This window comes from Megascapheus bottae, chromosome 1, assembly GCF_031878675.1.
Source record: "Megascapheus bottae isolate mThoBot1 chromosome 1, mThoBot2.hap1, whole genome shotgun sequence".
In the NCBI taxonomy this organism is placed as follows: domain Eukaryota; kingdom Metazoa; phylum Chordata; class Mammalia; order Rodentia; family Geomyidae; genus Megascapheus; species Megascapheus bottae.
The window spans coordinates 102,740,002-102,809,478 of NC_143509.1; the positions used below are offsets into that span (position 1 = coordinate 102,740,002).

The 69,477-nt window shown below is 54.5% G+C and overlaps 2 protein-coding genes across 3 annotated transcripts; one reads left to right on the top strand and one right to left on the bottom strand.

Moving 5' to 3' along the window:
- Positions 1–1,802: 1,802 nt before the first annotated feature.
- Mx1 (MX dynamin like GTPase 1) lies at positions 1,803–19,772 on the top strand. The gene is made up of 13 exons (XM_090349543.1): positions 1,803–2,177; positions 4,653–4,845; positions 6,164–6,301; positions 7,930–8,084; positions 8,354–8,492; positions 9,125–9,323; positions 11,143–11,221; positions 11,702–11,824; positions 12,279–12,420; positions 13,907–14,065; positions 15,708–15,784; positions 16,644–16,892; positions 19,449–19,772. The coding sequence occupies exons 1-13, from the start codon at positions 2,055–2,057 to the stop codon at positions 19,677–19,679; spliced, it is 2,007 nt and encodes a 668-aa protein (XP_090205669.1). The 5' UTR covers positions 1,803–2,054; the 3' UTR covers positions 19,680–19,772.
- Positions 19,773–22,364: 2,592 nt separating this feature from the next.
- Tmprss2 (transmembrane serine protease 2) lies at positions 22,365–52,732 on the bottom strand. 2 transcript variants are annotated; one of them, XM_090349565.1, is made up of 14 exons: positions 52,628–52,732; positions 42,475–42,552; positions 40,105–40,327; positions 36,311–36,397; positions 35,520–35,633; positions 32,171–32,297; positions 30,337–30,447; positions 27,624–27,667; positions 26,011–26,179; positions 24,908–25,083; positions 24,042–24,137; positions 23,406–23,548; positions 22,926–23,078; positions 22,365–22,509 (listed from the first exon to the last, which is right to left on the bottom strand). In XM_090349565.1, exons 2-14 carry the CDS (start codon positions 42,487–42,489, stop codon positions 22,498–22,500), a joined length of 1,470 nt encoding a protein of 489 aa, XP_090205691.1. In that variant the 5' UTR covers positions 42,490–42,552; positions 52,628–52,732; the 3' UTR covers positions 22,365–22,497. The 2 variants fall into 2 exon arrangements, with proteins under 2 accessions (XP_090205691.1, XP_090205683.1); XM_090349557.1 differs by lacking the exons at positions 42,475–42,552; positions 52,628–52,732 and adding an exon at positions 42,270–42,305.
- Between the last annotated feature and the right edge of the window lie 16,745 nt (positions 52,733–69,477).

A 69,477-nucleotide genomic window follows, 5' to 3' on the forward strand; every position in this document is an offset into this window, starting at 1 on the left:
ATCCCAGGATGGGGGGGAAAGGGGGAGAGGGAGTCACTGGCCTCAGTTCATCCCAGGACACTGGATGACGTGTTGGGGGGGTTGGGGTGGGGGAGTCACTGCCCCAAGTCCAGCCAGAGATGCGTGTTGTGCCACAGGTAGGGGAGTCAGGGCCATCCTTAAGGGTGGAGGATGGGAGCCCCTTCCTCCCCTCCTATAGGATTCTTGAACCTGGTCAAATTAGGACTCAGGTTTTGGGGAGCAGGATCACATGACCCCATGTCCCTCTCTTGAGTTTCCAACATCTCGGAGAGTAATCACTTCTTTGCTTTGCAGTCCGGCTACTGGCCTGAACCCCTCTGATTGCAGCACCCCTCCCCTCCTCAGAAACCTCCCTCTGGACCCTCAGTCACATGGGTGGGGGAACTGGCCGGGGGTGTGGAATGAGGCCCATCTGCTCTGAGCTGCAGAACGTTCTTCTGCCCATAATACTGACATGTCAGAGGGTTGAGAGGGAGCACTGTGCAGGAGAAGAGGGCCGTTCAGAAATCCAGTACTGTTTTGTGCCTTTAGACCGGACCCCTTTTGGGAGGTCCCAGGCCCTTGCTGGGGTTGGACAAGAAGTGGAATGGGGGACACCCCTCCCACATGCTCTTGCTCTGGTCATGGCTGAGCAAGCATCCTCACTGTTAAAGAACCACAGGGTCCCCCAAGGCTACCCCACTCTACCACGTGGGTCAGTGTGCAGCTCTGGTGCTGAGTGGGTGTTCCTTGCTAGCCCATGCCAACTCCCAGTTTCTGTCTCAGCAGTGGAGAGGCAATGCCTCCTACCTACCCATCCACCCAGAAAGTCTGTGCGCAGCACAGACCCGCCCTCAGCGCACTGCAGAGTGCCGGGGCCATGGCACTAGCCTCTTCCTGACCAAGACCTTGGGATGGGGCAGAGCTGCTGGACTGCATGCTGGATTGTGGACGTGGGGTCTTCAGTGGGGAGGAAAGGGCACTAGGAATGAGAGGGTTTGCTCCTTCTCAGGCTCCTCAGCGAGTGTGGGAGGGAGGGATCTGTGGCTAATGGCTAGGGTGGCCACCCCCATGGGGTCCCAAGCATCAGTGGCGGGTATGTCCATGCAGGTGGCTCATCTGCTGCACTGCAATGCACTGAAGTGGCAGGCTGCTCTGCAGCCCACACTCGCTGGCCTCAGAGGCCACCCCAGAAAGAGGCCAGGGCTTAGCCCCCAGGGATTTTTATTTGATGAAACAATGAACACGGGTAGACCCCCATACTCGTTTTTTGTTTTTGTTTTTTGGGTGGGGGGAGGTTGTTTGTTTGTGCCAGTCCTGGGACTTGACCTCAGCAATACATTTGGGCTTTCCCAAGGCTAGAGCTCTACCACTTGAGCCACAGCACCATTTCCAGCTTTTTCTATGTATATGATACTGAAGAATCGAACTCAGGCCCTCGTACATGCCAGGTAAGCACTCTACCACCAGGGCCACACTCTGAGCCCCATACTCTAGTTTTAACTGACCAAGTAGAACCATGATCCTGGCTGCAAGCCTTTAAACTCAGTGACTGTGGTCAAGGTGCTATGGCCGTGCCCATAACCTTAGTTACACAGGAGGCTGGGATCTGAGGTTGCAGTTTGAAAGATGGTCCAGGAAGGGAAATCCATGGGACTCTTCTCTCCCGTGAAGCAGCAGAAAGCTGGAAGTGGAGCTGTTGCTCCAGTGAGAGTAACAGCCAGGCCTGAGTTCAAGCCCCAGGAATAGAACACAGAGATGTTCACACATGCCCACACAGGCATACTCCTCCCTCCTTGCAAAGGAGGGAACCCCCCTCTCTGTTTCTTAGTAGAGAAATGATGCAGAGACACTGGTCTGCAAGTCAGTACACCTGAAGAAGGGGAGAGGATGGCAGAAGGGGGTGCAGAGAAGAGGGCTTTTGAATAGTCATGAGTGGAGCAGCAGAGTGGTCATGAATATTCATGAGCAAAAATTTGTTTACTCAGGAACACTGCATCCAGAATTGAGGTTTCTAGACTCTCCATGACTTTAGACTCTTTCTGCCTCATCCCATGACCAAGAAGAACAGACAGAAGATGAATCCTTCACACAAAAACAACTGTGATTCAGCTAAAACATCCACTCTTCTGTTACCTAATGATGACGTGAGCACATCCGAGGAAAGTAAGAACGTGGTACGTAGCTGTGTCACTGAGTCTCTACAGAGAACTGAGCTATGTCGTCCTGAGGTTGGCTACTTTCTCCAAATGCAGATGAAGGCTATCTTGTCCTCTGGGGGCTTGACACAGACCTGCTCTGTTTCTCACTTGGCTCAGTCCAGGAACAACCAGATGACTTTGTGCCACAGCTGGAGGTGCCATCTCAGTCTGGTAAACTGGTGGAGCTGGATGCCATCCTGTAAGAACTGGCAGGGCCCTGAAGCCCCAGAGTACTGTGCTGCCCCCTGTATGTGTGTGGCTCAATCTCTGACCCTGTGAGGCCTCCCTGTTGGAGCAGCCCCATGCTGTGTGGGCTTGGTAGAAAGCAATCATGGCCACGGGATCAGTCCACCTTCCCTGGGTCCCAGGGGTCTCAGGAGCTTCTTCCTTCACTTATCCATGGATTTTCCAGCTCTACGAAGCAACATTTTTAAGTAGTGTTCCCCACTTTTTCATGCAATATTAACTGCAATATTGTAGGTCACAGGACTGAGAAGGGGGGGCTTCTCTCACCCTCTAGTCTCTGGTTTCATTTCCCAGTCGGTCCCTCCTCATCCCTCTTTTGCCAGCCTGCTCCCTTCAGGTGTGGGACAGGAATAACACACACCCATGGTGGCAGTCACCTGTCCACTACTGTAACAAACTCCTGAGCAATTCCGCTTGCAAAGGGAGAAGGATTGTTTGGAGAGCAGTCTGAAAGACTTCAAGCCAGGTCCAGTTGGACCTGTTGCTGTGGGCCTTTCCACTGCAGCTTGACCAGGAGGCCAAAACGAAGGAGAACCATGGTGGCTGAAACATACAAGGGGGACAATGGTCCTTATAGCCACTTGAAGAGTCCTCACTGGAATGCTTCCAGTAGGCCTTGCCTCACAAGATAAGCTTGGGGAGATGGCCCTCGGGACATTTGAAGTCACCCACCCACACCCACCTGCTGTGGAACCTGCCCGTCTTGCCCAGCCCCTGTGCTGGACATGGCTCTTCCAACAGCTCCTCTCTAGATGAAGAGGACCGAGGTTCTGAAGGGAGTCCCAGGCCCCCAGTGAGAGCACAGGCTGGAAGGGGCTGCAGTTTGGGGCCCGTAGCCAATGCTGGGGCTGTAGTAGACCTTGAACTTGAGATCAGGACATGTGTTCAAGAAGAATGTGGTTGAGTCAAGAGGCTAGCAGAAGAGAAGGGAGATAACCTCAGCTTTCAACATCATACAGACATGTATGTATTGACGGGAAAGAGCCAAGAATCAGTGAGAGAGATGTGATGAGGTGTCAAGGACGAGGGACTATCCGTTCTTCCTGCAGCAGGGTTCCTTGTAGAACTGAGCTCAGCTTCAAGAGCCAGGGTGTGTTCAGAGTCTGAGCTGGACATCCACTGGCCTGGCTTGGCAGGAATCGGTGGTGTTTACACCCCACTCTTCCCGCGCCTGTATCCCGCCTTCTCTGTGCCCTGCCCTCAGATGGCATAATGCTGATGCTCCTGACGACGTTGGTTGTCACAAATCAGGGTAAATGGTGAAGAGAGAGCACCAGAAGGGTGACTGCACCCACTAAGATGACAGAGACCGTCCCAATAAGCAATCGTGTGCCCACACATGATTGTTCCTGACTGTCTCCTCTTTTCATTCTTTGATGAGAATTTGAAATAGCATTTCCATTTCTTCATTTTGAAGAAGTCTGGTTTGTCCTTTGTGGATTATCATCTGAGTCACAGCAAAGAAGCCAGTGGATAACGCGTAATTACAGGCTTTGTGAGTGAGCCGCTCCTGGGGCTCCTTAAGTCTGGGCATTGTCCAGTGGCTTCTTTTGGTCAAGGCTTTCACTCTACCACTTGAGCCACAGCTCCATTTCCTGCTTTTTCTGTGAGTAATTGGAGAAAACAGTCTAAGTGACTTTTCTGCCTAGATAGCATTGAACCACCATCCTTACATCTCAGCATCCTGAAGCAGCCACCAGCGCTTGGCCTAGATTATTTTCTAATTGTAGGCTTTTACACTTACGTGTGTTATACTGTGTTGAGGATACAATTCCAAGATTGGCTTTTGTTTATAATCCTTCGGTAATCTGAAAAGGCTAGGTAATGGGAGTATAGAGGCCTTGGGTTCAAATGTCAATAGGCAAAATTAAGTAAATGTAGCAGCTGTCCGCTGCCCTGCATGCATAGCATTTATCTTCTGTGAAGCTTGCCTTCGTCCCTGTGGCTGACTTCAGCCTCATTTTATCACTGGTTGTGAGCCCTCTGTACCCTGCTATAGCTTCTTTTCTGTGTCCTGTGCTGTGAGTTTGCTTCCCGTCCTTTGCCCGTGGTGTTTCCATCAAGACGGAGGCCCTAGCATGGCTTGTTTGCCTGGCTTTTCCAGCCCCTAGGGCCTCCCAGTGGCATGTGTACTGTGGTCCTGTTGGGTATGGTGGAAGGGCACGGCCTGCAGCCACAGCTGATTCTGCATGCTTGGCCCTCCAGGAAGTGGACAACAACCTCTGCAGGCAGTATGAAGAGAAGGTGCGGCCGTGCATAGATCTCATTGACTCCCTGCGGGCCCTGGGCGTGGAGAAGGACCTGGCCCTGCCCGCCATCGCCGTCATTGGAGACCAGAGCTCGGGCAAGAGCTCTGTGCTGGAGGCCCTGTCAGGAGTAGCTCTGCCCAGAGGCAGTGGTGAGACTCTCCCCCTGGTTATTCTGCTAGGGCTGCCCAGGGCAGGGGTGTCCCACAGCACAAGCCAGTTCTCCCATAGGCCTGGGGGCTGCAAGTGCAAGATCAAGGCCTGGCTCTGTGAGGTGGCTCCCTTCGGCTGTCAGAGGCTGGCCCTGCTCTCCTGAGGCCTCTCCTCTGTGCAGGCTTCCCAGGACTGAGACATCTGTGCCTCCTCTCATAAAGACTGGTCTACAAGGCTACAAGGATGCCCTGTGACCCCTTAGGGTCTCCTGCAGCTTCCGTTGCCCCTGGTTTTTTTTCTCAGTATTCTTGTTGAAGCCTGCATGCTTGCCTTGCACTCTTGCTTGAGTCCACTCAAGTCCTATCTAGACTTCTGGCCTTTATTTATTTATTTATTTATTGCCAGTCCAGGGGGTTGAACTCAGAGCCTGGGCTCTGGCCTTGAGCTTTCTCAAGAATGGTGCACAACCACTTGAGCCACAGCACCACTTTTAGCTTTTTCTGTGCATGTGGTACCAAGGAAGGGACCCAGGGCTTTGTGCATGCGAGGCAGGCACTATACCGCTAGGCCACACTCCCGGCCCAGCACTTTTAGCTTTTTGCTGGTTCATTGGAGAAGAGTCTCTTTCCATGGTTGGCTTGGAATTGCAACTCGAAAAATATTGACATGCTAGAGTTACAAGAGAGAGTCCCTGGTCTCTGGCTCAGTTGCTACTTCAAACACCAGCTTTCCATCACCGTGAGCGCCCAGGCTACAGAATATGGGGTTGGGGACACCAGGCCATCTAGAGTACATCTTATCACAGAGTCTCGTGAGGGCTAAATGCAGCTGCAGAGTGTGAGAGGCCTGACTCAGTGGATGGAGTTTCTCACCCAGAACTGTGTGTGTGCATGTGGGTATCTCTCCAGAGCCCCTTTTCCAGAGGTGCCAGCCACGGGGGGAGATAGAGATTGGGGCTATGCTTGGTGAGGCAAACAGTCCAGGAGGACAGTGCAGGCTGGGGAGAGTCTGACTCCTTCCTGAGATGCTTTGGTAACAGGACATTCAATGGATGGGCAGGATATGGAAGGAGTCCACTGTGGGGTTTGTGGCCCGTGTGTGTGGACAGACAGCAGGGGGGTTCCGTGCAGCCTACACCTGAGCTCATTGTGGAACCCAGGGAAGAAGAAGCTCTGACGTGGCAAATGAGCCACCCTGGTGTCTGTCATCCCTCGTGTACGTGGCCTCAGGGAATCCAGGGGAGGCCCGTTTTCAGCATGGGGGTTCGGCCATGGCACCAAGGCCCCCAGGGCCACTGACACACAGGTGCTTTCCTAGGCATCGTGACGCGGTGCCCTCTGGTGCTGCAGCTGAAGAAGCTGAGGCGGGGGGAGGAGTGGAAGGCCAAGATCAGCTATCTGAACATCGAAGTGGAGATCACAGATCCTTCCCATGTGGAAAAGGAAGTCAACAAAGGTGAGAGGCCTGGTGTGCCCCCTCGCGCCAGCTGCCGGGTCCCCACGGGTCCCGCGTGGCTGTTCACGTGCCACTTTGTCTGTAGCTCTTCCCTGCCTGCAGGCTTCTTGTCCCTTCACCCTTCAGAGACCAGTGTCTTCCTGGCAAGCCACTTGTCTGAGAATCTCGTTGGCTTTAATTTAGAAACATGGCAGCTCCCCTCCTTCAGGGCCTGTCACCTCCCCACCTGAAGCAGCACAAAGCCCCACTGGGACCCCGGGACCCTGTCTGAATAGAGAGTGTGGCCGTGTGCACAGTGCATGTTAGCTTGATAGCCAGGTGGATAAGAAAATGAAACCACAGGGATCTCTCTGCAACATATGCGGGTGGAGACGGCCACGTGGAGGAGAGGGCTTCCTGCTGCTCAGGCCTGGCCTCTCCCAATACCACATCCTTAGGTTTCAATCCTTTGGGGAAAACATCAATGACCCACCCCGATTCCATGGCCTTGACCTTTGTAAGATGAGAACACAGAGTTAATCGTGTCTGCAATTTGCCGGACCTTACATCATGTCAACTGGAACTATTAGATTGATTTCCTGTGACAGAAAAGCTTGGTGTGTGTCCACCAGCCATGGCTAAGGAACCAACAGACCTGTGGCAGTACCTGCTCTGGGTGGTCTGGCTGGGTGATGGTCTACAAAGGCCTTGGGTCATCTTTCTGGGCCCTCAGCTGGCTTGAGCTGGCCTTGTCTCCCTTGCGGGCCAGCAGGCGGTTGGGATCTCTCCACGAGGACAGCAGGGGCTGGGGTGGGTAGCCTTTGGGGCCGAGCCCATTGGGAAGCAACTTCAGTCTTCCCCTTGTCCACGCTCAGAATTGAGATGCCAACTCATGTTGAAGGAGAAGTGGCAGATGAGGGCAGGCGTGAAGGGAGCCCACTCTGTGTTTAGACTCCATAGCCTTTCCTGTCTCGTAAGGCCTTCAGGTGCTCAGCACTGGACTGGGCCTTCCAGAGCAGGTCGCAAGTCCTCTGTCCCCTTCGCAGTGGTCTCTGCAGTCTCCTTGCATTTCAGTAAGGACGCAGTCTGGCCTGCTGACCAGTGGAAACCACCCCATGTTTGTCTGTTACGCCACCTCACGTTCCAATGACCTGACCTAAATGTCACAATCACACATGGGGATGTGGTGCCGGGCAAGTAATGAAGTCATGCTGCCATATGTTGTTATGAGTGCCAGGCAGAGTCAAACATGGCAAAGACATTACCGGTGCATGCTGAGAACAGAAAGTAGCGTTCCCTTGCCATGTGAGGGAACATTTCCAAGCCCCTCCGTGCCGAGGGCAAGGGGCAGAACGGCATCTCCTAGCAGGCTGCGTCCTCTGAGAAGCAGACCCCCGGTGCCTACCCACTCCTGGCTCGGGGTTCCACTGTGTCTTTGTTCTCCCTTGATTTGCTTGTGGTGTCTGTGTGCGGAAGGTCTCCCGGGGTGTCTGCAGGCCGTTCTGGCACGTCAGGGGGCTGCAAAGGCCCCTTGGCTAGAGCCAAGTCCAGTTGAATCTGCTCTTACGCTGCTGGTGTCTAGGACTTGTAGAGTCCCCCCTGTCACACCCGGTCTCTGACCTCCATGGCTTTCCTCTTCCTCCTCCCAGCCCAGAAGGTCATCGCGGGGGAAGGGCAGGGCATCAGCGACGATCTCATTAGTCTGGAGGTCAGCTCACCACACGTCCCGGACCTGACTCTGATCGACCTTCCTGGCATCACCAGGGTGGCCGTGGGCAATCAGCCTGCTGACATCGGATGGCGGGTACAAGTCCACCCTCTGTTCTTAGGAAGGGGTGGGCCACTGCTCCAGATTAGGGCTGCATCTGAAGAGGTCTGGGGAGAGACGGGACAATGCCACCAGTGGGCCCAGGGGTCACTCTTGTTTGGTTAGATAGAGGAGGTGAGGGAAGGAGGAATCCACAACTCTTCCCCGGGGAGCCTCTCCTTCTGAAGTAGCCAGGGCAGGGTGAGGACGGTCTAAACTTTCTCCCTGTGTGGCTCCATGGCCTCATAGCTTGCCACTTCCTGCAGATCAAGTGTCTCATCCAGAAATACATCCAGAAGCAGGAGACCATCAACTTGGTGGTGGTCCCCTGCAACGTGGACATTGCCACCACGGAGGCGCTGAGCATGGCCAAGGAAGTGGACCCTGACGGAGATAGGACCCTAGGTAAGAAGAAGGAGAGGCTTACAGTGACAGCTGGGTCCCAGTGAGATGGGATACCCGGAGCCCCATCCCTCCAGGCTTGCCTCCCCGCTGAGGACAGGGTACCCTGGGGTAGTAGGAGCGGGTTTGGAGGCCACTGAGGTGGAAGGAGTGAGTCGTGTGAGACTGTGGTTGGATGCAAGTGGCCTTGTATGCTTGGCTTCCTGTTAGATAAGGCCCAGGGTGCTCACAGGAGCAACTCCTGTCACCTGAGACCAGCCGGGTGGAAGTAGCACCAGAGTCCCTATGGGAGGAAGAGGTAGATGGAGTGAGGTCCCTGGCCTGGTGGAAGGGCTCGGGACAGCCAGGCTGTGTGAGGAGCGTCCTGGCCTCCACCCTAGATCCGAGTGGCTTTGTCCTGTGTGCCTTAAGGACTCTGTCTACGCCCACTCTCCACCCTCCGCCTGCCCGCGGGGTCTGTGGCCCTGCATGAAGGGATTTCTCCAACGATGGGAGGCAGCTGTAGGGGAGCTGGTGCCATGACGTAGAACTAGGTGTTCTTTGGGGCCTCCTTGCCACAGACACAGATGCTCAGCTGTCAGGCAGCCCCTGCCTTGGACTCTGCACATCTCTGACCCACGGGCTCTGGTCCACAGGGATCCTGACCAAGCCTGACCTAGTAGACAAAGGCACGGAAGACAAGGTGGTAAACGTGGTGCACAACCTCGAGTGTCACCTAAAGAAGGGCTACATGGTTGTCAAGTGCCGGGGCCAGCGGGACATCCATCAGCAGCTGAGCCTGGCCGAGGCCCTGCAGAAGGAGCAAGCCTTCTTTGAGGACCACCCCCAGTTCAGGTGCGCCAGGCCCTCTGGGGATGTCGAGGCTCGAAGTGTGCTTGAGTGTGAGTACCTGTGTGAGGCTCTGTGTATTGAGTGTGCAAGCATGAGAGTGTGTGAGTGAGGGTATCTGGGGGAGGGGTGTGTGGTTGTAGGGGTGTGTATGTGAGGCTGTATGTGTGTGAGGGTATCTGGGGGAGGGGTGTGTGGTTGTAGGGGTGTGTATGTGAGGCTGTATGTGTGTGAGGGTATCTGGAGGAGGGGTGTGTGGTTGTAGGGGTGTGTATGTGAGGCTGTATGTGAGTGAGGGTATCTGGGAGAGGGGTGTGTGGTTGTAGGGGTGTGTATGTGAGGCTGTATGTGTGTGAGGGTATCTGGGGGAGGGGTGTGTGGTTGTAGGGGTGTGTATGTGAGGCTGTATGTGTGTGAGGGTATCTGGGGGAGGGAGTGTGGTTGTAGGGGTGTGTATGTGAGGCTGTATGTGTGTGAGGGTATCTGGGGGAAGGGTGTGCAGTTGTAGGGGTGTGTATGTGAGGCTGTATGTGTGTGAGGGTATCTGGGGGAGGGGTGTGTGGTTGTAGGGGTGTGTATTTGAGGCTGTATGTGTGAGGGTATCTGGGGGAGGAGAGTGTGGTTGTAAGGGTGTGTATGTGAGGCTGTATGTGAGTGAGGGTATCTGGGGGAGGGGAGTGTGGTTGTAGGGGTGTGTATGTGAGGCCGTATGTGAGTGAGGGTGAGGGTAAAGGTATTTGTGAGGGTGTGGGGGGATGTATGTGAGGGTATATAGGGAGAGAAGTGTATGTGAGGGTTTATGTGGTTGTGAGGCTGTGTATGAAAGTATACATGTGAGGGTGTGTGTGTGTGAGGGTGTAAGGGTATATGTGTGTATGAGGGTAAGTTTGTGTCAGTGTGAGACTCTGTGAACACTGAGCGGGTAAGGTATGGTTTTGGCCTTGGTGAACATCTCTTGAACTTGCCTACAAGAATAAGAAATGTGGGGAAAAAAAAAAAAAGAAAAGAAGAAGGAATGTGGGCTGGGAGTTTGGCCTAGTAGAGGGCTTGTGTAGCATGCACAAAGACCCGGGTTCGATTCCTCAGTACCACAGACATAGAAAAAAGCCAGAAATGGTGCTGTGGCTCAAGTGGTAGAGCACTAACCTTGAGAAAGCCAAAGGACAGTGCCCAGGCCCTGAGTTCAATGCCTAAGACTGGCAAAAAAAAAAAAAAAGAATAAGTGATTTGTCCATCTCATTTACCACTCTATTCTCCCTCCATCTCCACTTATAGATAAATACACACACGCACACGCACACACACACACACACACACAAGCACGCACGCACACACGCACATAGAAAGTGGAAGAGAGAGAGAAAGAGCATATAATCTCAGCCCAGTACTCAGGGGCTGTCTGAGGCAAGATGATTTTGAGTTGGGAACTAGACATTGCTACACAATGAATCCATTGATGGATGAATGGGCGAAAGGATGAATGGCAAATAAATGGATGGATGGATGGATGGATGGATGGATGGATGGATGGATGGAAACTTAAATGAGTGGATGGATGGATGGAGAGATGAGTGGATGGATGGATGGATGGATGACACAATAGGTGTGTCACAAAGATTAGAGGGCTATGTAATCAGATGCCTGGAGACAGTTATAATCTGGGCTGGAAGGAATCCTTCTGGGTGCTGTGGCAATAAAAGCTGCTCACCTGGGCCTAGAATTGTGTGCAGTCCAACGCAGACATCTGTTGGGCAGTCCCAAGGCATTCTACTGGCCTTGTCTGGGTTTCTTGATGCAACATGCATCTCCCTTGTGTTCTCTTCAGGGCTCTGCTGGAGGAAGGGAAGGCCACAGTGCCCTTACTGGCAGAAAAACTGACCTCTGAGCTCATCACTCACATCTCTGTAAGTGTGGTAGCCCCTGTGATCTCTGAGAGCAGAATTCGGGGCTGCGCATGTGGCTGGGCACATGTGCTGGGGGCAAGGTCTGTGCAGGAGTAGGCATTGTGGGTGGGCATGTATCTATTCCAGCATCAGGAGCCCTGCTGCTAGGTTGCAGTGGCTGTCACCCACAAGACAAGCAAGTACCATGGCTGCTCCTGGAGGTGGAGCTGGTGCTCTGAGTTCTGAAGCATCCCTGTCAATCTGACACTGGCACAGCCTCCTACCCAAACCCTCCAGTCCTCTGCTGGGGAGCAGAGAGGATCTGGTGAGAATCAGATTGTTTTGCTCAGTGCCAGCAGTCAAAGCCTTCCTTGAGAATCAGAAAGAATCTTTGAGGGTCATCCGACTGTCACCTAGTGTCACAGCTGCTCACCAGAATGAGCTCAAGGCCTCCTTTTCATTCCTGGTCCTTAGTCACAAGTTTTGCTTTTTATTTCTTAGAAATCTCTGCCACTGTTGGAGGATCAAATAAAGGAAAGTCATCAAAAAATATCAGAGGAATTACAAATGTATGGCATGGACATACCAGATGATGATAATGAAAAATCTCTCTATCTGATAGAAGTGAGTATCACTTCATATGGGAGGGGCCTCATCCCCCTCCATGAGGAAGGGTGGCGTTGCCTGTGTGGGACGAGCTGTATCATCCTCCATGTGGGACAGCCATATCAGTATCCACACTGGGATCCCTGTCCAGCGACTTTCTGTCCTCGCTCCACCCAATGCTGATCCAAGCACATTCTGCCCTCTTAGTGCTAATAAGAGAATCCACCATGTCCAGGGAGTAGTGGGCACATGCAGATGACTCCACAGGGAGGAGAGACAGGCTCAGCCCGTGGACTCTGCCTTGGGACACAGGAAGTAGACAGAGGAAGGATGGGATTTTCTGCTGCCAGATCTGCTTCTCTCCCATAATTCCTTGGTAGTCCATAAGAGAACAGCAACTCACTACCCACAGTGCGCCCTGAGCCTTTGTCTGAAGTTGCCCCACTTCTACTGATGCTTTTCTTCTGCCCAGAAACTCAATGCGTTCAACCAGGACATCACTGATTTGATTCAAGGAGAGGAAAGTGTGAAGGATTATGAGAGCCGGCTGTTTACTAAAATCAGAGCTAAGTTCTGTTTATGGAGTACTAAGATTGAAAATCATTTCAATAAAGGTGAGTGTTGGCCAGAGTTTGGCCTAGTGGTAGAGTGCTTGCCTAGCATGTACGAAGACCCAGGTTCGAGTCCTCGGTTCCACATACATAGAAAAAAGCTGGAAGTGGTGCTGAGGCTCAAGTGGTAGAGCTCCAGCATTGAGAAAGTCCAAGGACAGTGCTCAGGCCCTGAGCTCAAGCCCAGGACTGGCAATAAAAAAGAAAAAGGTGAGTGTCCGAGGTTGGCACAGATGGGAGAGGAGCCAAAGGGTGTGAAACCTTTCAGTCCTAATGTGAGGTGGGATGCAGCAGTTTGGAAAACCATTTGGCAGCCCCTCAAAAGGGGCAAACCTACGCATGGCCCAGCAATTGCCAGGTCGGTAGATACTGGAAGGAATGGCCATAGCCATTCTCAAGCTGCACTGGGAGGTGGGTGGTTCCTGGGATGCCTGGCCTGAGGGGAACGACCTGCGTAGGAGATGGGAAGAGCATGCCTCTGAGTGTCCCAGAGGGCCCCGGAGACCCAACACCCAACACCTCACAGAATGGATGAAGATAGAAAGTGGGGGTGGGGGAGGACATCGCAGGCGCTCCCTCCCTGCCTGCCTGCTCTGCCCACCATTTCTTGCCCTCCTTGATGCCCACACCTCCAAAATCTTGATTCCCAGCCAGTCAGTCCTCCCCGGTGGCCTCTCAGGTTTGTGGCCACAGTGATGAAGTGTCTGACTAGCACAGGGACTGGAATGGAAGGTTGCAGTCAGCAGGGCCAGGTCCACCAGCTGGCTGGTCTCGCCTTGCTTGCACGTGGCCCCCTCTCCCTCCGTCTTCCCATGCTCCTCACCATAGGTTCATGGTCCCGGTCTGTTTCTGTGAAGACACCAGACTAGGTCACAGCCCACTGTCACAACCTCATCTCAACGTAGTCACTGTTCATTCACCCCATCCACACACACAGCCACACCCCAGGTACGGTGTGGGTGGTACCTCAACACATGGATCTTGGGGAGACACAATTCAGCCTGTAAAGAGACTTGGAAAATGAGAGAACCCAGCCACAAAGGACGGCGTGTCACGTGACTCCCTTCAAGTGTGCAGAACAGGCAGTCAGTCTGTGCAGACAGAAATGAGAGGAGGGCTACAGGACTGGACAGGCAGGACTGAGAGGGACAACACGTCCACACCCCCATAGCTCTGGGAATGTGCTGAGAGTCACTGGACTGTCCGCTTGTCTGTGAATGCATCTCAGGAAAAGTAACTCCTATGGGAAAACAGCTCCCACCCACAAGGGGGCGGCAGACACCAGCGCCTCCCAGGGGACCTGGCCCTAGCTGGGGGAACAGGAAGTGAGCTGCTCACGACACAGCAGGTGGCTCAGCTTCCTTCCTTAGTAGATCAGATGCTCCACTTCTTTCACACAGAGGAGCAAGCTCTGAGGGACACTGTGGAGTCTGTTTAGAATGTTTGGTTTTTGTTGTTGAATAATTCAGAGCTACTTTTTCTGCTATAGGTTTTCACATGCTGAAGAAGGAAGTCTGGAAACTTGAAAACCAGTACCGAGGCAGAGAGCTGCCAGGATTTATCAATTATAAGATGTTTGAGTCGATCTTAAAAGAGCAGATCAAAGCCCTGGAGGGGCCAGCGGTGGACATGCTGTATGAAGTCACTGGTGAGTGCCTGAGGCAGGAGTGTTTGACCCAAATGTCAAGGTCAAATTACGGTGTGTCCTCTAGATTAATCTCCATGCCAACCCCTCATTCTCCAACTCTCAAGCCATCAACCTGTATTCTGGCACTGCCTATCTGAAACGAATCCCCAAGACGCAGCCCAGCCTGCCACAGCATGTCCCAGGACTCGGTGGTCCTGGCTGGCCATCCCTGAAACTGAGCTCCCACCATCTTGCAACCAGGTGTATCAATCACAGAACCACTTCCTCATGGGTCCTGGGGAGACCCTAAAGAGGGCGGGGCGTTCCATCGCTGTGGGTACCCTGGCCTCGGAGTACCCAGCCCAGACACAGTCTGCCCTTGGTCCTGTCGCAGGCTGCATTGCCGAGGCCAGCATGGTGGGCTCCACTCCGTCCCCCTGGCCCAGATGAGAATGGCTGGGGGGAATGTCCTCAGCCCACAGCCCTGTCCTGGCCCTTGTGACCTCCTATCTGAAGCTCCTCTGGGGCTACCAGAGTGGCCTCAGAAGCACAGGAAGTGTTCCTGGAGTGTGTGGATCCTGAGACAGTGGTCACCTCTGTCACCTCTTCTGCCCCCTCCTCTTCCCCTCTGCCTCAACACTTCTGCTAGGGCTCAAAATGCCCCATATTGGTATCTCTGCAGGTCAAGAACCAAATGCCTGAATGCCATGCCAGGGTTCATCCCTGTCATGCATGTGGGTGGGGTAGCGTCCTCGTGGCCAGGCACAGAAGGGTCCCTGGATGGCATCCTGGAGCGAAGCCCCCCATCCTATCCCTCTGTGAAACATTGCCTCAGAGGCTTGGAGTCTGGACTCTCTTCCTATTGGCCTCCACTTACTAACCTCCTTTTCTAGACCCCAACAAGTGATAATTCTTCATGGGAACCAGGGTGCCCTTAGTAAATTTCACTGTTGCCTTGTGGCTGGATAGCATCAACCCATCTTGGAATTACACTTTGACTGACTCTGCTTCTCTTGCTCAACCCAGAGGGGAACTTGTCACACTTAGATTCTGGTAGTCCCAGAACAAAGGTAGTTAAAAGTATCCCAGCTACTTGGGACCCTGAGATCTAAGGATCATGATTCAAAGCCAGCCAGGGATGGAAAGTCCATGAGATTCTTATATCCAATCAACCACCAAAAATCCAGAAATAGAGCTGTGGCTCAAGCGGTAGAATGTTAGCTTGGAGCAAAAAAGCTAAGGCACAGTGCTCAGGCCCTGAGTTCAAGCCTAAGAATCAACACCCACTCCACAAAAAAATATTTGTATGTAGATACCACCTTTTGTTTCACAGAACTTGTATTTGGATTTTCTGTCAAATAATGTTGGCCTTAGATTCTGTTGATAACGAAACCTGATTTGACTGATAGTTTACAAAGTATTTCTTTATGACCTGCAAGTAATTTTTGTTTTTGTTACTATGTATACTGTATTAATGATATAAATGTAAGACGACAGGAGATAATGTTTTCAAGGTGGTCTAGCCAAGGTGGAGAGGAGGAGGGAGAGGTAGAAGGGAGCCTGAGGGAGCCTTCCTTTCTTAGCAGTTTTTCCTTGGGAGTTGTGAGATGTGTACAGGATGCAGCCTGTTTTATCCATGTTGAACTCTCTTCTCTTGCTTCAGGTTTGGTCCACTCTGCCTTCACAAAAGCTTCTGAAGGAACTTTTGAAAAGTTTTTCAACCTCCACCGAACTACCAAGGTAAATCCAATTGTTTTTTAAAACTAAGAAATACGTTTGACTATAAAATAGACCTTTTGAGGCCGGGAGTGTAGCCTGGTGGTAGAGTGCTCGCCTAGCATGCACAAAGCCCTGGGTTCGATTCCTCGGTACCACATACACAAAAAAAGCTGAAACTGGCAGAGGGCTAGCCTTACGCAAAAAGTGTCCAAGGACAGTGCCTAGGCCCTGAGTTCAAGCCCCAGGACTGGCAAAAAAAATAGAGCTTTCTTGATCTTGTTTTTGTTTTGTGTCCCCGCCCACCCCCCACCCCCTACCCCCACACGGAGACAGGCATGGCCTCGACCAGGCTGTTCACCTGGAAATGGAGCCCCCAGCACAGGTGGGCAAGGACTCCGCCATACTGTGGCTGAGGGTCACGCGTGGGCTGCTCACGGGCCAGTGCCCTTGAAGTGAGCTGAAGAAGATGCGGTGGGGGGAGGAGCAGGACATGGCACACAGTGGCCCTGCAAGGTCAGGACGTGGCGAAGGTTGTGCTCCAAGGCTCTTCAAAGCCCAGTGCACGTGGACGTGCCAGTCTGCACTGTGTCCCTTGTCCCGTGTGAACACACGGACGCGCCCCTCTGGACCCTGTCCCTGAGCATGCTCTGTGGACCCAGCCCTCAGCTCAGATATCAAAGCTCAGGCTTGCCTGGAGTTCTGATCCCCAGCTGGAGGGGGGCTCAGCCTGGAGAAGCCCGGCAAAGGGCATTGCCTAAGGAAATGGTGATCCTCATTCTCATGGGGTGACTCCATTCCTGTGGGCTTGCCGGGGACCTGGGCTCTCTGACCTGGAGGTTGCTTCCTGAAGGTCATTCATTCGAGGTTCTCTTTCCCACAGAACAAAATTGAAGACATTAAGTCAGAGCAAGAAAAAGCAGCTGAAGAGTCCATTAGACTCTACTTCCAGATGGAACAGATTGTCTACTGCCAGGACCAGGTGTACAGAGAAGCACTAGAGAAGGTCAAGGAGGAGGAGGAGGAGGAGGAGGACAAGTGGGAGGCCTCTGGGAAAAAATTGCCTTCCCGCCCCCAATCTAGCAACTCATCAATGACCGAAATCTTAGAGCACCTGAGCGCCTACCACAAGGTGCGTATGGCTCTGGACTCCTTTACGGTATCAGCTCCACAGTGACGTCGCCAGCCAGTTCTGTCCTGGAGGGCTGCATTGGCTCCAGGGGCTGCTATGGCCCAAGAGGAATGTGGGTGATTTGGGTGACTGGCCAGGTGCTGACCAAGTGGCATCTTAGCTCCCCCACACCTGCTGGATGGGTGTTGCTTGTGTCTCCTCATCTGAGCACACAGGCACGACCAGTGCAGGACATGGGACTTGGGTGTGAATGGACAGGGGCCACTGGTGAGCTTCCGGCTTGCAGACACCCACCCTCCTCCCCCTTGGCTCCTGTGAGCCTGGACTATCCATCTGGGCCTTGCACACAAGCGCCCTGGTGTCTCATGGCAGATCTGGGATGTGCCATGCTAGCAGCACCCAGGGTTGGTCTGGCCTATGGGGGGTGGACAGGGAGGCCTTCAATGAGGATCCAGCGCCTGGGACAGGAGGCCAGTGGAGGTGAGGTGAGAGCACTCAGGCCCCACAGGGCACCCTCCTGGCACCTCCAGGAGACATAGGGCCTTTAAAGTAGATGAGGCCTGCACAGGTGTGAAATTCACATGGCTGACCATGGACACGCGTGTCCACTACCCCATCGGAGCCTCATGACGCATCTTAGAAGAGCGCTCCCTAGGTCGTTCATCTGGCCCCAGGACTCTGGGACTGCCCCCACGTGGGTGTGCTGCTGGGCAGGCTGGAGTGTGCGTGCTGCTGTTCTGGTCCCTGCTCTTTTCCTTGGAGCCGCTGGGCTCCAGTGGTGGTGAAGACGCATATCTGGGGGTCCTCGGGAAGAGATGGGTTGACTTCCAGCCATCTGCTACCTTGGCCAAACCAGAGACCTGGTACACTAGCCCAGCACCACTGGGAGACACAGCTGTACCAAAATGTGTATCTACCAGGGATAGCATTGGTCAAGGACACAAGACACTGGGGCCACCACTGATGTCAGGACAGCACAGTCCCCTGGGTCAACCTCCCATATTGGCCATTCGTTGTCCCTGGGATCTTGTGCCTTTGACCATCAGGGGGCTTGTAGTGTAACAGTGATGTCACTTCCTGTCCCTCCCTGCAGCCTCTACATAGGCCGAGCTCCCTCCCCAGCCAGGATGAGAGGCTCCAGCCTTGTGATGGGGGGCGGGGCCCTACAGGGAGTGTCTGCCACAGCTCTGTGTAGGGAGGCTCTGGACCGGGCTGAGGGGCTCAGCTCCGCACTCATGGGTTGGGCTTGCTTGTCACTTCTGTTTTGGCTTTCAGGAAATTTTAGATCTTTTCTGTCATCTGCTGCCAAGATTGTCACGGTCAGAAGTCTCTAAGACATCTGTAAATTCAGATTTTTACTCTACAGGTCCAGGCCCAGGGGATGGCGGCTGGCTCCTTCTATAAGAACGCGTTGTCCCCACAGGGGCTCAGGATCATTTCCTCCCTCCACCCCCACCCCCTGCAGAAGGTCCATCTTTAGACAGAGTGCTCTCCATGGTGGCCTTTCTTCCTCCAGTCAGCGCAGCCACAGTATCCGCGGGGGCTCTAACAGCCCTGCTCCTCTTCTTTACAGTGGGAGAGCCCTTGTCCCCACAATGTGCTCCTATGTAGGCCTCCTGCCTGCACAGTAAACAGCTTCCTGCTGCTCTGCAGCCTTCACCACCCCTCACCTCCAGACCTTTCGATCCTCCCTGCCCCTTTCCACGCCCCCAAACCACCATTTTCCCCCATGAATCTGAGAATGTGGGGGTCTCACTTGAGTGGAGTCACAGGATACTGGTCCTCTTGTCCCCAAGTGCAGTGGCCTCAAGCCCATCTCCAGAGCAGCTGGGCTCAGAACTCCGTGTGTAAATCTCAGGACTTGCCCAGAGGTGCCTCCTGCTCCCTGCCCAGGCTTCCGCATCCAGAGGCCACCTGGCTCCCCAGTGTCTCCTTCTCCCGCCCTCTCTCCTGTCCCCATGGCCATTTGCAGACAGGTCGCAGCCCAGTTGCCCTGTTTCTGTGTCTCCCGACCGTCCAGTGCTGGTGTCTTGGGACATATTTAATCTGTGAACTCCCAGGGGCCATGCATCCCAGAGAAACTGGAAAAGGAGTCACTGAGAGGTGGCAGGACTTGCGAATGTGCCTGCATTTCACCTTCTGGAGATCCTCTGAGGGGGCTGACGGCGGGGCTGGGAGGGAGAGGTGGGAACCTGCAGTGAAACACGCCTTCCACCCGTGGGACTGGGCTCCTGCCTGTGGCTCTACTGCCTAGGAGCTGGAGGCTGATGGAGAAAGACGACGGAAGATGCTGGGAGCAGGGAGAGGTTTGGAATGTGCGGGCGGAGTGTATCTGCTGACCATTTTAGGGCACATTTCCACCCCTCTCTCACCAGCAAAGGTGGAGCACACGGGCCAGACACTCGGTGACTCCCAACACAGAGGACACTGGTGCAAGCCAACACCAGGCCAGCAGCCTGGCCCTGCCTAGCTGTCCCTCTGTGGAAATCTGCCCCCCTGCTCCTGCCAGGCGAGCTCAGTCCCCTCCTTGAACTTTGCTCTGCCCCTTCCTTTCAGGAGGCCCACAACCGCATGTCCAGCCACATCCCGTTGATCATCCAGTACTTCATCCTGCAGACGTTCAGCCAGAAGCTGCACAAGGCCATGCTGCTGCTCCTGCAGGACAAGGAGAGCTACAGCTGGCTTCTGAAGGAGCGCAGCGACACCAGCGAGAACAGGAAGTTCCTGAAGGAACGGCTGGCTCGGCTCGAGCAGGCTCGACGCCAGCTGGCCAGATTCCCTGGGTGAGTGGACGAGCACTGCCCATCCCCAGGTGTCCGCAGCAGGATGCCAGGGGGAAGAGATTGCCTGATTCTCCTGATGGTAGAGCCACGATAATCAGTGGTCAGACTGTGGAGGTTAGATGCCCACAGACCCCAAGGAGACACAAGGCACCCTGGAGAGGTCGCCTCCAGTAGGGGGCGCTGCCATCCTGCAGCACAGGCCTGGGAGAAGCTGGCCACCCTGGTGGACAGAGTCCCCCCCCCCCCCATCACCCACGTTCCCTCATCCCTTATGCTGTACTTCTGTCACATGCCCACGCCCCTCTGCCATGCCACATCTTTTAGTAGCAGTTGGCCTCTCTGGTCCTAATAAAACCACACACTCACACTTCCTTGTGTCGGGAATGGGAGGAACTGGCAGTAGAGCAAAGACCTGCCACTGGGGCCGAGTGGGGAAGAAGGACGGGGGGACAGGAGTGATGCTGAGAAGTGCAGGGAAGCAGGACCCACTGGAAGCAGGACGGGATGGGGCACAGGAGGCGGGGGCACAGGATGGCTGCCCCCACCCCAGTGGGTACCGTCCTTGCTCACATCAAGTCCTGGCCTGCAGGGGAGGTGCCGCAGTCCACAGCAGAGCCTGGGCAGAGCCCCATGGCTCTCCTTCTTGAGAGGGCCGCAGAACCTGCAGATAGGAGACCAGCAGCCCCTTCTCACCTCACCCCAATCCACCCTAAGGCAGGGCCTCCTTCCACTGCCTCCTGGAGGGAGGGTCGTGGGACAGGGACTAGGGATGGGCAGGCAGGAGGGGTTCTGGCACTTGTGGACATGAGAAGTGCCTGAGCTCACAAGAACACTCCAGGGACAAAGGGTGAGGACCATGACCTGGGTTTGCTTTTTTGCACATTGGTGGTGATCTGGTGAGAGGTTTCACTGGGTCCCAGAGCTGGCCTCAGCCCCACAAGCACAAGTGACTAATGGGAAATAGCTTAGACATGCTTCTTTCCAGCTGAGCTACAGGCTTGCAGGACGGAGGATCTACATTAAACAGGGATGAGGCCAGACACATCCTCCTAAGACATCGCTGTGGCCATGTGCAGGGAGAAGTGCCCACCTCTGTCCCTTCACCCCCGGCACTGTCGTCTCCACCACCATGAGCCAACAGGAGTTCAGGAGAAGAGACCCTTGGGGCACAGATGCTGGCAAGGGCTGGGGTGGGCACCCTGCAGGAGTCATTGGAGGGTCAGGGCCAGGCAGGGGCCTGCCACCTTCGACTGGACACTCCAGCCAGGCAGCAGCCCACTGGTCATCGGGAGAAGTGTGGCTCTGCTCACCACACACAACGGCGACGACTCAAGTATGCTGGCAACACGTCCACTTTATTTGCATGGAATTGCACCAGAAGTGACAGCGTACAACGGACAAGAGCTGTGGTGACAGCTCAGAACAAGCAAGCTTCCTGCGTGACAAGGTGCTGGCACAACTGCACGGGTCCCCGAGAAGGCATGCGTGGGGGGCGCCCTGGCACGGGGAGGGACCCATGCTTGCATGGTGCAGCTCCAGCAGGGCCTTTCTTTACCCCAGACCTGAGCTGGTGGGGAGAGGGGCACCACAGGCGAGGCTCAGGTCTCACACCAGGCAATGACACGCACCCTCAGCTCTGTAGGACCCCAGGACGTGTAGGGACCACACACTTTTCAGCTGTGTCCCTGCCTCTGTCTTTCTTCTTCCAGTGCTCTGCAGCACTTGAAGTTGGGAGCACAGAGAAAGCCATGTGTGTGCTGTGTATGCTTTGCCCAAAACGACCAAGTTTCAAATGCCCTAGGCAGGCTTTTCAAAGCCCTAAGCAGGCTTCCTAAAAAGTTGAAGCCCCAGGTAGTAAGAGGAGACCCAACACCAGCATGTGGCCACGGACCCCATGCGTCCCCGAGTCCCTGGGGGCTGGCCTAATAAAGATCTGTCTGTGCAGTGCCCTCTGTGCCCATCACCGGGGCCAAGGGGTGAGTGCAGCCTCAGAAGGGCTGAGAGGGAGTGGAGGAGGCCTGGAGCTGGGCCAGGTGTCCCCGTGGGCAATGACCTGAGGGACAGGGGCCTGGACAGAGTGGGCCCCTCACATAGCCTCCGGGTCTCGGAATCTCCCTGGGCCCTCCACACTCCCCAGGGGAAGACAAAGCATTTGCCTGTAATCCTCGTTACTTAGGAGGCAGAGACCTGAGGATCAGGGTTTGAGGTTAGCCTGGACAGGAAAATCCATGAGACTCTTAACTCCAATAAATCAGCAAAAAGCTGCAAGTAGAGGTGCGGCTCAAGTGGTAGAGCACCAGACTTGAGCTAAGGGGCAGTGCCCAGGCCCTGAGTTCAAGCCCAAGTAGTAACACAAAAGAAAAGGAGGGGGAGCTTTAGAATTGCTCTGTGACTGTGACTACTCCTGAAAGGCTGGGCCCTTCCTCCGTTTCCAGCCCATGTCCACGGAGGCTGAGAGGAAGGCCTTAGACGAGCACCAGCCCCCGGGCACGGGGAACGGGGCCCAAAGCTGCTTCCCTCCCTGTACTTCAGCCACTTGGCGGCCCCCTCTGCACTCAGCTCAGAGGGGCCCAACGGAGCAGTGTCACGCTGTCCCCGGCACACAGCCTGGTCATCCCCCCTGGACGCAGGGCCAGGGGAGGGGCTCAGGACTAGCATCCCTGAGTGTGTACAGGATGGGGACAATACATCAAACCAGCGATTGTTTAATCAAGGTGAAAGGGCCTTCGAACCATGAGGGCAGGACACTGCCGGGGAGCGAGTTCAAAGCAGCCCCTTCCTTCTGTGGACGCCACCGATGTGAGGGACCTGGGCTACGTGAGTTAGCTGTTAGCCTGTTCAAACAAGAGAGGAAACGCGGTCACATCTTAAGGTCGATGATGACAGCGCGTCCGTGGCGGGAGAGCTGGACATGGCCACAGCCACTGATGGTCTCGGGAGGCCACCGCTAGTCCTGGCTCCCTACTCACCATGGCCCTGCACTTAGCACTCTCTTCCCCTGCGCCCCGCAGAGCTGCCACAGGCCTGCAGGCCTGCATTCCCCCCCCCCCCCCGGACCCCGCGGGCCTGGCACAGCCGGGATCCTGGTGCTAATCCTCCTCTTTGCCAAGTCGTGATGTGACGGCTCTGGGCCCAGGTGTCATTTGAGGGGCCACGGTTAGGCCTTGTGGCAATGGATTTGATCTGGATCCCCCTTTGGGCCGTGGCTTATGGGGTCCGAGGATGCAATGAGGAAGGGGTGGCGAGTTACCCTCATCTGCCGGTAGATCCAGTCTGTGAACACCGTTACGTTCCCGTACACGCCGGGCCGGTAGGCCTTGGCACAGCCCGATCCCCAGCTCGTATCCCCAATCAGCCACCAGACTCCGTTCTTCTGTGTCACCAGCGGCCCCCCGCTGTCACCCTAGGGAACACAGAGGGCTCCTGAGGGCAGGAAGGTGGCTGTGACCAGAGAGCGGAGGAGGACAGCGCGAGCCTCCCCACCTGCAGGAGGTGGCGCCCTGGCACAATCCCCGGAGGGGCAGCGCCGTGGCGGAGTGAGCCATCCCCACCTATGGCTGCCACATGGACTGTTCCAGGGTCTACACTACTGTGAGTCCACGGACACCGCACCAAACAAGAGCCGTGCTACGCAGAACGTGCTTCTGCCATGTGGCTTTTCCACACGGGCTGCTTCTGTGTCCCCCGCGTCGAAGCTGGCAAGCCCGGAAGTTAATAGAGCACGCGTTACCTGGCAGGAGTCGACGCTGCCCTGGAGAAAGCCTGCGCAGATCATGGCCGGCGTGATGAGGTTGTTGTAGATTAATTTATTGTTACACAGCGAGGGCTCGATGAGAGGGACCATGGCTGCATTCAGCGTGTCCGAGGTCTTCCCTAAGGAGGGGGCAGCGGCTAGCAGCTCTCAGAAGACGGGGCCTCTCCCCGCCACACTGGAGGTGACCCCCTCCCTCCTCCACCACCGAGGAACACAGCACCAACACGAGGCTTCCCACTAAGTAGGGGGGGAAACTGAGGTACACATCTGCACGACTTGCTTGATTTGAACCTAGACCTCCCATGTCTCTTGGGTTTGGGGGGGGAGGTAGGGGGGTACTAGGACTTGAACTCAGCGCCCGGACACTGTCCCTGAGCTTTTCCTGGCTGGCACTCTCCTCCTTGAACAACACCTCCCACTTCTTGGTGGTTAAATCGGATGTAAGAGTCTCATAGACTTTTCTGCCTGGGCTGCTCTGAACTGTGATCCTCGGATCTCAGCTTCCTGAAGAGCCAGGATTACAGGTGTGAGCCACCAGCGCTCTGCGGGGCCTCCCGTTTCTAAGCCAGGGCTGCTCACCCATCCCGCAGGCCGGCACACTCGAAGCCTCACCTTTCTCGTACGTGGCTCCCCACCCAGAAATCCAGCAATTCTGCCCAGGGTCGAGCGCCAAGCCTGGGTTGGGCAGACACACCGGCTTCACCCTGTCTGTCTCGAGAAGAGAGGAGTGGCAGTTGGCCTCTGGGGAGTGTCTCCCCAGCCTGTCCTCATGTCCGCTGCTGTGTGGGCCCTGCCACCCCGGTCTAGAAAACCCACCTCCCCCGGATCCTGGCATCCCTGCCTCTGCCTGGCATGCTCCAGCCTCACCAGCAACCCTGACCACTGCAGAGCAGAGGGGAGGAGAAAGAGCCCCAGGCTGATGGCAGAGGCTGACAGCTCAACCACGTGGGGCCATTTCCCCACGTGGAATATAGACACTTGTGGTCAAAAGGTGTGGTCTGCTTCAGCTGGACCCCTACAGGACTAGAACCTTCCATTCCATGCCGTGGAGCAGGGGCCAAATGCAAAGAGAAGCCAAGCACCTTTGTTTAAATTAGACCTCAGAGGATCTTGCTTTCAGAATGTGTTATGAACAAATGGTTATCGTCACAAAAATCTCTGGAGATTTTGTCTGTCGGGAACTGCCAGGGGATGGAGCAGCTGCTAAAGGTCCTGCAGACACAGGACAGGCTCTGGGGGTCGCCAGGCCCCAGCTGTCCTCAGGGTCAAGAAGCTCTTCCCTTGATTTTTATGCAGATGGATGGAAATGTCACTTGACACAGCAAAGAACAAACAGGGGTCCCCCACTGGCCCTCCACTCCCCAAAGCACCCATGTCCAGCCCCTGACCAGGAGAATACCAGATCCTCCACTGGTCACAGCACACGTGGGGCGTGTCCAGAGGCCTGGCTCACCCACCCACCCCCAGGCCACACGCACCACTGAAGGTCAGGGACTTCTGCAGCTTGAAAAGGGCGATGTCATTGTTCTTGCTCTTGGAGTCATAGCCCGGGTGCGAAATCACTCGTGCCACCCGCTGGCCATGGCCATAGAACATGAGCGACTGTTTCAAGATCCCCGCAAACACCGTCCAGTGGTGGGGGCTGTCAAGAGGTCTGGAAGACACAGAGGCCCTGGCCCTCAGGTCTCAGAACCACAGAAGACCCCTGGCTCCAGGGGACCCCAGGGGAGATGACTCCCCAGCCACAGGGTGAAGCGGATGATGAGCTCTGACCCCCTCCTGCCTGCCCTGACCCCGCCCTCTTCCCTCCTAGCACCGGTCAGCTCTTCACTGATGAGTGCTGACAGCAGTCGTGAGGTCTAATACCAATCAAAAGCTTCCCTTTATCCACGTACGTGACTGTGGGCTTGAACAGTTCTGTTCCCAGAGGAAGGACAGCAAAGCAGCTCCCGGGGTGGTGAGCGGCCCCTCACCTCCACAGCCGCCCCGGAAGCGGGCACAGCAGTCAGGTGGTGCAAAGCACCAGGACTCAGGTGTTGAGTGACTAGTGATTGGCCCACGAGCACGCAGCCTGAGAGCGGCTGGGCCAGGAGCCCGGCCAGCATCCACTCACAGCCAGGCACCGTGGACTGCCCCCACCAGCACCCAGAGCACGGGACGGTCAGGAGAACGGAGGGCCTGCCCTGCCCTGGCAGCTGGTGGGTGCGCTGTAGGAAGCCGGCACCGGGCTCCTGTCCCTGTGTGGGCACATGCCCATCTGAGTGGGCATTCACTCGGGACCCTTCCTCAGGCAGCATGAGGGCTGAGGGTCCAGGAGACCCGAGGAGCAGGGCGTCCCGGGACAGCAGGGCTGGGAGACAGTGGTTGCGCGGCTGGCCCTGCACCCGCAGCTGCTGTGCTCGACCGAAGGGACAGCCAGGACCATGGCTTCTCATGCCACGCACAGTGACACACAGCCTGGGCGCTGGTGGTGCCCCCGGCCGGACCCAGGGCGCTGGACGCCAAAGCTAGCTCAGACCCAGGACGGAGAGGCCCCGGGGCCCGCGTCACCCCCCACCCCGCTCCCGGGAGGCGGACGTACTTCTCCACGCAGTGTGCAGCCGTCACGATCCACTCCGGGGTGATGATGGAGCCTCCACACACGTGGACACCCTGGACCTGGAGGCTCACCTGCCAGGGCCACTCCTCCAGACTGGCGCTCGATCCACCCACGATCCTGCTCTGGCGTTTCACAGAGGAGACCCCGCACTCTGAGGGGACAGCGCAGGCAGCTGGCAGCGACCCCGGCCCAGCTCACCACAGCCCCGCCCCAGAGCGCAGGCCACAGGGGCCCCGAGGTCTCACCAGACCACAGCCAGAGCCAGGGCCCACAGGAGAGTGCTCAGGGGCCCTGTGGGAGACGGGTGGAGAGCTCCTGCAGCCCCTGAGCTAGCCCCCTGCTCCAGAACCTTCCAGGTGGTACTGGAGAGGCCTCCACGGCCAGGTGTGGAGTAGGGAGGCTTCGGTGCCTGAAAGGTGGGGGCTGGGTTGCTCACAGCCCCAAGATACGTGGGCAAAGAAAAAGAATATAGGTAGGGACCAGAAGAAGGAAGAGACAGCAAGGTAGATGAGGAGGGCTGGGGGAAGGAAGGAGGGAAGGAGGGAGGGAAGGAGGGAGGGAGGGAAAAGAAGGGTGATGGCCATGTGAAGCTAGTGTTCCATCTGAGAGCGCTGCCCTGAACCCTCAGAGGAAGGAAGGGACTGCCACCCAGCTCAGCCCTGGGCAGGGGCAGACAACGGCTCCTGGAGGGGACTCTGGAAGCTTCACTGGTGTGAGGCCAATTCCCTAAGGAAGGGCTCCAGAGAGCAAGAACGGGGTGTGGGGTCCCTGACGTCCTGGGGTGTCCTGGGCTACTTATGTCATAGAGGCCCCTGACGTGTCTGTCACGGGGGCCTCTGGCCAGGCACCCGCCCCCTGGGCCATGGACAGGGCTTTGGGGCCCTTCCTCGTGTCCCCTGGTGCTTCCCGTGGGGTCCTCTTTTCCCCTGGGGCAGATGAAGGACACAGGCAGCCTCCCGGGGACCTGCGGACTCTGGACTGCAGGAAGCCGCGGTGCACTAGTCTCTGCCCTTCCCGCGGGAGACGAGCCCCCCATCCGCTGACCTGCCCACCCCACGGCCATCTTTATGGACAGTTTAGGGAGCATGGAGAGCCATCTGCACTCAGAGATGGGGTTCCCCCGTGTGGGCTGCCATGCCAGCTTCCCCGGGGAAGAGGGAAGGCACACGTGGTCTCTGCGCTGTCTTTCCTGGGGGTGGGGGAGGAGTTGGAGTGACCTGGCAGCTCCTGACCACTACGTGGCCTGCCATGTGACAGCTTCAGAGTCGTGACAAGCCCCACACCCCAGAAGTTCCTGGGGTCCCCTCTCACCTGCCCTTTCACTTCCTCAGAAGGACCCCTCCCCACTAGGCCTCCAGCTCAGGCACCAAGTGTGGGGCCAGTGGGTTTTTCCTGAGCTTCTGGCTTCAACAGGAGACAGGAGGGAGCCCAAAAATCCCAAATGGAACCCCTGGAAAGGAGCACTAGGCCTCTGGGGATACCCTACCTGCTCCCCATGTCCTGCCTGGCTGCGTACCCCGATTCCCAGGGGAGCCCTTGCCTGGAGCCACGCGGTAACCTACGGGGACAAGCAGGGGGAGGCCGGAAGTCCTCACCTATGCAACGCAGGGAGACAGTCATCCGAGAAGAGCAGTTGCCGCTGGAAAGGAAGAGTGAGGAGTCTGGTCACCAGTCCACGAGGAGACAAGAGACACTTCGGAGTGTCGTCCCCCCATCTCCTCTCTCCTGTCCCCAGGGACAATGCCAGAGACCACACCCCGAGCCACAGCACCAGGTTCAAACCCCAGCTCCAAGGTCTTGAGCAGGTTACGTAACCTCTCTCTTCCTGCTTTCCCTGTGGGGAAACTATGATCATAATACAAGTTGACCATCCCTAGCCCAAGTGCTCCAGAATCTGAACGTCTGCGCTCCTGCGGTCATGACCCCACGGGTGGGCCAGGCCATACCTGACCCCAGTTGGAAGGTGGCATTTGACATGAAGTTACGCTGGCTTTGTGCAGGAGACTCCGAGCACAGGTGAGCGTCGTGCTGGACTTGGGTCGCAGCCCCTGCCCATCTGTTTAGACATCTGAGACTGTCCCAAGCGTCCCAGACCATTCGCGGGGCAGCATTCCGTGCTCTCTTTAGTTTCACTCTCATAATTAAAACTATCCTCTCAGCTGGGCATTGGGGCCTACAACCTGGGAACCGAGCATTGGGGAGGCCAGCCTGGGCAGCAGAGAAAGACGGTCTCAAATCACGACCCCTCCTCTCCGCTCCATCCATGCTGACAGGGAAGTGTTTGGAAATTTCTGATATTTGTGCATTGCTTTACGTGTGTGTAGTACAGAAGACAATAAGACAATATAACATACTTTGTCTGGGAAGACAAAATTGAGTTTTTCACTGGGGAACTGCACTTCCCACTTTATAACTGACAAAGAAATAGTGGGTGTGCCGTGTCCGCTGGAGACCCCTTGAGACCCAGGGGCCCTGAGTCTCTGGAATCCAGCACCCGCCATGAGGTCTGCTGACCTAGGCCATGACACAGGGTTGGAGTCAGGAACACCCCAGTCCCCAAGGCCTCCACATCTGAACAAATCAACCGAGGCTCACCTAACCTACAAAGTAACACGCCACCTGCACCGTAATCAGCTGAGTCTTCACCAATCACAGTTTGAGCTGCCTCCATTCTTACAACAAAAACCCAAGGAAGCCAATCACAGGATCCCCTGGCCCTGCCCCAGGGACCCTCCTACCAAAAACCTCATACTTCCTCGGGCCTCCTCCTGGGGTGCCCATCCCCCAGCCCAGCACCACAGGAACTACAGGATACTGGGGGGTGGGGGTACATTAAAAGGTGCTTTCCTGGGCTGGGAGTTTGGCCTAGTGGTTAAAGTGCTTGCCTAGCATGCACAAAGACCTGGGTTCAATTCCTTGGTACCACATAGATAGAAAAAGCCGGAAGTGGTGCTGAGGCTCAAGTGGTAGAGCTCTAGCCTTGAGAAAGACCAAGGACAGTGCTCAGGCCCTGAGTTCAAGCTCAGGACTGGAAAAAAAAAAAAAAGTGCTTTCCTATTAAGAGGGATGAGGCCTAAGAGTCCTGAGACTGGTGGTGGCAAGCCCCCATATCATCTGGGCAGCACAGCCCGGCCAGGGGCCGTGCCTGGGTACAGCGCCACTCTGAGTCCCACCCCACCCCCATGCCTGCTGACAGCCACGACATTCTAGACAATGACCTTCTCTTCTTCCCTCCAACCTGCCTGCCACCTCGGGAGTTGTTCCTGAGGCTCTGGCCAAGGACAACAGCCTGCTTTACTCTCTCCTGCCTGGCTCCCATCCTGAGTCCCAGACTTGTCTGAGCTCCCTGACTCTGTACCTGTGTAGGACAAAGAGCCACTCAGCTGGCACAAAGGACTCACGGCTAGGGTTCGCCTGCTGGCTGGATGGCACACCTGGCCAGCTCTGGGCTCTCACCAGCCCCCCTGTCACAGTCCCAGGGGTGGAAGTTGCCAGAGCCACAAGTTCTGCAAGCCCGCTCCCTTCCCACTCAGGAGAGGAGGGTGCTGTGCTCAGTCTTGGCCCCTGGGATCTGGGGGAAGAAAGGCTTCTGTGCAAGGAGGAGCAGGTGGTGCAGCGTCCAGATCAAAACCACTAAGAACAATAACCGTCCTCACGCATTTTAAACAGGTGCAGAGAAGAGGGGTAGTTCTCCACGCTCCCTCCACACCCAGCCAGCTCAGGCATCACTCCTGTGACCTGGGTCTTGAGTTCATGCCCACGCACAGACACGCTGTGCCTGCTCAGGTCACACCTCAGCTTTCCGGCCCAGAAATGTTTGACGAGCCGATCTAGCCGCTCATGCCCGAGCAGGATCCAGCCTGAGGTCCTCGACAGAGCCCGTACTCTGCTGGGCTGCTTGGATCCTCTATCCCCCAAACCAGGAGCTCAAGCAAGCTGCTTTTCCCTTTGAAGCAGTCTGCCTCAGACGTTTCATTACAGTCACAGTACGCTGACTGACACCTCCCCAAGTCTGGAGAAGGCAATAGCATAAAGACAAGTCTCGATGTTGCAACATGACAAATTACCAGTAACAGGTCAGAGAGCAAAGGTCACAACATGGTAAATAAACCTCAGCCTCTTCCTAAGGATACGCGGCGTTGAGAACAGCCTGTCCTGGCTCCATTCTCATGTCTACCCAGCTCAAAACATACCCCCTGCCAGAGCTCAACGTAGGACAGGAAAGCCTGTGGTGGCAGGGGTGGGCGGGTATCTCCTGGTTCTTTGCATTGTCAAATTCTGCCCAGGGGACAGAAAATCACCAGGTACCTGTGGTAAAGTCTTTGATAGAGGTCAATGTTGCCTGCACTTCTGTTCAGCTTCATGAAGCTCGTCGCTCCGCCATCATCCTGTACCCCTTGGCTAGAATAAAAACTGTTCCTGAAAGACACGACATCTGAATTCAAATGATGGTTCACATTTGAGCGCGCAACAATCCTATTCTAACTTGTCGAAACCTCTCTCTGGTGATGTTCAGAATAAGGAGGAAAATCAACTGCAAATGCTCATAAGCGACCTTGTTTCATAAGCCTTGTTATAATCCAGTAACCTTGAGGCATGAGGAAGGAGTCCTCCCTCCATCCAGCTTCTAATCCAGCGGCTTAACACAAAGACAGGGAACAGGCTGCACGAGCGCAGATGTGAAAACCGCCCTGTGAGCGGGGGCACTGGCCTGGAAGATCCTTGGGAGACACAGGGAGGAGGACGGAAGTTTAAGGAAAGCTGCTGGCAAGAGTGTGAGACTCTACTTGAGAGAGTTTCGAAAGCAAAAAGAGCTGGGGGTGTGGTTCGAGGGCCAGGGTGCCTGCCTAGCACGGGAGAGACCCCATGCCCCAGGCACACGAATGAAGCCCTCAGCTGTAAAAATCCCCCAGGCTCCTGAGCTGAATGAGACGCTTGTGTGATGAAATTGTGCCATCCAGGGCTGGCATTTTGAAGCGCCTCCCTAGCTAGTATGCCAACTTTCTTATCAAATAGTAACCCTGAAAATAGCCACACAGATCGCCCTAAAACTGCAGGGGTTCATACAGGGACAACCCAGGGAGGCAGGCTATATATCCCACAATCCTCCATGTTTCCAGTCTGCAGGCATGAAGAGGTGGTAGAGAGAGGCTGGGCCCTGGCACTCTGTCCTCTGAGGATCAGTACCATTCTCTAAGGGGCAGGTTCTTTCTCTAAAGAGAGGGTTGTGACAAAGCAGGTCCAGCTTCCTTTGTCGTTCTTGCTCATTTGCTTTCCTGCCTTTCTGCCCTGAGCTGAAGCTACGCGAGGCCTTTGTCAGATCCCACTGCGGTGCTCCTAATCTTCTGACCTCCTGAGCCACAGAACACAGAACGGAAAGGGGAGGAAAAGCCGGGCAGCCTGGCCACAGAGCACTTCCCATTGTCACTCTGCACAAGGAATGTCTGCTTTCTGTCCGTTTGGTTGGTATTGGGGTTTGAACTCAGGGCTTCTTGCTTGGTAAGTTACCATTCCAGCCACACCGCTAGCCTTCATTGCTGTTATTTTCTTTTCAGGTAGGATCTCACTCTCTTGCCCAGGGCACGTCTTGTATCTGTGATATTCCTACCACCCATGCAGCTGGAATTACACGTATGAACTATCAGAAATTGCTTTTTTTTTTTTTCAGTCATTTCTGGGGCTTGAACTCAGGGCCTAGGAAACATCCTTGGGCTTTCTCAAGACTAGCGCTCTACCACTTGAGCCACAGCACCACTTCTGGCTTTTATGTGTGTATGTGGCACTGAGGAATCGAACCCAAGGCTTCATGCATGCTAGGCCAGCACTCTACCACTAGGCCACACTCTTAAGTGTAATTCTGATGGTCAGGTCCCCTGCTCAGAGGCCCTCAATGGCTCCCACAGGAAGGCAAGAGGAAGGGCGCAGCCTGAACTTAGTAGCTTGAGGGCCAAGGGCCCCCGGAAGCCCTCAGGTCACACCCCCGAGGGAGGACATTCCCAGACAATCAGGAAGCTGAGGGGCAGGGTGGCATGGAAGTGAGGGAGGAGGGGCAGGGTGGTGTGGCAGTGGGGGACAAAGCTCTGGGAGACACTGAGTCTGGCTGCCATGAGCAGACCCGGCCTCCAGGGGGCTCTGTACTCACCCATAGCCCATGTCCCTGCACGCTGCTTGGGCGTAAGCGTTGGTCCAGTCGTCTTGGCACACTGGGTGCCAGGACTTCCTCTGGGACGAGTAGACCTGAAGGAGGAAGTTTGGTCCGTAGAGGCGAACTGCATGAGAAGTGAGATTCCTGGTGAGTTTCAGACCATGATCCCCACACGGGGTGAACCCCGTGTGGGGCTCTCGACAGCCCCGCGTGGCCCCGTGTCACCCGCAGAGGGGTCGCACAGCCGCCACCCGCTGCTGTGAAGCACGCCACACCAAGGCTGGGAGTGGACACTGCAGCCCAGCTGTGCAGCACACACTGTCAACACTGCCACGAACGGCACTGGGCCCATGGCCTCTGCCTCACTAAGGCCAAGCTGAGTCGCTGGAGTCCACGCGAAGAAGGAAGGCAAACGAGGGCTGGAGACTGAAGGAGGGTGAGAAGAGGCAGATGGGGGAGCTCAGATATGGAGTTCCTTAAGGAGGGGACAGGAAGATGCCGGGGACCATGGGGGCTGGCGCCAACCACTGCACCTGCCACCCGCTCATCTTAGGTGTGGACAGGAAGCTCACTGGGCCTGTTTAAGAATGAATATGGGGGGCTGAGAGTGTGGCCTAGTGGTAGAGTGCTTGCCTAGCATGCACGAAGACCCAGGTTGGATTCCTCCATACCACATACATAGAAAAAGCCAGGAATGGCACTGAGGCTCAAGTGGTAGAGCCTTGAGAAAGTCCAAGGACAGTGCTCAGGCCCTAAGGAAGAAGAAGAAGAAGAAGAAGAAGAAGAAGAAGAAGAAGAAGAAGAAGAAGAAGAAGAAGAAGAAGAAGAAGAAGAAGAAGAAGAAGAAGAAGAGAAGAATAAATACAGTAATGACACAGCCTTCTCTCATATGTAAAAATGATAAGGGTTGGAGGCAGGCACAAGGGTGTGGGGGGTGGGGAGAGGGAAGGCGGGGCTCTGTTCAAAAAGAAATGGACTCATTACCTGATTTAAGTAACTGTAACCCCTCTGTCCATCACTTCTATAACAACAATAGAAGGTGAGTATTAAAATTCATTTACAAAAAGAATGAAAAAGGTGCCAGGTGCCAATGGCTCACACCTGTAATCCCAGCTACTCCGGAGGCTGAGATCTGAGGACTGCAGTTTAAAGCCAGTCTGGATAGGAAAGTCTGTAAGACTCTTCTCTCCAATCAAATAACAAATGGAGCTGTGGCTCCAGTGGTAGAGCACCAACCATGAGCTCTCGAGGACAGCTGCTAGGCCTTGAGTTATTAAGCCTCAGCAATGGTGCAAAAAAGAATAAATAAAAATCACAAGTTGTTAGGACACATGGGGCCTGAGCTTAAATGCACATACACAACACGATGCATTCTGGGGAAAGACACATGGGCACAAAGTACAAATGGAGCCTGGCTGGCTTATGCCTCATGAGTCCCCAGACAGCCACATGCCCAGGACTGGGGACCCAGTGCCACAGCCAGGACAGAGAGGCCTCTGTCCTCCAGCGGAACCCCAGGGTTGGCCATGCGACGTGAACCATCAGGCTGGACAGTGGGGGCTGACTCAAGGTTTGAGGGAAATGAGACTGGAAGAACCCTAAAAGCAGACCGGTGTGGAAGAAGCCAGGGTGGGATGCACTATGGAGCCACAAAACATCCTAGAAAAGGGAAAACGCTGGAGATTAAAAAAAAAAGGGGGGGGGCCAGTTGTGGGGAGGGGACTGCTGGGTGTGGGTGGGGAAAATCAATCCAGAGCACAGGGGTTTCAGGGCAGCCATGAGGTGAACCTACAGCATAAGCAAGCCCTAGGCAAAAGTCTAGCAAATGTGCCACCCCATGAATGAACTCTCACTGCACAGAGGCCAACGGCCATCTTGCTTCCCTCAAGGTGACCTTCAGAAATTAATAGAAAGTCAAGGAAGACAAATGAAAACTACAAAGAGATGGTGTCTCATGCCTGTTAGACTGATATAAAAAGACGTAACAGCCAGAGGATGCTGCTCATGCCTGTAGCCCTCGTTATTTGGGGGACTGAGAACAGGAGATTGTGGTTTGAGACTCTCCCAGTCAGAAAAGTACATGAGAGTCATCTCCACACCCTTCCCCACCACAGCTTGGCGCAGTAGTATAAACCTTTCGCCGGACTCTAGGTTGATGAGAAGCTGAGAACGGGAGGACCTCTCTTCTGAGCTACCCCCCACGCAGAAAAGTCCAAGAGACTCCATCTCAGTGGAAGGGGCGGGGGCAGCGGTGTGCTGCGAAACTCAAAATGGGTGGATTGTGACCTGAGCAGGTGCTCGGACAAGACGCAAGAAGACATTAGCTCAACAAATGACCAGTGCAAAAAAGGGCCGGAAAGGTAGTTCAATGGTAGAGCACCTACCAAACAAGTGGAAGGCCCTAAGTTCAAATTCAAAACAAAGGTCCAGATCACGTGTGGCAAGGATGTGGAGAAGAGGAGAGCCTTGGGCTCCTGGGTGAGAATGGACGTTGGACAGTGATGGCAGAAAACTGAAATATGGAATCAACCTGAAAACACACCCGCTAATAAGAGGGATCAACCGAACACCATCCAGACCCTGGAGACAGCTCTGGCCAGCCTACAGGACACAGATAAGCAAATACTGCCGGCTCTGCCTCATTCTCACCCTCCCGGCAGAGGAGGGCTGGGGAGATGCTGGCAGGGGACACAAATTCAACCAGGCAGACAAGAGGGGCATTTGAAAGCCACCAAGGGGAAAGTTGGCAAACTTGTCCCCAGAGCCACATGAAGAACCAACACTGGGCTTTCCTTGTCACTTCAAAATAAGTCATGGAAAGCCAGGCGCCTCCAGTTCTCACTCCTGAGAGCTACAGAGGAGGCGGAGATAGGAGGGAGCCCGGTCTGAAGCCAGCAGGGCAGCAAAGTCGCGGAAACTTTTATTGCCAATGAATCACCACATTAAGCCCTAACTGGAGTCCTCGCTGAAGTGGTGGAGTGCTAGCCTGGAGCAGGAAAGAGGAGTACAACACCCCGTCCCTGAGTTCAAGCCCCAGGGTAGGCACAAAGATAGATGACAGAGACAGACAGACAGACATCATTGACAACATACAGAAGTGCCCATGGTGTGACCTGTGGGAGAACTGTGGACACACGGCGCCCCAGACTCTGGTTTGGCTGGGCCGGCTGGCATCTGCAGCAGTGGCAGTGCCACATGGTACCGGTGAGGCCCGGGCCCTCCCCAGGACCCCTCCCCAGGACCCCTCCCCAGGGCCCCTCCCCCTCCCCAGGATCCCTCCCCCCTCCCCAGGGCCCCTCCCCAGGACTGAAGCCTTCCCAGGGCCCCTCCCCAGGGCCCCACTCACCGCAGCGGTTCTCGTCCTCCCCGTTGGGGCAGTGGGACACCCCGTCACACCACAGAGAAGGGCTGATGCAGGTCCCCGAGTTGCCACACTCTATCCCTGAGCACTTGTTCTCCACTGGCAAGGACACAAGGTGGGGGGGAGGAGGGGCGTCAGCTGAGCCCCAAGCCTCCCGTGCCCCCAGGGGGCCTGCCATACATCCTGGAGCCCAGGGGGATGGGAGGAAGCACCCCTCTTTTATCCACTGAAAGGGGTTTGTCCCTGTCCCCCCTCACTGTCTGGGGGACACAGGTGGGTGGGTCTTACTGCCTCTTGCACCACCTCCACTACCTGGGGATTCAGGGCATGGTGGCACTGCAGAGGGCAGAGGGCCAAAGTAGTCCAGGCAGTGACACCAGGACAGGCTTGCCTTGCCCAAGGTGGTGACCCAGGCTGTGCAGAGATGGAGGAGTGGGGGGAGGGAGCAGGGGGGCAGGGGAGGGAGCAGGGGTGACCCAAGAGAGGGCAGGCGGCACAGGGCCAGTGCCACTCATGCTGTGAGCCCTGGGGAGCTTCTCCTCCCCCGTGTGCCCACACCACAGGAATGGCCTGCAGTCTGGCTGGCTAAGAGAGCACACGGGCAAGGGAGTCCAGGGAGACACGACACCCACCTCCACCAAGGGAAGGGCGGGAAGGAGGAGAGGAGGGAGAGAGGAGAGGGCGGGAAGCTGGGCTCCCACTGGAGAGCAGCCTCAGCAGGCTATGGGGAGCCTCACCCAGGGCGCGGGGTCACGAGGGCCACAGCCCACACTTACAAAACCTCCAGAGCAGGCCTGCGGCCAGCGCTGCGCCCACCAGGACGGCAGCCAGGGCCAGGGTGATGCACAGCGCTTTCTTCGTCTCTAAGAAGAGGAGGAGAGCAGGGCCTGGTCAGCCCGAGGGAGGCCCACCTCGTCCTGTGCATGTGTGTGCTCACGCGCATGTGTACACACACGCAAGCATCAGCAGCCTCAGGACGCCTTCTTTAGAAGGGATGGCTGTGTGGTGGTGGTGGTGGTGGTGGTGTGTGTGTGTGTGTGTGTGCAAAGGCAAGTGCACTGGCCTTGAACATGGGGCCTGGGCACTTTTCCTCAGCTTTTCCCCTCAAGGCTCCACGGCCCCTCTTCTGCCTTTTTGGGCAGTTAACTAGAGGTAAGAGTCTCATGGACTCGCCTGCCCAAGCTGGCTTTGACCTGAGATCCTCAGATCTCAGCTTTTTGAGTCGCTAGGATTACAGGCGTGAGTGCCAGCACTCAACAAGAAATCGTGTGGGATTTTCTATTAATTTATATGTTTTTCTTGTGGTCCTGGGGTTCAAACTCAAATCCTCACATCTGCTAGGCAAGCACTCTGCCTAAGAAACCACATTTCTTACATACATCCAAATGTGAGTTTGAATCTGAAGGAGCCTCACTTCTGGAGCATTAAATTTCATGTTATTTATGTATTTATTTATTGAGAACAAAAGCAGAAAGCCAAAACCCTCAAAGCAACTCCATCGAGCTGATCTAACGTTTCTGGTTGAGTGTGGTGGCACACACATGTCACACACATGTCCTCCCAGCTATGTGACAGGTGGAGGCAGGAGGGTGGGCATGGAAGGCTGGCCCCAGCCTCAGAGGGCAGGAGGTCCTCTTGGAAAAGCAAGCTGGCCGCAGAGGACGAGGCCGGGTGGTGGAACGTCTGCCTGCCAGGCTCGAGGCTGAGCTGCCTGGGTCACTGGCCAATGATCAGCTACGACGGCTTCCATCCATTAACGAAAGCCTCAATGTCAAGTGTGTAGCAGCCCCAGTGGCCAGCAGCCCACCGCCCTGCCCTGCGCAGCCCCTGGGGAAAACTCAAACTGCTGCCCGGAGTCCCGAAGGACAAGGCCAGCCGGCGCCCATGGCCCGGGGGACACGGAGCTCTTGTGAGGGTGGACCGACCAAACAAAATCATTTGAAGGATGAAACAGTTTAGCTAAGGACAAAACGAGTTGGAGGACTTGGCGGATTTCCTCTATCCCCAAGGAACGGTCGGGGCTCGCTGCCCAGGGGTGAAGCTGGACAATGCACCCCAAGTCTCAGAAGGCAGGACTGTCGCGTGGCTCAGCAGTCAAGCACCTGCATGATGAGGCTGAGAGTGGAAGTCTCAGTACCAGGAGGGGGAAAAAAAAAAGGAAGGGAGCTCAGAGACAGCCAAGATGTCAGAGAGGAGACCCTGGAGCGTGGCCCTCCAGGATTCCAGCACAGAGCACTGCTCCAGGCTCCGGCTGCCTTCCAGAGCTCCCTGGGGGAGGAGGTGGAGCAGTGGGGAGGAGGCACTGCACTGAGCTCTAGGCTGGGGTCCCCACCTGTCTGTCAGAATTCAGGAAGGGGTTCAGGAGCCAATGTTTAAGCCAGAGCTAGAGACTCAAGGCCTCACCTCTCCACCTGCCCTGGGGACGTCCACAACAGCTAACTATTCTCAGGCCTGTGGGGACTCCCTGGGGAGTTGGACCCTGTCACCTGGGCTCCCACGGGGAGCAGGGGAAACCTGCCCCTGGACCAGGCTGCCGGGGGAGGCCAGAGCTACCGATGTGAGAACCAGGCAGAGATTTTTATGGACACTCCGCTGGGGGTGTCCTGGCAACGGGACACAGCCCTCGAGAGGAACCTGAGAGGAATCCGAAAGGCCTCTCTGCCCGGCTTCTCCAAGGGCACTTTTCTCCAAGGGCACTTGGCGCCTGGGGCAATTTTTCTGCATGCCATTTCATGTGTGATAAAATAATGAGGCTCAGAAGTAAGCGCTTTCCAGCCTGCTGGGGGCCGAGCCCAGGGATACACAAACACCTGGCCTCATGTTTCAGGCTGCTGAACCTCACTTGGGGGGGAGGGGAGTCATCTTTCTAGTTCTGTGTGTGTGTGTGTGTGTGTGTGTGTGAGTGTGTGTGTATGTTAGTACTAAGTGCTTGAACTTGGGGCCTAGGTGCTGTCCCTGAGCTTTTTTGCTCAAGGCTGGTCCTCTACCACTTGGGCCATGCTTCCACTTCTGGCACTTTTTTTTTTCTGGTTAACTGGAGATAAAAGTTTCATGGACATTCCTGCCCAGGCTGGCTTTGAACTGTGCCTCTCACATCTCAGCCTCCTGAGGAGCTGGGATTAGAAGCATAAGCCACCAGCCCCTGGCATCTGCCAGGTTCTTAGAGCAAGTGCACAGAGGACTCATCTCGCCTCTGAGTACAAGGGCCACTGCTAGAGGAGCGGGTCCCCATGACCACTGCGCCTCCGTCCAGGCGGGCATGGCTCACTGGAGGCCTCTGGTGACTCTCAGCCATGTGCACCCCAGGACTGGGGAATCTTTGAATGTGCAAATGCAGGCTTGCAGAGATCTAAGCCTGGCCAGTCAAACGAAACATTTCCAGGGCTTGCTAGAGCAAATGGATTAAAAACAAAAATAAACCACCACTTATACTCTGGTGGGGGGGCGGGGTCTGGAATAACAACTTGGAGAATGGTTTCAAAGCTTGTCCGGGCCAGGAGTTTGGCCTAGTGGTAAAGTGCTTGCCTAGCATGCACGAAGACCCAGGTTCAATTCCTCAGTACCACACACACAGAAAAAAGCCTGAAGTGGTGCTGAGGCTCAAGTGGTAGAGCTCTAGCCTTAAGAAGGTCCAAGGACAGTGCTCAGGCCCTGAGCTCAAGCCCAGGACTGCCAAAAAGAAATAAAATGATACTTGCCAAATGTAAGAAGGAAGAGGAGGAGGGAGGAGGGAGGAGAAAGGAGGGAGGAAGAGAGGGAAGAATCCTCGGGGAGTTGAAGGCGGGGATGAGGGAAACCCAGCTGAAGGAGAGAGGAGAGAAGATGAAGATGCCACTGACACGTGGGAGATGGAAGCTGCCACTCAGCTGTGTGGAGAAGAGAGCAGGCTGCTGCTGGGAGGCCCGGGGTGCAGACGAGGACGTGGAAGCTGGCTTCACCCCCATCCCTGGCTGCGCAGCTCGCTCAGACATGCTGCTACTTCACAAACCCAGCCTTAACAGCGGTGAAGTGCCTAGGTCCCACGCCTGGACCGTGCCCACCTCTGAAGCCAGAACCAAGAATCTGCAGACCCTCGAGCTCAAAGGACAGAGAGAAAGGAAGAACTGGAGCGATTTGCAAAAGAACTTCAATCTTCAACCTGTCAGCGGCTCTTCTGGGCTCTCTAGTAGTGGTGAGGACACACTAAATGTGTGCCAGTCACTGACCCCAAAGTAATGTGACTATGTTACATCTCACCTGCTGTATTCAAGTCACTACAAGCCAGAACACATGTTAGATCATTCATTCCCACCCAAGAGAGATTTGCCATTTACCAAAGATGGATCCATGAGCCATAGACAGAGACCAAGAATGACGGAAGACTTAAGGACAGCCGCTAAGGCTGGACGGGAGGACAGAGGTCTCTACGACCAGAGGCGAGACCTGGCCTCGAGGTCAGGCAGGCTCAGGCAGGCCGGCACCTCCGTGGCAGAGTCAGCGAGAGAGCAGGTGGAAACAAGAGCCCATCAGAGAAGGCAGACCCGGAAACTGGGGCCCATTACGGAAAATAAACACAAAAAGAGGCTCCTACTTGAGGCATGCATTGGTCCTGAAGACGACTGAGGCTGCACGCCGATGGCCGGGCTGGAGGTATGCGTGGGGACTTTCTGGGTGTACTGGGGGACGGGGGATGGATAGTACGAAGACGGAAACGCCACGTATGGACTGGGAGAGTCAGCTTGCGGCTGGGAGTACAGGTGCTCTGGCTGGTACCCATGGTTCTCATAGAAGGGTCCAATACCTGGTGGCGGCCCCTAAATAGGTGGAAAGAAGATATGACTTCAACCTCTAGTTTACCCTGATGGAATGTCAGATGGCACACCCACAGATTCCAATAGAACGTTGATAATTTTGTCAAGTTTCTAGCATTACCAGCTCTGTACTATATAATCTACAACCCTCAATTGACCATGGGTTTTTGTTGTTCTTGTTTATTTTACTTTTTTGTTTCCTCTTCTTGCTATTTACTCTTTAAATTGAAGAAAAACTGACAAATAACTGGGATTCCATAGAGAGAAAACTGTAATAAATATAGAGCCCAGTTATGTCTGTAATCCAGCTACAGAGGAGGAAGACACAGGAACATCACAGCTCTAAACCAGGCCAGGCAAAAGCAGGAGACCCTGCTTCAGAAACCATGTACACATAAAACAGTAGCAGTGCGGCTCCAGTGAAAGAGCACGTGACTGGCAAATGCCACGGTCAGAGTTCGATCCCCAGTTCCACAGATGATACTAATGAGGAGGAGAAGGATAAAAATCAGGAAAAAAATGTAAAGAAACCCATGGAGACCATCTACCTCTACAGGAGTGAGGAATGGATGTCTGGCTGGTACAGGGCTCCTGAAATCGTGGTATAAGACAGGACAGACACACGTGTTTCTTGTCAGCTTCCTTCAACCCAGTTCTGAATGGCCTATAAATGATGCTATAATACCCAGGACTCTCCTGCAGGTCGGGCGGTCAGTCGTGAGCCAGGCCAGCAGAAGCTCCCTGAGGTCAGGAGCCACGAACATCTCAGCCCTCACTTGGTGCCAGACTCTGTGTTCAGGATGAGTTTGGGGCCTGACGGTGCAGGTCCCTGAACAGCTCAGTCACCATGCAGAGAGAAGCTGCATTGCAGACCCGCCCAGTCCTCCTGTCTCCAGCCCTGCCATCGTGTACCTGTCACTCTCGCCCAGGGCTCTGTTAGAGGTGCTTCTGGAGTAAAAGTCCTTACACAGTACTTGTGTGTGTGCCCGAGACATGGATTCTTTACTCCCAGTGGAATTTCTTTCTGGGTCAAAGTGTGTACACACACCAACACGGAAGACACACCCCGGGCCACAGCAATACATTCCCAGCTCCTGCTCAACCACAGCCCTCCTCCCACACACTTTTTCTGCCTCGAGTCTGGATCCTCAGATCTCAGCCTCCTGAGAGGCTGGGATCATGGGCTGGAGGCAGTGGTGCCTCCTTTTCCTGACTCTCCTCGGTGTCTGGATGGCTGGCCTGTCTTTGGACTCCATGCCTGTGTGCGTTTCTTCCACATGCAGCCCTCTCCTCCCCGGTTTCCACTCTCGCCTCTCGTGGCCTCAGCCTCACAGAGCAGTTGTGCTGCTCCATGCTGGACTCCCTGAGAGGAGGCCACTAAGTGAAGGATTTTCCTGGGGGGGCCTCCAGGAAAGGAGGTTAGTCAAGACTGGGTCACATGCAGACTCCCGGGGTTCCATTGGGCAAAGGCCTCAGTCACTCTGTCCTCCACAAGTCCACAGATTACTACTGGACGCCAGGCTAGAAGGAAAAGTAAACCACCATCTCTGGTCTCGATGAGAGCAACAGAGTTCAGACGTCAGCACGAGCCTCTGGCCTCCGTCCAGACACTCAAACAATGTGTCACCCCATCCGGCCAGAGCTATCTGGGAGAATTCCTGAGCCAGGCAGTCAAAGGTAAGTATTAGGCACCATTGGTGGTCTAGGAACATACTTTTCTAAGCAGGAAGTTGTACTGAGTGCACTTTTTTCAGGTACCAGGTGAAAGAAAATGACAGGGGACACCAACTGGATTCCCCTGGGAGTGAGCTCTGGGGACAGGGACAACGGTCTGCCCAGTGCCTTGTCCATGTGCAATGCCCCCCCAAGGCTATCTGAAAGCACACTTCCCCCTCCCCAACTCCCAAAACAGAAAGGAGGGGTGACCGAGACGACAGACTTTTACCCGGCAGCAGAGTCTTCCAGTTCCTTCCATGCAGGCCTGGCTCCACCCCTGACCGCCACTCCAGACCACACCTTGAACACCAGTCACACCCTCCCCCAACCCCCCCCCCACTTGGCTCTTAAAAACGCTGACCAGTATCCGCTGTGGTACTACCAGAGGAACAGGAGCTGAGGGAAGGCCTGCCAGGTAATAATTAACCACGTACTGAGTTTAAAGCCATCCTGGTTCCAGCAGCAGCAGCAGCATCAGGGTGAAGACGCGCCTCTGTCTCCCTGAAGCCCACCTGGAAGAAAGAAGCACAAGCCTGTAACAGTGCCACCCTGGCTAGCTTTGACGATCAACCTGGAAAGAACCAGAAGGCTCAGAAAGGCTGCCTTTCCCCAGAACAAACTGCAATTCCCACCTCTGCTCCCCCCCCCCTTTCCTCACAAAGCAAATCTGTGCCATCTAGCCTAGCACAGCCTAGTTCTGTCCTGGAGCCAGGCCTGCCCTTGGGGTGAGAGCCAGGCTGCAAGTTTAACTACCATGTCCAGGAAGAAGGAAGGGCGAGCACCCCAACACTCAGAGCAGCGCCCAGGAGAATGCCCCAGGCTGAGTCCAGGTCTCCAGAACCAACTGCCCCATTGAGCCCCCTCTCCAGGGGCCACTCCCCCCCCCACAGCCCTTGAGGTGTTCCACCTACCAAAAGGAGAAGTTAATAAACAAAACTACACAAGAGGCAACCATGCTGGTGTCTCATGCCTGCAATCCTGACTACTGAGGAGGCTAAGCTTGTAGGATAACAGACTGAACGCCACCTGGACAGGTAAGTCTTTGACACTCATAGCTCCAGTTAGCCAGCAAAAAGAAAAAAAAATGGACAACTAAGAGTGCAAGGCCCTGAGTTCAAGCCCTAGTACTGACACATGTGCATGAGTGCACACGCATGCACACACACACACGCATGCACACACACACACACACACACAGCCAAGTTTAGTAGTAATGAGAAAAGCGTTGGTTGTCCTAGCCTCGCTAGTAGTCCTGTGTAAAGAGTTACCATGACACCCAGAGACACTTGCATATTCCTGCCAAGCCTCACTCCTGCCAGGACTCCCTGACACCAGACTCTCCGGCCTCTGACCCTCTCTGCTTGCTTCCGCACAGAATCTAGTTTTAGAAAGAATCCTGTTATGTCAGCTTGCCAGGAGCCCCCATCCCGATACCTGGACACACAGTCACGCCATCCAGAGCAGGTCCCCACCCTGCCACCTGGACATTCTGTCCACAGCAGGTTCTAAGCCTCCACCGGCCAACCTTCAACAAGAACCCTGTCCAGGCAGAATCCCCCTCGTTCATTCATGGTGACTTTCCATCCGCCTGCCTGCCTGCTCCCAAGCCCCACTCTATCGCATACTCAGAGTCACGCTTACTCTGCTCTCCCCTGAAGAGCCCACTGAATCAAGAACCTATCTCCTTTCCTTAATAAGGTGTTGCCAAACCTTCCCTTTTCTTTCTTTCCCTTCCCTTCCCACCTCCTTCCTTCCCTTCTTCCCTCCCTCCCTCCCTCCCTCCCTTCCTGCCTTCCTTCCTTCCTCCTCCCCTCTCCCCTGGAACGATTCTCCACTTCTCCAGCTGAGCTTAAAAATCTGAAAAGGACCCACAAATCTCCTGAGAAATGGCTTCCTTGTTGTCCATCTAGAAGGCAACATCATTGGAAAAGAGCCTGGCACACCACAGATTCCCCGCACAAACAACACACCCCACAGCCAAGGCCATGGAGATGCTGTGACTGCCACCTCCCTGTGGGATCAGGCCCTCCCCGGCCCCCCCTGTGCACATCGGCTCTGGTCCTGGGCCCTGGCTCCTCCGCCTGCAGGAGTCCAGAAAAACCACTACAGGCTAGCCAAGGCACTGCACGGGCAATGGCAGGAAATGCGGCCTGAGTCTTGCTTCCATAAGCAGTACTCTAAAGCGGAAGAATGTCTAGTCCACCATGGGGTTGGGGCTGGTGTGTAGACTTGCATGAGGTGTGTGCTTCAAGCAGGCGACAGGAATAACCCTTTCCGAGCTCAGTGGACATTGCTATTGTATCTCCTAACCAAAGTTAATATCTGGATAATTAAACAACAAGATACCCCAAAACTTCCAGGCACTAGAGGTTTACAGCCTGTAACCCTAGCATCTCAGGAGGCTGAGATCTAAGGATCATGATTCAGTGTTAACTCAGGCAGAAAAGTCCGTGAGACGTGCCTCACCAACTAATCAGCAAAACTCCAGTCTGGAGGCATGGCTTGAATGGTAGAGCACAAGCTATGAGCAGCAAAAAGTCAAGCGAAAGCTCCAGTTAAAAAGAAAGATACAGGGGCCGGGAGTTTGGCCTAATGGTAGCGTGCTTGCCTAGCATGCACAAATACCCAGGTTCCATTCCTTGGTATCACATACATAGAAAAGCCAGAAGTGGTGCTGTGGTTCAAGTGGCAGAGTGCTAGTCTTGAGGAAAAAGCTCATGCCCTAAGCTCAAGCCCCAGGACTGGCAAAAGAAAGAAAGAAAGAAAGAAAGAAAGAAAGAAAGAAAGAAAGAAAGAAAGATACAGCTGGGCGTGGTGGCTCACGCCTGTAATCCTAGCTTCTCCAGAGGCTGAGATCTGAGGATCATGGTTCAAAGCCAGCCCAGGCACTAAAGTCCTTGAGACTCTTATCTCCAATTAACCACCAGAAAACAGAAGAGGCGCTGTGGCTCAACGGGTAGAACGTTAGCCTTGAGCTGAAGAGCTCAGGGACAGCGCCCAGACCCTGAGCTGAAGGACCATGACACACCAACAACCTGTGAAATATAAAACTATGTGTATGACTTTGAACTCATGCACCCAGTTACTGACTCTTGATGTGCAGATAAGACAGAAGAAGCAGGCCATGTGGAGAGCACTGAGATGACTTTTAAGATTAAAAACAAAGTCAATGGTTTTCTGGGTGAGAGGGGTCACCACTGAAATGGAAAGCATACACAGCGATTAAAATGATGTGCCTGACCCAGGCTAATGCACCTTTCCTTTGTCTACCTTGTGAAGGACTCCAGGCCAGACACGGGGTAAGGCCCACTCTCTTGCTAATTGACAGGAGCAAGCCCCTGCCCCAGTTCTTTCAGAATAGCGAGTGGACACACACTCCCTCTTTGCGTCCACCCTGTCAAGCAGCTCCTCCTACAGCGCGGCTATCTCCGCAGTTACAGGTTTGGTTGAAGTTTCAGGATGTGGAAATGTCATCTAGGGGCAGGCTCCCCGCTGGAGGAGCCCTCAGGAAGCCCGGCGGACTGCGCGCTCAAAATCCCTGCTTGCTGTTCAGTGGCAAATCTCTAACAGGGAGAGCAGGGACGCCAGGGAAGGAAGGAGCAGAGACAGCCGCAGCCAGGAACTGCCCAGTGGAAGCCGCCGGTTCCAGAAGCAAGCGACTGGACAATCTTACCTCACCCGCCATCCCATGGCCCAGGAAACACTGGAGCCAGAAACGTGGAGGGGGTCCAGCTCTGGGACCATGGGCTCTGAAAGGGTTTTCTGGGTGCCTCCTGGGGCCAAGATGGGTGGAAGGAAGGTGGGAGCTTGCACTGGAACTGGGTTTGCAAGAAGAGCATCGAAAAATACCCAGCGAACCCCTCAGTCCAATCTGTCTCAACACTGCCCTTCAAAACTGGGTGCTGAGGGCTCACCCCTGTAATCTTCGTTACCCTGGAGGTTGAGATCTGAGCATCAAGGTTCAAGAGCAGCCTGGGCAGGAAAGCCTGGAGCGCTCTGATCTCCGACTAGCCGGCAAAAACCTGGAAGTGGAGGTATGGCACAAGTGGTAGAGTTGCAGCCTTGAGTGAAAAAGACAAGTGAGAGCATGAGGGGCTGAGTTCAAGCCCCAGTACCACCACCATAAAAATAAATACATAAAAATAAAGACATGAAAACTGCATTTCCACAGCACAGGAGACCACGGGCCACATAGGCTGGTCTCTGAGAGGAACAGCATACAATTTGGGTGTCAAGACACAGCCCTGTTAGCAGTCCTCTTCCACCATGTAAAGGGCGGACACATGTTCTGGGTTCTGGAAAGCAGTCAGTCACATGCCAGCACTCTAGGAAATCTTCCTTTAAGGGGAACAGGGGAGATGCAGAAGGAGCCAGCTGCTTCTCCTGGCTGTCCTCCCCTCCTCCTTTCAGGTCCTCTCCACATCCCTGCTCCTTCGTAGACTACCCTGTCACAGGGCAGCTCCTGGGTCACCCACCCTGCCTGGCCATGGGCAAGCCAGAACAATACTGTGGAATCCAGTTTGTGTCCACAGTGTGGCAACGTGGCTCCCAGAACAAGAAGAGCTCCATGCTGTAGCTTATCAGGTCTCTGAAATATCTTCTAGAGACTTTTTTTCAAACAACCAAAGTCGGGGACAGTGAGTTGCAGCACCTGAGGTCCCCTACACACACACACACACACACACACACACACACACACACACATATACTGCTGTGCCTCCCCTGAGGCTGCTCAAATTGCCGGAGGTACAAGGGAGCCCCTATTGTCTGCACTCTTAACTTCCACCCCCAAGATCACCCGACCACCACCAGTAACACCCCACATCCAGAAACACGTGTCACAGAGAAACTTCCTGTGACGCTCTCAGTGCACCATCCATCCTCTCCAGGGCGAGAACCCCGTCAGGCTCACGCAAGACTACAGCTGGGACTTCAGTGAGAGTCCAAGACGCACAAGCATGAACCCACGAGAAGAAGGCCTGCATGGCTGATAGGGAGTCCTGCAGAGGAGGCGGAGGGAGAGGGGGAGAGGGCGAGGAGGGGGGGAGAGAAAACAGAGAAGAGAAGCAGTGGGGAGAGAGAGAGAGAGAGAGAGCGAAAGAAAACGAGAAAGAGAGAGAGAGCTCACAAAAGGCTCACCTGTACAATCCAAGTTTCTTTTCGTATGAATACCGCATTGTCCCAAGGAGATTACAAACTTTTTAGGGCAGGAATCAAGTCTGGCTCACTCCTTTCTTCTTTCCTTTCTTTTCTTCCTTCTTTCCTTCATCCCTCCCTCCCTCTCTCCCTTCCTTCCTTCCTTCCTTCTCTTTCTCCGTTTCTTGCCTAGATGAGTAAGATGAAATAGAACAAAGAGAAAGAAGCCATCACCAGCCTCGTGGCCATAGAGAGCAGGTGACACACGGACGGGTCCAGCGTGTGCGCCCACTAGGCAAGTGTGACCTCATTGCATGACCAAGTCACCAGTTCTGAGCAAGGACCCTGCCTGGCCTGAGGGCTCCAGGGGTACAGGACACACAGCTGTTTGCCTTCCACCATCTAAGGATCTATTTGGACAGGGGCTCAAGGCAGCCACGAGCTCCTGAGGTGAACTGCCACCAGGAATGGTGACTGAGCTCAGGGAATCTGTCTCCATCACGAAGTTCAAGTCAAAACCTGGTCCTGAAACCAGAATTCCACAGAACCATCTCTAAGATCCTGTTTGTAGAGTCCAGACCTATGCACTCGGGCCACACCCTGTGGGGGCAGCCCCTGGGGAAGCAAGTAGCTGCAGGGGAATTTGACACCAGGCCTCAACCCTCAAATAAGCCATTAGACAGCCTGGCCTAACCAGGCCTAGCAACTCACACCTGTAATCCTAGCTACTCAAGAGGCTGAGATCTGAGGATCGAGGTTCAAAGCCAGCCCAGGCAGGAAAGTTAGTGATGCTCTTACCTCCAATTAATCACCAAAAAGATAGAAGTGGAGCTATGGCTCAAGTGGTACAGCACCAGCCTTCTGTGAAAAAGCTAAGAGACAGCAGCCAAGCCTTGAGTTCAAGTCCAAGTACCAGCACACACATACACATAGTTAAAAAAAAAAAAAAAGGAAGAAAGGAAGTAGAATGAGGGAAGGAAAAAAGGAAAGAGGGGAAGGGAAGGAGAAAAGGAAGCGAAGGGGGAAAGAAGGAAAGAACGGAGGGAGGGAACATGTTTCTAACATGTCTGCCCTATCTCCAGAGCCTTGCTCCCCAGTCCTACAGGAGCGTCTGGTCTTCAGGGCCCGCTGCCCCGTGTGAAGGCCCTGGACCTCAGGCACGCAGGCCCTCAGGCCTTTCCAACCTCTGTGCTTCTTTATTGCTGCCCTGCCACCCCGCTGCCTGCCAGCTCACCTGTGTACACATGCAAAGGGCCCAGAGTTTCTAGCCCGCCACCACCCCAGCAAAAGGCCAGTCCTGGGTCACCTGCCCTCTTCAAAATCCACCCTGTGTACATGCAAGGCATTCCCCATCCACCGCCTTGAAAAACTGATATCACTGACCCCAATGTGGCCTCGCCAACTCCACTCTCCTGCCCACTGCCCCGTGGCTGCTGGGGAAAGCCAGCCCCAGGACTGGCTCTGCTTAGCCCTCTGGCCCCCAACTCCACTTGGGCTGTCCGAGATGACCATCTAGCCTCCTAGCTCCTCACCAGGAGCCCACAGACTGTTTGGATCCACAGTGGCCTGGCGCCGGACACATCATGTGCCAACCTCTGTCATCCACAACCCCAGGGTGGGGTGGGATCCTCCCACCAGCCTTTTGGGCCCATCTCAGCTGTCAGGCTCACGACGCTCCTGTATCCCCAACCTCCCAATTGCAAAGACCCCCCCCCAATACTTCTGGGTCAGCCCCACATGGAGCAGTTTCCTGGTGGGTGACCTAGAAAGTCAGGACGGGCAGGGAAGGCAGGCAGTGATTTAACAACTGCAGGCTGCGGGACAGAACAGCTAGGATAGACAGCAGAGGAAGGAGAGCGCCCCAGACTCCAGAGCCACCTGCAGGGGTGCAGGCCCCAGACCATCCCCTCTACCCCCACCAGCAGAGCACTTCCCCCACTCACCTGACCAGCCTCTGCGCCCTTCTGCCTCTAGTGCCTCGGGCTTAGGCTGAGCAGAGTTCCCAGAACCAGCTCCCTACGGGGCTCGGGAGAACTTGAGCTGCCTGGGTCCTGCCTGCCTGGGGTCTGTGCAGCACTGGGGTGGGGGTGATGGCCCATTACTACAGAGTCCCCCAGAATCGCCCCATGACGGAGACAGGAAAGAATGGGGGTGACAGGCTGGGAGCCTCATTCCCACCTCCCAGAAGACCCTGGCGGGGGTGAGGCCCAGAACAAGGGCAACTGGCCCAGCTCTCACAGAGCTGCAGTGAGCCAGCGCCCCCCACTCCCCGTTCCCATCGCCCAGGAAGTCACTCCAACTCCCAGGGCCCTGGGCTCATCGTGCCAGGGCCGAGGTGGGGCAGCAGGAGGACTCATTCTGAGATTGGACAGAAACTCAAACAAATGCCACACAAAGCCCAGCTAGGATCTGTACTTCCTGCACCTCCTCAGCAACTCTGCCCCCCAACCTTTTAATCTACCTCTGTGCCATCCTGACCTTAGGACTGACACTAGGGCAACGGTCATCGGTCCCCTCTAAGCACCCTACACCTAAACTCAAAACCCACCAGGAGGATCACAGCTCTGTAGGCTCCCGGGTCCAGCCAGCCCTGCTCCTGACCAAGCACGAGGCACCGTGACCTGACTTCTTCTCTGCCTTGTCTTTCCTATAACTGAGTTGACTATATTATAAAAAACCAGGTTGCTGGACAACAGAATCATCACATGAATGGATACCTGCAAGTGTTATTATAATGCCTGTGTGACGAAACTCAGTTCTTCAATTACCAGGCCAGCCAGCCAAGGGCAGAGTATACTCCAGAGCTCAGGGCTTGGCTCCAGCAATAATCCAACTCTGTTCTTAGAAGACGAACATTAGAGGTACAAGGAGAAAAGTTACTAAGGACCAAACTGGCGCGAAGCAACTACCCAGGACCAATGAGATGTGCAGAGAAAGCTTCACATGGAAAGTTCTTCCAGGCCCCCAGTCCTTACAGGTACCAGTCAGTAGCTCATACCTGTAATCCCAGCTGAGATCTCAGGATCATAGTGGGAAGCCAGCCAGGCAGGAAAGACCATGAGACTCTTATCCCCAATGAACCACTAAAAAAGTCAAAAGTGGAACTGAGGCGCAAGTACTAGAGCACTAGCCTTGAGCAAAAAGCTTAGGGACAGTGCCCAGGCCGAGAGTTCAAGCCTCAGAACCAGCACATAGCAACAGGAGGGGTGGGGAATGCTAGTCAAGAGAGACATAAGCTGTCTTGAGTGCCAGGAGACAGAGAACACAAGGTCTCCGAGAGAACAGTGTGCAGTAAATAAACTTCCTCCACTCACAGGCAACAAGTCTTGTAAACTGTACGTGGGGTAGGAATTTCTCACAAGCAAACTCAAAAAGTGCCCAAACCCAAAGGCTCATGCTGGGCTTCCCGCCGTGGAGACAACCAGGGTTCATTCAGTCTGTGGAGAGTGTATTTATAACAGGTACTTACAGTACTTTTGCTGAAAAACTCTGCTTATTTACTTGGGCCCTTGAACTCACTAAAAGCACGAGAGAAGCTTGGTGTCCCTGCCTCCATTTTGAATGTGTCTTTACTCTGCAGTCACTCTGAGAACGTCTTTACCACCAGAGACTGAAGCTACCTCGCAAGAGCAGCAGGACCTGGCAGGACAGACAGACCACCCTCGAATGAGGAGAATGACGTAGGATGATAAGGCTGTATCCTCAGTCAAAGAGGAATCAACTCATGAGAATCAGATTGCTCCCCTGAACTGACGACCACACCCCAAAGTCCAGACTTGAGATAAGGGGAGGGTCAACCAGAGCACATCTGCATCTGGTCTGTTGATGTACACACACCCCCCCACACACACACCATTCTTCCTCTATCCAAATCTAACATTCATATCTGCACCCAGTGGATAACATGCTACCTTCCTGCGGCATCATGACATAACAAGCCTCCTTTCTCTACCCTTCACCGTGCCCCTTTGATGGCACAGAGTAAGAGGTGGCCAAAGCTTACAAGCTCCTGACCCACGTGCCTTTCCTACCATTTTGACTGCCATTCCACTCTGGCCTGCAGTCTCTACTGCTGGCAGGGAGGAAGGTGGAAGACGACAAAGCCCATGGCCGAGCTGAGGACAGGGGCAGGCTGTGCCAGCTGGCACAGAAGTGTTGAGTCTCCGTCTCCAGGCACAGGTCTCAGCTCAGGGGGTGTCCCTGGAGTTCCGTGGAACCCCATGCGCCCAGGGGGCGGGGGCCCTGGTGGGACGGAGGTGAACTACAGCTTCAGAAGAAGCCCCACACGAGTCTCCTGCCCCACCTGGCCCTCTTCTGACGCCACTGCGGAGTGAAGGAGATGGGCTCAAGCTGGGCACTAGGGATCTGAGGGTGAACGTTTGAAGCTGACCAGGGCGGGACAGTCAGGGAGATTCGAATCTCTAATTAACCAGCAAAAATCAAAGCCCAATTACAGCCCTGGCTCAAGTGACAGAGCAAACAAAGCTAAGGGCCAGTGCGTAGGCCTGGAGCTCGGGAGGTGGGGAGCGCCTTCAGATCCAGAGGAGCCCGGGGCAGCCGGCCCGGGCCCGGGCTTCCCGGTTCTCGCTCACCTCCCCGCCAGGTGAACTTCCGCTCTTCGCAGCGGCTCCACACACCGCGGGAAGCCGCTGTGCGCTTCCCTTCTTTGCTGGGCTCCTAAAGGCTGGAGGCTCCGGGAACCCCCCGGCCCGGGCACCTGGGGAGGATCTGCAGCCGCCAGGGCTGGCGGGACCAGCCCTTCCCGCCCGTGCGGAGGCCGCGGCACGCGCGCGGGCCCCAGGGCAGGTTTCCAGCCGGGCGCGGGCGCAGGGCGCAGGGCGCAGGGCGCCCACGGCCGGCCCGTCGGGGTGCCGTGGACCGCAGCGCCCCGGAGCCGGGCCGGGCCGGGCCTGCGCCCCGGCAGGCCGAGCACGCCGGGACCCGGCCGGCTCCCCATGGCCGGGGCCCCGGGGCCCCAGCAGCCCCTGTCCGGGCGATCCCGGCCGCCGCGCCGGCCGTATCGCCCGGCATCTCGGAGTTTCCAGTTTCTCTCGCAAGCTCGGTGGGGACCCGGGGGCAGGAGGGGTTCAGGTAACGGCCGGGCGGCGGCGGCGATTTCCCCGAACAAAGGAGCGAGGGGCGAGCGTCTCCCCCGCGCCCCGGCGGGGATCCCCCGAGGAGACGGCCCGGGAGCGCCCTCCGGCCGGGGCCCGCGCGCCTCTCCTCCCCGCCCTGCCACTGGGGCTCCCAGGACCAGCGGCCGGCCGGGCAGACGCGCACCGGGGATCCCGGCCCGGCAGGTCCCAGCCCGGCCGCGCCCGCCCGCCCAGGAAGGGCGCTCCGCCCGCCCGCGCCCCGCGCCCCGCGCCCCGCGCACCTGCGGCGCCCGCCCGCCTGCCCGCGCCCCGCGCACCTGCACCCCGCGCCCGGACCCCGGCCGACGACCCTCACCTGCCGCACTGCAGAGGCGCCCGGGCCTCGCCGTCCCCGCCGTCCCCGCCTCGGCCCGGCGCCCCAGTCCCAACCCTCCCGGGCTCACGTTTTAACCTCCGGAGGCGGCGTCCCTGGGCCCCGGGCGACACCCCCGAGCTCCGGCCCCGGGTCACCTCGGGCGGGCAGGGGGCGGGCGCGAGCCGCGGCCCGGGGAGGAGGAGCCACGCGGAAGGAACCGGGCGCGGCGCCGGCCGGGACTCCTCTGCGGCACCTCCGGGCACCCCGCGCCGGGGCCCGCGAGCCTCCCAGGCCCACCCGCCACGGGAATCCGGGGACGGCCAGCTGTCTCCTCGGACCCCAGGGAGGCGGGGCCGCACCCAGGAAAAGGACGGCACTGTCACGGCTGTGTCTGCCTGCCGGGGCAGCAAGGACCGGGGGAAGGGGTGTGTGTGTGTGTGTGTGTGTGTGTGTGTGTGTGTGTGTGTGTGTGTGTGTGTGTGTGTGTGTGTGTGTGTGTGTGTCTATCTGTCTGTCTGTGTCAGTCTGTGTGTCTGTCAGTCTGTGTGTCTGTCTGTGTGTCTGTCAGTCTGTGTGTCTGTCAGTCTGTGTGTCTGTCTGTGTGTCTGTCAGTCTGTGTGTCTGTCTGTGCACGTGCGCCAGTGCTGCCCTGGGAGCTACCCCTTGGCCTATCCACTCCAGGCTGGCATTCTACCACCCCCTCTGCACCTGGTTAATTGGTGGTAAGAGTCACAAACTCCCCTGCCCGTGGCTGGTCTTTAACGGAGATCATGGTATAGCCGCTTCCTGAGTAGCTGGCATGACCCATCCAAGCCACTGGGGCCCAGCCACGTCCCCCATTTCTCCTGGGACATCTGTCCCTGCCCATATAAATAATACTGACTTGTCTTCCATTCCTCTGTCTCACCTTGATTTAATTCACAGGCTTCCAGGGGAGCTATTCAAGACACAAATCAACAGCAGTCAACAGGAATTGGCTCCACAACCCAGCGAAGCAACCCTAAACCGTTTCCAGTCGTGTCTGCTTTCCTTTTGCAAGGAGCAGGGCGTACTGAGGTTTGAACTCAGGGCCTCAAGGCTGGGCTGGCGTGCTCTGCCATGCGATCCACTTCCCCCACCATTTTCCTATCGTGGGTTTGGATTTGCTTGTTTGTCTTCTCAGATAGAAACCAATGTTTTTGCCCTGGCTGCCCTCAGACCCATAGCCTTCTCCCCAGTAGCTGGGATGACAGGTGTGGGTTGCCACACTCATTTTATGGCCCTGGGACCTTGCTACCTTTTTGCCTCAGCTCGCCTTGAACTATGGTCCTCCCCCTCTCTACCCCCTGAGTAGCCGGATTGCAGCTGTGGTTGCAGGAGATATACAGAACGTATATTATAGGGTTGGCTCTTATGACTGATTTCTGCTCATGCAGTGAGGCCAAGTTCAAGGTCAGCCCTCCTCCACCTTTTGGTTCTACCCAGCCCCAGGACAGACTGGAAGAAACTCAGTGCGGGGAGGGAGACATCTGATCTATTCACCACCCTGAATGCCATTTTCCAGAAACCTCTCCTCCATGCATGTCCAAGGCAATGTTTAAGCCACTAGCCAAACATCCCTCTGTCCATTTAATTTAAAGGGAGTCCATCCTTTGCCACTGGCTCATCCCTATAATCCTAGCTGCTCTGGAAGCTGAGATCTTAGGACTGTGGTTCCTGGTTCAGTCCAAGAAGGAAAGTCCAAGAGACTCCAACTAACAACCAAAAGTAGATCTGTGGCTCAATTGGTAGAACACCACCAGTCTTAAACAAAAAAGCTAAGGAATTGTACCCAGTCCGTGAATTCAAACTTCAGAATCAACACACACACACACACACGCACACACACACACACACACACACACACACACACACACACACAGAGTTATTCCATTCTTGTCAACTTGATACTCAAGCTGATCCAACAATGATAGAGAACAAAGTTCTAATTCTGCCAAACTCAGGACAAATACATGTACTCCAAAATGTACTAGCCCCTTCTCCAGAAGAGAGGTTGGCCTAGAGTGATATGTCTGTTTTGCTTTGCTAATTCATAACAAATACCATGATGAGCAATGAATAATACTTAATACACTGGTAGAATGTCTGCTTATCTTTTTCTGTGATACTGGGATTTGAACTCAGGGCTTTGTGCTCACTTGGCTGCTGGGGTGGCACTCTACTGCTTGAGCCATGTTTCAAGCACAGCTTTTTACTAGTTAGTTTACAGATGGAATCTCTTGGACTTTTCTGCCCAGGCTGGCTTGGTCTTCTGGATCTTGGTCTCCTGAGTAATTAGAATTAACAGGAGGGAGCTACCAGCACTCAGCTAGTACATCTTTTGTTACAAGGTAAGTGAATAAATAGCTAGATTAGATAGCTAGATTAGATAGATAGACAGACAGACAGACAGACAGACAGATAGATAGGCAGGCAGGCAGGCAGGCAGGCACGTATCTGTACTAAGAAGTGTTTTCAGAAGGCAACCAGGCAGGGATGCCTCTGTGGTGCTTCCTGGGCCTGGCTGCATGGCACTTCTCACCCTTCCCCTGCACCACTCTGCCTTCAGCCAGCGCCTCGGGTGTGGAGCAGTGTTGATAATCTGTGGGTCACGCACCTTCCTTCCTGAAGGGACCATTGGCGGGTGTGCCTGGATCCTAAAGGATTTCCATGGGCCACAATCCCCAGCCTCGTGAAACTAGGAGATGCCTGCAGCCCTGCTGCTGTGAGCTCTTCCCCTGCCTCACCTCCATGTTGGAGCAGTGGTCCTGGCTTCTCCTTGGTGGTCCAGCCAGCACTGTCCTGCCCTTCTCTGCTTGTTGGGCCAGAGGTATGAGGAGCCCCACGTGGCCAGTGTGGATTTCACAGAAGCCTTGTGTCTCCTGGGGGCAGCATCCTCCCTGTGGAACACAGTCCTCTGGACAGCACGGCCTAGGGTCCTGTGATCGTGTGTGTGTGTGTGTGTGTGTGTGTGTGTGTGTGTGTGTGTCTAGGTGTCCTGATGATCAGGGCCACTTCCACTCCAATCCTTTGATTCCTGGAACTGGAGGGCCTGACTCTGGAGAAACAGCCCCATCTGTAGACTGGGCCCCAATTCAGAGACTTGCAGCGGCCTGGGGAAGCCTGCCCCAGCCGATCAAACCAGGTGGAGAATGCAACAGGACCAGGACCTCCACACCAGCCCCTTCCCTCACTCCTTGGCTGTGAAGTGTTCCCAGTTGGAAGCCATGGTGTGTGGAGTGACATGGGGCAGGGTCGGGGGTGGGGTGTCCTGGAAGCCCAAGGGCAGTTCCTACACAAGCACTGTCTATTCTAAGAGCAAATGCTGCCTGCCCACCATGGAACGGACCAATATAACCAACCTGTCACAAAGCCGCTGGCAGACACCCTGAGGCTGCCACCATGGCAGCCTCTCCACACTGGCCTCTAGTGCTGGCAGTTGAAGTGCCTAGAGTCGGCAAATAGAAGCCACATTACTGAGCTGTCACCACGGCTGCTCTGCTCTGGAGCCGATGCATGATGCCTGGTAGCTGGGAGAGAAGGCTGGCTGGCTTGGTTACCAAAGTTCTTTTCCATGGGATCTGAGGATCGCCATTAAAGCCAGACCAGGCAAGAGTCTGTGAGACTTCCATCCCCACCAAAAAGACAGCTTGGAGCTGTGATTCAAAAGGCAGAGTACCAGCCTTGAGTAGAAAAGCAAAGGGAGCATACCCAGTGCATGAGTTCAAGCCCTAGGACTGGCATGCTGTGCGCACACACACACACACACACACACACACACACACACACGATGGCACTCCCATTAGAAATCATAGCAGAATCTTGACAAGCAGCCCAGTTCCTGAGGGCTTTCATGAGCTACCTAATCAAACCAAGTTGAAGTAAAGCCTGCATTCCTTCTGTTGACACAGATGCCAGTGAAAAAGCCAGGAAAGTGTGCCAGCAAAGTAGTTGTGGTGCAATGAAGACAAAACAATATTGTAATCTATGAATGATAGACCACGGGAACCTGTTCCCAGCAATAGGCCAGCTAGATGGCCTGACACCTGAAAGGTGTGTGTGTGTGTGTGTGTGAGTGTGTGTGTGTGTGTGTGTGTGTGTGTGTGTATGCCAGTCCTGGGGCATGAACTCAGGGCCTAAGCACTGTCCCTTAACTTTTCCTCTTAAGGTTGGTGCTCTACCACTTGAGCCACAGCTCCACTTCTGATTTTAACTAGCTAGTTGGAGGTCAGAGTCTCTGGAATTTATCTGTCCAGTCTGGCTTCAAACAGCAATCCTCAGATCTCAGCCTTTTGGGTAGCTAGGATTACAGGGCTGAGCCACCGGCTCAGATTCCTGTGGTTGTGGGCTATGAGAAGAGCAGGTGGAGACAGAGAATTCCCTCCTCGCGCTGCTGGCATCAGTGGGGAGCTGGGCTCAGTACATGGTCTTCTCTGAAGATGCCCAGGAAATCCCGGGTCTCCTGAGGGCCCTCAGCCCTGTGCCCAAAGCACAGATAAAATCTCCCATCTCTGCACCGCTGCTGGGAAAGTAAAGAAGACAGCCGCCACCATACTTCCGGCAATACTTCTTCACATGAATTCAGATCCCAGTTGTTCAAATAAGGAAAAGCGCTTTAAAAAATATTTATTGTTTTCTCTGTAGTCTAAGTAAATTCTAAGGCTGGTCTCTAAGGCTCAGCCTATTTACTGGATAGGCAGCCATGACATTTTATTGAGCATTAATGGTGCCGGTTGCCACACAGCAGAGTACATGACCTCGCTGGTAGATGGGTCTGTTGACCTTTTCCAACAGGAACAGGGGCAGTCCGTGGGGGACTGCGTGGGTGGGAGATGGAGCCCTGGCCCCAGAGCTGTAGATGGAACCCTCTAGGTCCCTTCAGGTTGAGCCCCCATCCTCCTGAGCCCCCTAGCCCTTTTCTCAGTAGGAGAGGCTGAGTGGTGATCCAGCCTTCAGCACACAGCTAAAGAGGGAAGGGGAGGGGTGGGAAGGGGCGAGTCACCTCTGTCCCCGTCCTGGGAATTCCTCCTGGGGAACCCTCTGCCTGTCACCAGCCTTGCCACCTCCATCCCCACCCTTACACACACACACACCACCACCACCACCACCACCACCAGTATTTGGTGTATCAGACTGCACCTCACACTTTTCTGCACCCCTGGGTGGACTTGCAGAGCAGAGGGCACAGGCTTTCCTGGGCAGGTCTTAGGGACACAGGCTATCCCTGTCTGGCACTGAGGGCCTTCTGTGGATTGCATCTGACTGCCAGTGTCCTGGTCAGAAAGCTCTCTGCATAGGGACAAGGAAAGACTTGGGGGCCTGGCTGGGGAAATCTCTTAGAGGGGACAGGCCCTGTGGCAAACCCTCCCCTAAAGGAATGGAATCCTCTGGTTAAACAGGCCTCCTGTTTGCATGGAAGCTTGTTTTCTCCAGTAGAGATTTGAACTAGCAGGATTACCACCTGTGACCCCTGTCCTCTGCCACAGGCAGGAAGGAGTGAGCCAGGTGGTCTAGGGTCTGGAGAGTGCCAGCTCTTTGAGCCTCCCTGGCCCTCTGTGGCCAGGTAGCCAGAGTGGCTGTGGTGGAGGTTGTGGCGTGCAGTCCCCAGCCATGGCATGGCCACACCTGATTCTCAACCACCCCACCTCAGAAGCTCTGCAACCAGGCAACCACAAGAATATGCATGGCTTGTGCATCGGCCAGCCGCAGGCATGTGGTCTCAGTAACAGGAAGGGGATGGAGACACAGGCCATCCCTCTGCGTTGTGCGCCCCCAGACTGAGCCTCTCAGCTCAGTCCTAGCCTTGCTGCTTCCCAGCTCTCATTGCCCCTCAAGCCGAAGGGCCCAGATTCCAGTGCTTGGTGGGGGGGGGGGGCTCAAGGGCCACCCTGCCTTCTCCCCTCAATTAATAAACAATCATAGACCCATTAATGTAAGTGTGTGGTCATAGTTACATACTATTATCATTACTCTAATGGAGTAAGGAAGCAGCACTGGTTTTGTTCCCTATTGAGTCTTTAAACTATCGAGCAGCAAAGATTTCTGCTCTAAAGAAGAAACACGAGCCACTTCCTCATTACCTGAGTGTCCCAACCCACACATGATCCCTGAGGGAAATGGCCTGGTGAGAATTCATGTCTCAGACCCTCCATCAGGAACTTTGAGACTTCTGTAGACTGAGTGAGGCTCGGGGAGAACTAGCTTGTCCTCTGAGGAGACAGCAGGTGTGTCAAGCGGCAAGAGCTGTCCTCTCCTGGCTGTCGCTGGTGGGGAGCGAGGAGTCCCAGTGGGGCAGGCGCTGGGCTCAGGGCATGGGGAGGGACGAGGATGCCCACCTGTCTCCAGGTAAGTTATAGGGGCTAGCAGCCTCCCCTCGACTCCTGTGCTCCCCTAGGTAAATTGCTTAGCTTCCCTGAGAAGACCCCATACACTCGGAACAGCAGCTGTGTCTAGATTATGGAACAGAGTTAGCTAGTGCAACAAGGGGAAGATTTACAAGCTACAGATCGAACCAGGGGTAAGGTGCCTGTTCCAAGAAACAACAAATTCTGGCATAATGTGGGGGTGCCTCTCACACCTGTCATCATGGGAGATGTTTTCACAGGACAGTTTTCTAGCAGAGAATATAACATGTCTTTGTGAAAGATTTATTGAATTTATATGAAAGTTGGGATAACCCCCTGGTGAGGTTATCTGTCTATACTCCATACTCACCCAGCTGGTTTGGCAGGGTCTTGATAGAGCTCAGCCCAGCCCCAAATCTGAGGTCTTCCTGCTCAGAGGGCTTTATTAATACTGGGGTTTGAACTCAGAACGTATGCTCTCTACACTGGTGCTTTAGCACTACAGCTATGCCTCCAGTATTTTTTATCTTTTGTGACTTTCATTTTCACATCCCCTAGCTTGGTGGACAAATATGTGCCATACCCAGCCTGAGGCCTCCCAAATGTTCTGCTAGGGCTGGCCTGAAGTCACAACCCTCCCGATTTCTGCTTTTGGAGTAGCTGGGCTCATAGGAAGGAACTACCAAGCTTCAAGCCTGGATCCGAGTTTGATATCTTAATTGTTCTTTGATTTAAAATGTGGCTAAAGAGCAGAAATGAGAGAATGGGCTGTGTGTGTGTACAGCCTGATGTTGGATCTTGAACTCAGGACCTGGGCACTATCCCTGATTTTTTGTTTGTTTGTTTGTTTTTTGTTTTTTGCTCAAGGCTATGCTCTACCACTTGAGACACAGCTTCACTTTTGGCTTTTTTTTTTTTCCGGTCATGGGACTTGAACTATAATGCCCAGAAACTTGAAGCCCCCGGAAGGATCACCAGAGACCGAAGATCAATGCAAACTGCAATGAGTCGTTTATTGACGAGCTCCAGTCTGTGCACTGATAGTCGAGTGCAGACCAGAGGCCATGTGCATAAAATTACAGCACCTTTAATACATTCTTTGGTAGGAGGCAGGTCCCAGTAATCATTCCATTAAATGATTGGCTCAATACAAGACGGGAGGAGGGTGGTGACTACTCATTGGTCGGGTTAGCGAGCTGTCGTGTTGAACTGATTGGCTAATGGGTGAAGGGACAGACCCAATATGTGATCCGTGGAGAAAACCTGCGGACAGGCTAACAGGCTTGTGCCTAGTTCCCTGGCCCTCGCAAGTCCGACCTTGTACAAGTATAAAGATACAAATGAATACAAGTATAAAAATACAATGGCTAATCATAGGTTTATAGAAAATATATAGATATTTTCTACGCTCCTCAGAACTCTAGGCCTGGGCATTGTCCCTCAGTTCTTCAGCTCAAGGCTACCTCCTAACCTCTTGAGACACAAGGCCACTTCCAGTTTTCTGGTGATTAATTGCAGATAAGAGTCTCATGAACTTTAGTACCTGGGCTGGTTTTGAACCACAATCCTCAGCCTCCTGTGTAGCTAGAATTACAGGCATGAGCCACAGTACCTGGCTACTTTTGGCTTTTTGGTGGTAAATTGGAGACCAGAGTCCCATAGAATGTTCTGCCCCAAATGGCTGCAAATCAAGATCCTCAGATCTCAGCCTCCTGAGCTAGGATTATAGACATGAGCCACTGGGCTCCACTGGCTTTTGTTAAACTAAAACAAACAAACTTCTCTGTTAAGAACAAGCTGGGGGGACTGGGAGTTTGGCCTAGTGGTAGAGTGCTTGCCTAGCATTCGTGAAGACCTGGGCTCGATTCCTTGGTACCACATACATAGAAAAAAGCTAGAAATGGTGCTGTGGCTCAAGTGGTAGAGTGCTAGCTGTGAGAAAGCCCAAGGACAGTGCTCAGGCCCTGAGTTCAAGCTCTAAGACTGGCCAAAAAAAGAACAAGCTGGGGGCCAGGTACTGGTGGTTCCTGTAATGCTAGCTACTCGGGAGGCCGAGATCTGAGGAAGTCCATGAGGTTCTTATCTCCAGTTAACCACCAAAAAAGCAGGTGTGGAGCCATGGGCAAGCTGTGCAGAGCTAGCCTTCAGCAAAAGCTCTGGCACTGCATTTAAGCCCCAGGACCAGCACCAAAAAGAAAAGAGAGTGAGCTGGAGGAGCAGGGTAGAGGCAGAAGGGGTTGGGCTGGGGACATAGGGTGGGGGATGGGGTAGAGGCAGAGGCAGAGGGGGCTGGGCTGGAGACATACGGGGGCAGGGTAGGGGCAGAGGCAGAAGGGGCTGGGCCGGGACATGGGGAGGGGGCAGGGTAGAGGCAGAGGGAGAGGGGACTGGGCTGGGGACATGGGGGCGCCTGGTGCACTGTGTCAGGACACAGGAGGTAGTTCAGAACTTAGTGTGCACCACTGTAGGACAGGACGTGAGTGTGGACAGGGTACCTGGCCCATTCTTGTCATTCCATGCAAAGCAGAGGAAGGGCCATGGGAGAAGATGCTCAGGCCACCAAAGCCATCCCAGGATTGTCCCCAGCAGTTCACACCAGACCCGCTTATCTCTCACTGTTTGTTCTTCTTAGCAAGTGTCCCCAGATTTGCTAGGGTAGGCCAAACACAGCTGCTCACCTGGGGTTGAACCCCTGGCCTTTGTTTTCGGGACCCCCCGGAGTGCCCCTCCCGACCTTCCTCAGATGAAGAAAACACCTGCCCTTTGTCTCTCTGGGCCAGACTTCCTTCACTCACTATCCTTTTTCCCAGGTCCATTCGTTCCTCTGTGTCTTCTCCACGCTGGGTGGGTAAGTCTGTACCACACTTCACAAGCCACTCCCCCACTGCCGTGGCCCCTTCGTTGTGTGGGTGCTGCAGGCTGCGTGGGCTCCCGACATCCATCTGCCACATTCACGGACACACTCGGGGATCAGGTCCCAACATTTCCAAGCTTATCTCTGCACACGGTCCTCACTGCACTGGGCCATTTAACCTTTCTGAGCCTCTCTTCCCCGCAGTCACCTTGGGTCTGCAGGAAGCACAGGATCAGTGAGTAAACATGGTGGTGGTGGGGACCGAAACCACCCTCCCCTGACAAACAAGTTGGGTCTCATCCTCCTCAACCGAATCCACTTCATACCCCTCACCCGCCCCCAGCTTCCTCCTGCTTCAGCCTAAAAGTTACGTCAGTACCCCAAGACAGTCTTGGGGTCACTCCGACACAACCATGTTTGAGCACATGTTTCCCTGTTGCTCAACAATGTCTCTTTTATTGGCGTAGAGGACCTGGTGGCTGTGCTTTTTGCACTAAAACTCTGGTTTCATTGCTAAGTCCCCCCAAGGAGATGCCAGTCAGGTGTGAGGTGGCTGGAGAGAATCGCCAGCCACATCTACCAAGGGAGCTCAGCTGTGGACTGGAAGCCACTAGAGAAAGTCAGGCAGAGCTGGGGGACAGGGGGAGGGTGAGTTCCTACCCACCCTGGCTGGGCCTGCAAGGCCCCCCCCCCCCGCCCAGGCTGTCCAAGGTTCGCTTGGCTTGGTGATGGTCAGGCTTCATTTCTCACTACCTGCATCCAGGGCCATTTTCCTCTTCCTGTTACCACTCACCCAGAGCCTGGAAGCTCGGGTTTTTCCAGTTAGACAGGACACGCCCCGCCCGCAGAGCCTACGAACCCCTGGGCCCAAGGAGAGTGCTTCCTGAGGCTTCTTATTTTTTTTTCCCAGCATCAAGTTTGAAGTGAGGGCCTCCGCTGACTACAGAAAAGGCCCTAGCTCTAGCTCTCACACACCAACCCCCCCTCAGACCATATTTGTGCTTTAGGTCTCTTTGAGATGGGCCCTCAGGCCCAGAACTGGCCCGTCATCCTGTCTACAGGCCCCCTCCTAGCTCAGAGAACTGGGGTTTGTCACGGGGCTCAGCTTGTTGCTTGCTGTGAAATCATGATTGGACTCAAACTCTGATCTTCCCGATTTCGACCTCCCAAGTAACTGGGATTCCAGGTGTGAGCCACCATCTCTGCTCCCCTGCAGCTCTGTAACAGGTGCTGAAAAGCCGCTTTGGCTGATTCCTTGCTTGAGACCACAAATCAACTGAAAGCAGGATGAAAGCTTGGGGTCCAGCTGTCTCCTTTGTCCTGAGCCATTCCCTCATGCAGCTCCTTCACGGCCATCTTGGCAGCCAGGATCAAGTCAGCAGGAGGTCAGCACACCTGCCAGGTATCCATGAGCAATCCTTGTCAGATCTTCAGGAACACACTTGTGACACCACAGGCTTGTTCACTGTGCTTTCTTCTCTCCCCAAACCCAATTCTTCTATTTCAATCTGCAGCTCAGGTGTGTGCACCCTGAAAGATGGCTGAGGACAGGCGGAGGTGCCGTCCCGCTGAGACTGTCATTAGCCTGCTCCCTCTGGCTTCACCACAGCTTTCTATCTGCTGAATAGGAGTATTCAGACCTCGGGCCTGGAGTTTGGTCTAGTGGTAGAGTGCTTGCCTAGCATGCATGAAGACCCAGATTCGATTCCTCAGTACCACATACATAGAAAAAGCCGGAAGTGGTGCGGTGGCTCAAGTGCTGGAGTTCTACCCTTGAGAAAGCCCAAGGAGGGTGCTCAGGCCCTGAGCTCAAGGCCCAGGACTGTCAAAAAAAAAGAAAGAAGGAGTGTTCAGACCTGACACACCAAACTCCTGAAGTTTGGACACACACAAGCTCCCCTTTGCACACATATGCACGCATGCACACACATGCTCATATATGGACACATGTCCATGTGTGCTTATACTCATACCTACTCACATGGCTAAATAGTGGACCAGACAGATGTGGTTTGACTTGCACAATAAACATCCTTGTTTCTGTGCATCAAAGGCTAGATCGTTTTGTAAAAAATGACTTTCTTTGTGGACCTTGGAGGCAGGGAATGAGGTGGAGGTGTGGTGAGAAAGGATTGCAGAGAAAACTAAGCAACAGCCTCTTGAAAATCAACATTGCAAGGCTCAGGTGGAAAATAATACCTTGAAAATATTTATTATGAACAAAGTGAAGAATGTTCCTGAGGAAATCTAAACAACAGAGCAAATACCTAGGAACTCATTAACTCTTGTGGCCCCCAAAGAGGCAGACAAAGACATAAGTGCAGGTTGCTTTGAAGCAATTCAAGCAGGCAGAACTCAAAAGGGGAGTCAGAGAAAGACAATGAAGGATCCTGGGAACTGAACACTGGATTGAAAGAAAAGACCTAGAAAACAGTACAAACTTAGCACAGTTAAAGAGAAAACTTGTGAAAGGGAAGACTGTACCAAGATCCCAGATGACTCTCCAGCCTCTTATCAACAATTAACTGGGCTGAGAGTGTGGCCTAGTGGTACAATGTTTGTCTAGCATGCACAAAGCCTTGGGTTCGATTCCTCAGTACTGCACACACACACAAAAAAAGCCAGAAGTGATGCTGTGGTTCAAGTGATAGAGCGCTAACCTTGAGAAAGCCCAAGGACAGGATTTGAGTTCAAACCCTCAAACTGGGGTTAAAAAATTAACTACCATAACTACTGGCTAGCATTATTAGAGAGATTTAAGCAGTGAAAGACGAAAGAGTCTTAAATATTACAGAGAAAAAAGTAAGTCATATTCCAACACACACATCACTGGAGCTCCAGAAATAGAGGCCGGGGCAAGGATTCAAAAGTTTTCCAAAACTGAACGAAGACATCATTTTTCAAATGGAAGAATAACACTAAGGAACAAGTAAGACACATAGATCCATAAATCCATCATAGGATTGACATATCCTAGAGAAAAAAAGGACCGCTCCACAACAGTGACTGGAAAGTAACCAAGAGGAGTGGGGGTGAGGAGGGAAACCTTCAGGAGGCAGAGGAAAGCGACTGCCAACCCAGAACTCTGTCAGCAACCAAAGGATGAAGGCTGAAAGCAAAAAGCCATAGACCCCAAAGGACTAAGATGCCGGTCACACAAGGCCTTTGTTTTGGCTTGGTTTGGGGATGCTTTGGTTTTTGTTTTGATATAGGGTCTCACTATCTGGTCCCGACGGGTCTGGAGTTCCTGATCCTGGGAATTAGAGGTATATGCTAGGATTATAGGTGTATGCCACCAGGCAGGGCCCACACAGCGTTTGTGAAAGAACCATGAAGTCAGTGGTCTTCCAGCTTAGGCACCCATTACATCTGCCCGCCGGGAGATGCTCCAGTGTTCCCAGAGCTCAGGTGTCACCCAGGCTCAGGCACCTGCTCTTTTAAATCTCCCAGGATTCCAGTGCTCACCAGGGCTGAGATCATTTTCCACTAGAGCCTTAGGGAGCGCTTGCCAGTTGTACCCACAGAATAAACAACACCAGCTCTTACCATAATCACTGCTTATACACAGCCCGGGGGGTGGTCTGAGTGTCTACTTAGTGAGTTTTCCTCACCCCGTCACCTTTGCCTCCCTGTTTCTTACTGGACCTTAGATTGTGGGGACAAGATGGAAGGAGACTGGCAGGGCAGCCTCCCCTGAGACGCCGCCCAGATTTCTCCACAGCCGTTTAAGGAAATGTTTGGTTTCTGGGGGTGACCAGTAGGGTCCCTGATTCACTTCTTCCTCGAGGCCAGAACAAAGTGTTGGACTCTGAGACCTGGTAGCTTCCTTGTTGCTAAGAGCTTAAGAATTTTTTCCTCCTCAAATAGCTTCTGAAGACCTATAGCCCCTCATGCTTCCTCCCTGGCCCTCCCCCTTCTGTCCCCTCTTGTCCAGCCTGCCTCCTCTGTGACTTGTCCTCTCTGGGAGCTCAAACAGGGTGGCCTGGATTTCCTAGGCCCCCAAACTGGCCTTAACCATCACCTATTGCCCATTCCCTGTAACTACCTGTGCTCCTGACACTTCTTTTACATTTTTTTCTCTTCTTCTTCCTTTTCCCCCTCCCCTTCCTCCCCACCCTCCTCCTCCTCCTCCTTCTGCTGCTCTTCCTCCTTCTCCTCCTCTTCCTCCTTCTCCTCTTCCATGGTAGTCCTCAGGACCTCAGCACTGTTCCTGAGCTTCTTTTGCTCAAGGCCAGCATTCTACCACTTGAGCCAGATGTGGATCGTGGGTTGTGGGTCGTGGGTCACGGGTCGTGGGTTGAGTAGCTAGTATACTACGTGCTTTATAGCTTGATTGCACTGGCTTTATAGAAGAGCACCCAGAGGAGACACACCCTATCTCATTTTATAGATGCGGAAATTGCAGCTTACAGAGATTAGATATGTTGTCCAAAGGCCAACAATGTCACAAGGCAGAGTCCCAACCATGAGCTAAAACCCTTCGTAAATTAGATCTGGCTGTGGCTGAGTGAGCCTGTCAGTAGCCCAGCAATTCACCTCCCTCGGGTCCTCTGATCCCAGACCCTAATCCAATGGCCAAAGGGCAACAGACCCTTCAAAGTTCTTTCTGCAGACAGGAACAGTGCTGGATGTGCAGGGGCAGGAGCCAGTAGCAAGGGGGAAGTCATGGGGGTTTCACCGTGCAAGCAGAGGCAACGCGCTCTGCCTCCTGTAGTGGGGAGGCAGGGTTGGCAGCTGGATTCCACCTATTCTCTATCACAACTAAACAAAAGGTGAAAATGAAACAGCAACCTGGCCGTGCATTGCCTGGATGTCCCTTTTACAGCCAGGTTCCGTGCAATCCTCTCATGAGGTCTAATTTAGTACACTCCTTATCAGCCTTCCATACTTGAGCACAAATTTGTATTATCCATTTAGCCCCATTCTGATCCCTAAAGCAGCTGGCTTCCTCAGGCTACAGATGCTCCCAAAGCCAAGAGGAGCCAGACAGGAGGGCTAGTTCTTGTAACCCTAGTTACCTGAGAAGCAGAAGTGGTGAAGATGATGGTTTTAAAAAAATGTACAAGATGATTAAGTTCTAAATACTAAATCCCAGTGATTGTAAATAGAGATTCCCTCCTTGAACACTTGTTTGTTAAACTTGTCATTTAAAATATGATGTAAAAATCAACGTTAATAAATTCTCTAATAAAAAAAGGAAAAAAAATGTACAAGAGCCCATCTCAACCAGTAAAACCTGAGTGAGTGAGGTAGTGGATGCCTGGCATCCAGCCACACAGAAAGTAAAAACAGGAGGGTTGTGATCCAGGCCCACCTAGGCATAAATGAGAAAACCAATTTAAAAAAAAAAGCTGGAGAGTGGCAGAGAATCTGCCAAACCAACAACCAGACACTGAGTTCAAGACACCAGGATCGCTGAACAACAATAAGAATAGTAATAATAACCTGGGAGGGCCCAGGAGGGCCCTGGGTGGGGTTTTTGCTCCATATGCAATCATCTCTGGATGGTGCCTGCCTTGGTTCCTAGCCCCCAGAGAAGCAGCCTGGCATAAAAGGACCACAAAGCACAGAAACTCCAAAGAGGGAGAGAGTCTGGCTTTAAGAGGCGCTTAGCCTGTCCCCTGTCTCCTCTGGGCACACACTGGGCCCAAGCTGACCTTGCGCATGGACGTGCGCACATGATAGGTCCTCTCGGGGGCCTGAGCTCAGTTCTGTGCTGAAGTCTTTCATGGAGGAAGAACACTCTGCCTGGGCCACTGTCTGCTTCCGCCTTGCGGAGAGCTACTTCCTTATGCCCAGCATCAGCAGCTGGCAAGGATGGCACCGTGAGAGGTCAGGGACACCCTCACCTCTCCCTGCGGCTCATCCTCAACTTCCTGGGGCTCAAAGGGGGACAGCCCCGAGGCTCTGGGTAGTTATCCTGCCAGAAGGGGCTGCATGCAGTCACCCGTGGAGTCAGGCCTCACCCCGGGCTTTGTCCGCACCCAAGGCTTTGCCCTAAGCTTTGCGCACCGTGAGTTCTGTGCACCTAGAGTTTTGCATTTGCCTCATCCTTCTCGCTTGGTGTACTTTGGCTTGGGCAAAGCTTCAGGAGCAAGCCCTCCTTCAGCTCGCTGGTCTAATCTTTGGTAGCAGTAGGTCTGGATTTCAAATACAAACAGTGCATTGCAGACAAGCTGGCACCAAAATGCAGAAGACCCAGGAAGGCCCAATGAGGGACTATGCAAGAGAGAAAATGCACCAAGGGTGGCTGTCTCTGGGAGGAAGGAGGGGGAGAGAAGAGACAAGGAGGGTGTCACTGCTTCCTTGTTAGGGGCAGGAGGAGGCGTGGAGAGGGTGGTCAGGTCCTATAGGGATGGGCAGCAACCAGCAACTAGAAGGAGGGCTGGAGGGGACCAGCCTCTCTGGAATGTTCTAGGTACCCCAGGATGGCTTGGGCAGGCACTTGAGGAAGACCCGTAGGTTCCGGGTTGATTTATGAGGTTCTGAAAGGTGGGGCGAGTTCAAAGTGTTCCTTCTGGAGACTTGTGGGGGAAGCTCACTTTTTTATGGTCTGAGCAGAGCAAACAGTGGTGGCCAGGGTGAGCCACGATGTGAATTCCAGAACTGCTGGTATCATGGGTGGCAACGTGCACAGGACGGATCCCTCAAGGCTGGGCTTGTGGGCCTGACCTCTCCACTCCTAAGACTTCCATCATAAGACCTCTCTATGGAGAGTGATCAGGACAATCCAGAAGAGTGAGGCCAGCTAAGTGAGACAAACCTGGGGGCTGGAGCCGCAGAGAGAGAAGCACTCCATTGAAACGTTCAGGCTTCACTGTTAGATCCTTGAACAACACAGGCATAATTGCTTTGGAGACTATGTCCAGTCATTTATCCAAAGCACCAGGACTGCTGTTGTCTGCTGTTGCTTGCTGGTTCTCGCTCAGTGGCCATGTCTCCTTGTGCTTCGGGTTGTCTTGCTGTGTGCTAGACACCGCATAGGAGAACATGTTTACAAGGAGGCCCGGGAGATGCTGGCTATGTCCAGAGATGGTTGGTTTCTTTATAACTCAGCCAGTTGCCTGCAGGCACCATCAGCCAGGGGTCACCTTCATACACTTTCAGGGGTGGGTGTTTTAGGGTCGCCCAGTGAGGAAAGGCTGAGCTGTCATGCCCACAAGGACTGGCTTACTTTTTGTTCCCCAGGTGTGACCTCCAAATTCAAAGCTTTAAGGAATTATGAAGCCTCCGCCCTTGGCAGGCCCTGGAACCTGCCCTTGACCTGCTGCCTTACAACACAGCCCTTCAGTGATGCCTGTCCATCTTACTCTAACAGGAAAGGCAGCGCTCAGAGCTGGCCGGATTTCTTTAGGCTTTTCCCGGATCCATGTGGTTTTGCCATCTTGCTGGGGCTCAAATTCCATTCAGCAGACTTAAAAGACCTTTTATCCAGCCGTATTCTTGTTTTTATTGGGATTGTTGGTTCAAATTACCTACCCAGTCCAGATACCCAGAAGAGGGAGTCACTGAGAACTCTGAGGAATAAAGGTGAGTTTTCATAGTTCTTTTTCACTACAGATCCCCCCCAAGTCTCTGCCAAATAATTGTTCCTACTTCAAATATTTCCATCTCCATTTACAGCCTGGAGCCAC

Coding starts and splice junctions, on each gene's coding strand:
- Mx1 (XM_090349543.1), top strand. CDS start 2,055: ATGACCAAGAAGAACAGACAGAAGATGAATCCTTCACACAAAAACAAC. Junction 8,085..8,353: donor CTGCTGACATCGGATGGCGG/GTACAAGTCCAC, acceptor CACTTCCTGCAG/ATCAAGTGTCTCATCCAGAA. Junction 9,324..11,142: donor GAGGACCACCCCCAGTTCAG/GTGCGCCAGGCC, acceptor TGTTCTCTTCAG/GGCTCTGCTGGAGGAAGGGA.
- Tmprss2 (XM_090349557.1), bottom strand. CDS start 42,299: ATGGAAGGAACTGGAAGACTCTGCTGCCGG. Junction 36,398..40,104: donor AGGACCAATGCATGCCTCAA/GTAGGAGCCTCT, acceptor TCCTCTTCTTAG/AGACGAAGAAAGCGCTGTGC. Junction 35,634..36,310: donor AGGCCTGCTCTGGAGGTTTT/GTAAGTGTGGGC, acceptor TGTCCTTGCCAG/TGGAGAACAAGTGCTCAGGG.